The 72,089-nt window shown below is 43.5% G+C and overlaps 1 long non-coding RNA gene across 1 annotated transcript; it reads left to right on the top strand.

Moving 5' to 3' along the window:
- Nucleotides 1–15,096: 15,096 nt before the first annotated feature.
- On the top strand, nucleotides 15,097–71,171 carry LOC149462437 (uncharacterized). The gene is made up of 4 exons (XR_016312660.1): nucleotides 15,097–15,395; nucleotides 35,871–35,946; nucleotides 40,635–40,696; nucleotides 69,909–71,171. It is a non-coding gene; the product is annotated as an uncharacterized LOC149462437 (long non-coding RNA).
- Nucleotides 71,172–72,089: the final 918 nt, after the last annotated feature.

Genomic DNA, 72,089 nt, shown 5'->3' with positions numbered 1-72,089 from the left:
CCTTTTACGTGGGTAAATCATGTCAAGAATTTTGGAAAATATGTATAAACATGTTCATGCTGTGATAATAGGTTCCATTGTTGTAATCCATCGACAATCACTGCATCCAGCATTGTCACGACAATACCGACTCGACAAAATGTTAAAAAACCCGACGCCCGCAGACCCATCTGCACCCACTGAGCACTCGCAGCTATCTGACATTTGCCAGTCAAATGTAAACAAGTGGGCAGAGCTAGCGGTGATGTCACCACTAATGCCACCTAATTGTGCTGTGATTGGCCAAACATTGCACCTGACCTGTGGACAGGTGCATTGTTTGGCCAATCACAGTGCACTGTCAGAGCATGACAGCCCGCCGAACGTCCTTACTAGAGATGAGCGAAGAAATGAAAAATTCGATTCGGCTGATTCGGCGAATTCCAGTGTGAAATTCGATTCGATGCGAATTTCTCCGCTACGAAGATGACTTATTTAAAGGGTTTCTAGGCTTCAGAGAGCCTTTAAATTAGTGCAGAACACTGTACCTTTAATTTAAATGCCCTTGGAGATGAGGAAGGAGAAGGAGAAGGAGAAGGATGAGAAGAAGGAGAAGGAGAAGGATGAGAAGAAGGAGAAGGAGAAGGGTGAGAAGAAGGAGAAGGATGAGAAGAAGGAGAAGGATGAGAAGAAGGAGAAGGAGAAGGATGAGAAGAAGGAGAAGGAGAAGGATGAGAAGAAGGAGAAGGAGAAGGATGAGAAGAAGGAGAAGGATGAGAAGAAGGAGAAGGATGAGAAGGAGAAGGATGAGAAGGAGAAGGATGAGAAGAAGAAGGCTGAGAATAAGGAGAAGGATGAGAAGAAGGAGAAGGAGAAGGATGAGAAGAAGGAGAAGGATGAGAAGAAGGAGAAGGAGAAGGATGAGAAGAAAGAGAAGGATGAGAAGGAGAAGGATGAGAAGAAGAAGGATGAGAAGAAGAAGGATGAGAAGAAGGAAAAGGATGAGAAGAAGAAGGATGAGAAGAAGGAGAAGGATGAGAAGTAGGAGAATGATGAGAAGAAGGAGAAGGATGATAAGAAGGACAAGGAAGAGAAGAAGGAGAAGGAGAAGGATGAGAAGAAGGAGAAGGATGAGAAGAAGGAGAAGGATGAGAAGAAGGAGAAGGATGAGAAGAAGGAGAAGGAGAAGGATGAGAAGAAGGAGAAGGATGAGAAGAAGAAGGATGAGAAGAAGGATGAGAAGAAGGAGGAGAAGGATGAGAAGAAGAAGGATGAGAAGAAGGAGAAGGATGAGAAGAAGGAGAAGGAAGAGAAGAAGGAGAAGGAGAAGGATGAGAAGGAGAAGGATGAGAAGAAGGAGAAGGATGAGAAGAAGGAGAAGGAGAAGGATGAGAAGAAGGAGAAGGATGAGAAGAAGAAGGATGAGAAGAAGGATGAGAAGGATGAGAAGAAGGAGAAGGATGAGAAGAAGGAGAATGATGAGAAGAAGGAGAAGAAGGAGAAGGATGAGAAGAAGGAGAAGGATGAGAAGAAGGAGAAGGATGAGAAGAAGGAGAAGGATGAGAAGAAGGAGAAGGAGAAGGATGAGAAGAAAAAGGATGAGGAGAAGGAGAAGGATGAGAAGAAGGAGAAGGAGAAGGATGAGAAGAAGGAGAAGGATGAGAAGAAGGAGAAGGATGAGAAGAAGGAGAAGGAGAAGGATGAGAAGAAGGAGAAGGAGAAGGATGAGAAGAAGGAGAAGGAGAAGGATGAGAAGAAGGAGAAGGATGAGAAGAAGGAGAAGGATGAGAAGGAGAAGGATGAGAAGGAGAAGGATGAGAAGAAGAAGGCTGAGAATAAGGAGAAGGATGAGAAGAAGGAGAAGGATGAGAAGAAGGAGAAGGATGAGAAGAAGGAGAAGGAGAAGGATGAGAAGAAAGAGAAGGATGAGAAGGAGAAGGATGAGAAGAAGAAGGATGAGAAGAAGAAGGATGAGAAGAAGGAAAAGGATGAGAAGAAGAAGGATGAGAAGAAGGAGAAGGATGAGAAGAAGGAGAATGATGAGAAGAAGGAGAAGGATGATAAGAAGGAGAAGGAAGAGAAGAAGGAGAAGGAGAAGGATGAGAAGAAGGAGAAGGATGAGAAGAAGGAGAAGGATGAGAAGAAGGAGAAGGATGAGAAGAAGGAGAAGGATGAGAAGAAGGAGAAGGAGAAGGATGAGAAGAAAAAGGATGAGGAGAAGGAGAAGGATGAGAAGAAGGAGAAGGAGAAGGATGAGAAGAAGGAGAAGGATGAGAAGAAGGAGAAGGATGAGAAGAAGGAGAAGGAGAAGGATGAGAAGAAGGAGAAGGAGAAGGATGAGAAGAAGGAGAAGGAGAAGGATGAGAAGAAGGAGAAGGATGAGAAGAAGGAGAAGGATGAGAAGGAGAAGGATGAGAAGGAGAAGGATGAGAAGAAGAAGGCTGAGAATAAGGAGAAGGATGAGAAGAAGGAGAAGGAGAAGGATGAGAAGAAGGAGAAGGATGAGAAGAAGGAGAAGGAGAAGGATGAGAAGAAAGAGAAGGATGAGAAGGAGAAGGATGAGAAGAAGAAGGATGAGAAGAAGAAGGATGAGAAGAAGGAAAAGGATGAGAAGAAGAAGGATGAGAAGAAGGAGAAGGATGAGAAGAAGGAGAATGATGAGAAGAAGGAGAAGGATGATAAGAAGGAGAAGGAAGAGAAGAAGGAGAAGGAGAAGGATGAGAAGAAGGAGAAGGATGAGAAGAAGGAGAAGGATGAGAAGAAGGAGAAGGATGAGAAGAAGGAGAAGGATGAGAAGAAGGAGAAGGAGAAGGATGAGAAGAAGGAGAAGGATGAGAAGAAGAAGGATGAGAAGAAGGATGAGAAGAAGGAGGAGAAGGATGAGAAGAAGAAGGATGAGAAGAAGGAGAAGGATGAGAAGAAGGAGAAGGAAGAGAAGAAGGAGAAGGAGAAGGATGAGAAGGAGAAGGATGAGAAGAAGGAGAAGGATGAGAAGAAGGAGAAGGATGAGAAGAAGGAGAAGGAGAAGGATGAGAAGAAGGAGAAGGATGAGAAGAAGAAGGATGAGAAAAAGGATGAGAAGGATGAGAAGAAGGAGAAGGATGAGAAGAAGGAGAATGATGAGAAGAAGGAGAAGAAGGAGAAGGATGAGAAGAAGGAGAAGGATGAGAAGAAGGAGAAGGATGAGAAGAAGGAGAAGGATGAGAAGAAGGAGAAGGAGAAGGATGAGAAGAAAAAGGATGAGGAGAAGGAGAAGGATGAGAAGAAGGAGAAGGATGAGAAGGAGAAGGAGAAGGATGAGAAGAAGGAGAAGGAGAAGGATGAGAAGAAGGAGAAGGATGAGAAGAAGGAGAAGGATGAGAAGGAGAAGGAGAAGGATGAGAAGGAGAAGGATGAGAAGAAGGAGAAGGAGAAGGATGAGAAGAAGGAGAAGGAGAAGGATGAGAAGAAGGAGAAGGATGAGAAGAAGGATGAGCAGAAGGAGAAGGATGAGAAGAAGGAGAAGGATGAGAAGAAGGAGAAGGATGAGAAGAAGGATGAGAAGAAGGATGAGAAGAAGGAGAAGGATGAGAAGAAGGACAGTTCTGTGACAGTTTCTGTCTATTTCTGACAGTTCTGGGACATTCACTCCATACAGCGGTTTCAACCGCTGTATGGAGGGAATGTCATAGAACTGTCAGAAATAGACTATTAATGACAGTTCTGGGACTGTCCTTCCATGCAGCGGTTGAAACATTGTATGTATTTGTTTCCATAAATGGATCCATTTATGGAAACAAATACATACAATGTTTCAACCGCTGCATTGAAGGACAGTCCCAGAACTGTCATTAATAGTCTATTTCTGACAGTTCCATGACATTCCCTCCATACAGCGGTTAAAACAGCTGTATGCAGTGAATGTCCCAGAACTGTCATAAATAGTCTATTTCTGATAGATCTGGGACATTCACTCCATACAGCTGTTTTAACCGCTGTATGGAGGGAATGTCATGGAACTGTCAGAAATAGACTATTAATGACAGTTCTGGGACTGTCCTTCCATGCAGCGGTTGAAACATTGTATGTATTTGTTTCCATAAATGGATCCATTTATGGAAACAAATACATACAATGTTTCAACCGCTGCATTGAAGGACAGTCCCAGAACTGTCATTAATAGTCTATTTCTGACAGTTCCATGACATTCCCTCCATACAGCGGTTAAAACAGCTGTATGCAGTGAATGTCCCAGAACTGTCATAAATAGTCTATTTCTGATAGATCTGGGACATTCACTCCATACAGCTGTTTTAACCGCTGTATGGAGGGAATGTCATGGAACTGTCAGAAATAGACTATTAATGACAGTTGTGGGACTGTCCTTCCATACAGCGGTTGAAACATTGTATGTATTTGTTTCCATAAATGGATCCATTTATGGAAACAAATACATACAATGTTTCAACCGCTGCATGGAAGGACAGTCCCAGAACTGTCATTAATAGTCTATTTCTGACAGTTCCATGACATTCCCTCCATACAGCGGTTAAAACAGCTGTATGCAGTGAATGTCCCAGAACTGTCATAAATAGTCTATTTCTGATAGATCTGGGACATTCACTCCATACAGCTGTTTTAACCGCTGTATGGAGGGAATGTCATGGAACTTTCAGAAATAGACTATTAATGACAGTTCTGGGACTGTCCTTCCATGCAGCGGTTGAAACATTGTATGTATTTGTTTCCATAAATGGATCCATTTATGGAAACAAATACATACAATGTTTCAACCGCTGCATTGAAGGACAGTCCCAGAACTGTCATTAATAGTCTATTTCTGACAGTTCCATGACATTCCCTCCATACAGCGGTTAAAACAGCTGTATGCAGTGAATGTCCCAGAACTGTCATAAATAGTCTATTTCTGATAGATCTGGGACATTCACTCCATACAGCTGTTTTAACCGCTGTATGGAGGGAATGTCATGGAACTGTCAGAAATAGACTATTAATGACAGTTGTGGGACTGTCCTTCCATACAGCGGTTGAAACATTGTATGTATTTGTTTCCATAAATGGATCCATTTATGGAAACAAATACATACAATGTTTCAACCGCTGCATTGAAGGACAGTCCCAGAACTGTCATTAATAGTCTATTTCTGACAGTTCCATGACATTCCCTCCATACAGCGGTTAAAACAGCTGTATGCAGTGAATGTCCCAGAACTGTCATAAATAGTCTATTTCTGACAGTTCTGGGACATTCACTCCATACAGCGGTTTCCGGCAAAAAGTGTATGTGCAGAGTTCCTCTATTCTGCAGATACACTTAGAGGAGCTCTGCAGATACACTTAGAGGAGCTCTGCACATACACTTTTTTCCGGTTTGGAATTATTCTTATTTTCATCCTACTTCTTCTTCTTCTTCTTCATCCTCATCCTCATCCTCTTCTTCTTCTGAGGATGAGGATGAAGAAGAAGAAGAAGAAGAAGAAGAAGTAGGATGAAAATAAGATTAATTCCAAGCCGGCAAAAAGTGTATGTGCAGAGCTCCTCTAAGTGTATCTGCAGAGCTCCTCTAAGTGTATCTGCAGAATAGAGGAACTCTGCACATACACTTTTTGCCGGCTTGGAATTATTCTTCTTTTCATCCTACTTCTTCTTCTTCTTCTTCTTCATCCTCATCCTCAGAAGAAGAGGATGAGGATGAGGATGAGGATGAGGAAGAAGAAGAAGAATGAAAAGAAGAATAATTCCAAGCCGGCAAAAAGTGTATGTGCAGAGTTCCTCTATTTCTGACAGTTCTCTCACAGCTTCTTCACATGTACAGCGGTTGAAATATCTGTATCCTAAATGGAAACTAATAGATACAAATTGTATCTATTAGTTTCCATTTAGGATACAGATGTTTCAACCGCTGTACATGTGAAGAAGCTGTGAGAGAACTGTCAGAAATAGAGGAACTCTGCACATACACTTTTTGCCGGCTTGGAATTATTCTTCTTTTCATCCTACTTCTTCTTCTTCTTCTTCTTCTTCTTCTTCTTCTTCATCCTCATCCTCATCCTCTTCTTCTGAGGATGAAGAAGAAGAAGAAGTAGGATGAAAAGAAGAATAATTCCAAGCCGGCAAAAAGTGTATGTGCAGAGTTCCTCTATTTCTGACAGTTCTCTCACAACTTCTTCACATGTACAGTGGTTGAAACATCTGTATCCTAAATGTAAACTAATAGATACAATGTTTCAACCGCTAAACATGTGTTCCTTCTGTCAGAGAACTGTCAGAAATAGCGGAGCTCACTGCAGGGACACTTTTGCCGGCTGATCGGGAAATGTTCGATTCGCGCACCCGAAGTAGGCAAAATTTCGGTTTCGACACGAATCGAATATTTCCTGAAATTCGACTCGAATTCCGGTTCGCCTAGTTCGATTCGCTCATCTCTAGTCCTTACCGTTCGGGTGTTTGCTAAACGTAAGTTCGACTCAAACATCAAGCCCACCACTACTCAGCGACTCCTAAGGGGGTAGTTCTACACTTGTAAAAGTGCAAACTAAATGTAGCAGGCTCCTTGTACAAGAGGATTCAGAAGGAATCACATGTTCAGCAGTCAGTCCTTCCTCTCTCTCCCCTATTTGTAAAACCTGGGCATTCTGCCAAGTTCATGACTCATCCACTACACAGCAAAGAACGATGGGAAGGGGAGGAAGCAGGAAGTGAAGGGGAGAACAGAGAGACACGAGGCTGGAGAAAAGACAGGGACCTGTGGACCACGTCCAAGCAGAGGAGGAGGCACTACAGCACTCAGCACGGATAGAGGGACCCTGCTGTGTGTTCAGAGTCTGGTGAGCTGTCCCCCTGGAGAAAGTAAGACACACCATTCACACCTTGCATATAGACTGGGACATCCGCACCTCACTGCTGGGATCTCACCCATCCGGGGCCCTGTGCAAGCCACAGATCCCCCTGCCTGCTTTGCCCCTCACCACCAGTGTAATTGAGACTGTCTGCCCCGGGGACTGACACATACTGGGAGATTGCATCCTGCGACTGCCCCTGGTCTTGGGGTGCTTTGTGTTGCGTTTAGACACTGAGGTTGGACCCTCTCAGCCCAGAAACCTAGTGAAATTGGATGTAACCCACACCAGCTGAAACTCCAAAGAAGCCTTCAGCTGCTATTTACTTCATTGTAAGGACTAAACGTGCACCAACTAGAGCTCCACCGTTACAAGGACTGAAGTGGGGGAATCTGGCTTAGTAGCTTTATTAGAGGTACCTCTTTATTGCATTCTGTTCTGACTCTGAGGTGATTTTTGGCTAACACCCCTCAAAAGCAGAATCATACACCGGTGTGGGTAATACATTTCATTGATAGAGCATAAGTAAGTTTATTTGTTTGATATCAGTTGTATTCTGCTTAAAGTGCGACTCTGCCATCCGGAGACTCTTGGCTGTGAAGCCCTCTAGTGGCAGACCAAATTTACTGCATTGCATAAAAGAAGAAAAGTAAGTTTTGAAGTTGAAAGGGGAACCCCACCCCTCTACACTGCATTTCATTCTCCATAAAATTGTTCTTGTTTCATTTAACCCTGTGTCAGCAAATTTCTTGGCGGGGTATTTGCTATTCATTACCAGTTTTGCCAGAGGGATTGGGTTTGCTTAGGGTTGGATCTATTGAGCGCAGGACCCATAATATATTCCAGCTTGTCCCAAGGGGCAGTGCTACATGAACATCTCAAAGTCCAACATGCAAAACAGGATTATTCCTACATCACTACTCCTAACTCAGGCTATGTGCTGACCGGCATACCTGCAAAAGGTAGAGTCCATGTACAGACAGGAGTCCATCAGAGGCATGTCCCAGCAGCTGGTGTCTTCGAGGGTCCTTCTCTATTACAGCAGCAGCATGCAACTGTCTTATATTCCTCCTGCGTGTGGCTCCTCCGATCTTCTCCTTTATGGGATCTCTCTTAGGGGAACTCTCTCTCCCTCCTTCCTCCCTGGTCTGGCCCACTTTCTCTCTTTTATATCACAGGCTCAGTGGGTCGGACTTAGAGATAAGCTGCCAAAAACTAAAGAACCCGGAATGGCATTAACCCTTACCCTCCTGTCCAGGGCAGCACCTAACTAGAACATGCTTCAACCTGCCTACAAATGAAAGCAGTAATGTGAATAGTAATAAATTGCAGGCTAGTTTGGTTATCCTGATAGTAAAAAAATACATAAAAAAAAACATTTTCCTAAACTACCTCTATGTTAATGCTAACAATTAGCATAATTAGACATGCCCACTCATGGTACTCCATCACCATTCTTCATCATGGCACTCTGCATGTGCTGATTCAAGCACTTCAACTCTCATTTCCACTAGTGCATCCCAAGTACTTCAGTGACAGGGGCGGACTGACCATTTGGAAACTCGGGCACTGCCTGAGGGCCCGGGGTCAGTAAGGGGCCCCATGAGATGCCCCTGGTACCTTTTTCATAGGCTTTTCTGAGTTTGGGCAAAGACACAGGGGCCCCATGATCCCCTATTGAGGGCCCAGGGTCAGTAGGGGGCCCCATGAGATGCCCCTGGTACCTTTTTCATAGGCTTTTTTGAGTTTGGGCACGGACACAGGGGCCCCATGATCCTCTATCGCCCAGGGGCCCCATGAGTTGTCAGTCCGCCCCTGTTCAGTGATACTGCTCAGCCTCATTCACTTAAAACCAAACTCTAGGTTTTAGTTATGTTTAAATAGTTCTGTGGCCAAGCTGGTCCAAACAAACTATTTACCTCACTAACAGATGTAGATGCTGTGTGTGCTCTATAAAACTGTACGTAACCTCAGCTGTGTTCTGGCAGCAGGACAAGAACTTCCCATCCCCCTCCCAAAACAATATTGAAAAAATATTGAGCACTGCTCAGCCATTCACAGGGAGCTTTGTATTTTTTTAATGAATACAAAGCTTTCTTTGATTGGCTGAGGCAGGCAGATGGTATCACAGTCTCTGCTTCAGCCAATCAGAAGAATCTTTGTATTCATTCATAGCAGATAAAGCTGCATGTGAACTAAATTTTGTTCCAGGATCAGGTCGAGAAATTCTCATGCTATTACCACAATACAGTGCTCTGTACTGTATGTAGCTGAGGTTACGTATAGTTTATGCAGCACACACAGATATAAGAGATATTAAAAGAGAGGCAGTGACTCATTTCACCAGACATCACCTATAACTTGTAAACCCTAACAGAATGACATTTAGTTTTCTAAATCATTGAGTATCATAAACAATTGCCATTTTGTAAGTAAAATACTTATGACTATTTTTCCTTTATAGCATCTCACTGCTGCTGATTTCCTTCAAGTTTGGGTGAATTTTCTGATGGTGGCAACAGTGGCCATGTATATATGTAATATATGTATAAGGTGAAGTTAAGCAAGCGCTATTATAAGATTCCAGCTGCTAGGACACAAAAAGGTACCATAAAACCTCTAAAAACAAATGATCATAAAAGACAGTTCAGCGCTGTTAAATGAATGTGCAGAAAATGCTAATATAAAATTAATAGTATATGTTAATTCATATAAAGTGCAAATCATGCAAATACTGCCACAACATTATGTCATAGATGCAATAAATATAAAGTGCAAAAGAACATATAAGACCACAAATGAGTGGTTATAGTGGCAAGTATGTGAAAAAGTCCAAGCAATGAACTTGAAGATCATAGCATATCTCAGCTAAAGGTGCTCAATTCCTCTAAATCAGGAGTGACAGATGATGTGACTGGAAATAAGTGAATTGCGCACTCACCAGATGTGCGCTATAAACACACATTTGAGATCACTTTTGTCTCATCCGGTCAGCCAAATGCGTGCTTATAGTGCACATCTGGTGAGTGTGCAATTCACTTATTTCCAGTCACATCATCTGTCACTCCTGATTTAGAGGAATTGAGCAACTTTAGTTGAGATCTGCTACAATCTTCAAGTTCATTGCTTGGACTTTTTCACATACTTGCCACTATAACCACTCATTTGTGGTCTTACATGTTCTTTTGCACTTTATATTTATCGCATCTATGGCGTAATGTTGTGGCAGTATTTGCATGATTTGTACTTTATATGAATTAAGATATACTATTAATTTTATATAAGCATTTTCTGCACATTCATTTGAGAGCGCTGCACTATCTTTTATGATCATATATGTAGTATATGATCCAACAGAAACATTTAGCTTCCATTAGAAGCCTTTGTGAAAGGGTGACAATTGTGAGACAAGGAACGATTGTTGTCAACCTATAACAGGAAGTGTCCGCAGAAGCACCTTCATAGTAGGATTAACAGGCATTACTTTTATAAAAGTTGCATATTTAAGAGAATTAAAAATGACATTAACATGTTAAAGCTTACATGAGATTTTAGAAATTGGGTTTACATAAGCCAGCCTTTCTCAACCTTTTCAACACAGGGGAACCCTTGAAATATATTTCCGATCTTAGGGAACCCCTGCTAAAAATGACCATTTCTACAACTCATGATGCGTTAGTGTGATGGTCAGTAGAAAGAATGTCCCCTACACATTTGGTCTTTAAGAAGACTTACCCCCTTACAGACAGCGAAAAAGATCAATGGTGTCAGTGGGAACATATCTAAGAGGCAGAAATCACTCATTGCTCCAGGAACCCCTAGCAACCTCTGGAGGAACCCTGGTCTTCCATGGAACCCTGGTTGAGAAAGGCCTACATAAGTTTTCAATATATTTAATTATATTATATTTTTTGAGAGAGGATTATTTTCCAACCAATATTTTACAATAACAGGGCCACATCTAATGTATAACATAAGCTAAACTACCTACCTGATTTCCAGGTTAATGCTCTGATCCCTGGTGAAATGTGAGTTCTGTTTCTTGCTAATAATAATACAGTGAACCATACCTATAAGAGAAACATAAAATCTAATCAGAAAACATAGCCCCTCATCATTTCTAAATTAGATCATATCACATTTCATATAAAGAGACTGTTTATATGGAATAATTTAAATAATGAACTTCCATTAGCAGACCTGAATGGTTGTTCACACCATATAGTATGTATAACAGCATTCATAGATATATGAATATTATCTCTTGATATGGGCAATGCCTGAATTTTCAGGAATTAATCCCTATGTGTATTTGAACAGAAGAACTCCACAGACATCTTAAAAAAGGGATCAGCCATATGAATTTTATGGTTAATTGCTATTGACGTATCTAATATTCCACTCAGGGTGTCCTTGTGCTCACCTTTGTCCTTCCTTTTCACATAATCGTAAATATGCTGCTTGGGAGATTTAAATAGATCTGATAACTATCTGACATCTATGGGGCTGATGCAGAAAAAGTGTACAAAAGAAAAAATATCTTTTTGTTCACAGCATCCAATCACAATCATTGATCAGTCTTTATACCTGACCGGTAAATACACCAGTTAGATGCTGATTATTTGCTGTAAGCAAAAGCAAATGTTCATATCACCATTTGTACATCAACCCTAATACTATTTTGTTAGAAACACCCATTGAACATCTGTTTATATCATCTTGGGTATCTATCATCTCTTTCATATTCTATTGTCATCATGCTCTTACAGAGAATTGCCCTGCAATTCTATTCATTTATGGATTATTTGTTTATTTATTTATGGCATCTTTTGCTATTTTTCAAATTGTTAAAGTAGAACTAAAGGCAAAACTTTTTATTCTGGATAAAGGGAGGATTGTAACTCATGTCAGTTTCTTTTTTTGCCATCTACGTCCCTTAGCCAAAACAGGAAGTAATAGGAAATCCCTACAAAATGAGGGAATCTCTTGTCACCAGGATCACCAGAAGTACCGTCTCCAATGGAAAATGTCACCTGTATTTCTGTTCTGTTGACAACACAAAGTTTGGGATTTCCTTTCTCAGGCCAAAACCAATGCTCCAGGTCCTTTCATGTGGCCCTCGCACCTCCCTGTAGCTGCAGCACCCCCTCCTCTCTGCCCCCCATTATCTCAGCAGATGGCAGTTGAGAGTAGGACAGAACTTATCCACCAGATCCTGTGCCTCTCTGTAGCTGCAGCCACCCCTCCCTCGATTCTGCCACCCCTGGTCTCAGCATTCAGCTGACTCCATCCCTCCTCTGGTCCCCCTGCAGACCCTGCACTTTCTGCTTTCCAGCCCCGCCCACAGCTTCTTCCCGGCATGGTTAAGAAGGGTACACTGTGATGTAAGGGAAGGTGCGGAATACTTGACTTCTGATGGTTGGGGGGCTCTTGACATCTGAGTAAGGGGAGGTGAGGAGCTCTGGACATCTAGTCTCACAGATACAACAGTCCCTTTGAGGACAACCATAATGCAAATGCAGCCAAGGATGAAATTTAGTTTGACACCCATGCTTTAAAGAATATGTTCACCTTTGTAAAAAAAAAAATGCTTTTTTTTTTCAGCAGATCGTGGACGCAATGTGAGGCTCCTGCGGACTGTCAGCTCGTACCTTGTAGGGGCAGCAGGCAGTTGCACAATGACAGGAAGAATCAATGAGCTACCTAAAGCACTCATCAGCTCCCTAGTAGTTCATTAAGAACTACAAGACAACAGCCACAAAAGCTGTCAGTACCTGTAGTTCTTCCATTCACAGAACTCTGTGAATGATTGATGAGGCCAGATGGGCAACGCACGGCCACTTTTTTTTAAATTGTGACAGTTGGGAGAGGACTCCTGGCTTGCTGTCACAACGGGGGATCAAGGGGGTGCAGAGGCTGCTGCAACAGTAACATGATACACCCTTATTATGGATGTAACATGTTACAAAAGGCGAACTTATCCTTTGAAGCCAGTTATACATGGATCAGAATTCAGCTGGTTCACCAGGTACCGGCCAAATTCTGATCAATGTATGGGCTAATTGGTTGTACACAAGTAAATCTAGCAATTGACTTGTGTAGAAACAGTCTGTCAAGTTTTTCCTGATCAATCAGTGCCACCAGCTATATCCAGCAACACTGAACACTGCAATCTGCTGGTATGCATTAAGGTAAAAAAAAATGTTTAGGCTTTAGAACCACTTTAATTAGTCCATACAAAACTCAACCTGAGATCAGTCTGAGCAAATGAAACCATTATTGTCATTCCTAGTGTTTTACTTGCTGCAGAATCTACATATGAGTGGTGTGCAGGGGCGGACTGACAACTCATGGGGCCCTCGGGCAATAGGGGATCATGGGGCCCCTGTGTCCTTGCCCAAACTCAAAAAAGCCTATAAAAAAGGTACCAGGGGAATCTCATGGAGCCCCCTACTGACCCCGGGCCCTCGGGCAGTGCCCGAGTTTCCAAATGGTCAGTCCGCGCCTGGTGGTGTGATCCTTCTGTTTACAGCACACAGGCACTGCTACTCCACAATGGATTTCTGCAGATTATCACAGCAGGTCCTGGCGGATTCAAGAAGAGGCAGTTGGTTGACTGTCCATCATCTTGGTGAGAACCTTGTCAACCTTAAAAGAGAAGTGTGGGAATTAGTTTTTTGTTTTTTTGTTTTTTAAAGCATACTTACCTAGGTGGATGCAGCATCAGTCCAATGCTGCATCTGGCCCCCGCCGGATCTAAGTGTGAGAACTCAGCGATCACATGACCGCTGAGTTCTCACAGCTGCTTTGAGCAGAGAGGGAGACTGTCAGTCACCGCTGTCTGCTCTGCCCCCAGTGCTCACTGGAGTGCTGGGCTGTGGAGGGGAAGGGAGAGGCTGGCGCAGGCTCTCAGCGGATTGCTGAGAGGCCGAGCCAGGTGCCGCAGCAGTCTTGGGGGTGGATCTCAACTTTAAAGTCGGGATCTTTCCCCAGCCTGGACCGGCTGAGTGATGTCAGCTGACCACAGGCTTCAGCCCACTGTCAGCTGAAAATGGGTCACAGGAGTGCAAAGCGAACTGCACTCCTGTGAAACACAGGAGAAGTACAGTCAAAAAAGCTTTGGCTGTAGTTTTCCTTTAAAGGGCATCTATTGGCTACACTGCCAGTGCTGACTTCTTATTCTGAAAATTGTAATCCAGCTACTACTGGTCTACGGGCATCAATACAACTAACTACCTGACCTAGAACTTACAGGAAATTCAGGTGCTCTGACTTCACTGGTCACATACTTCTTCTGGCTTGCTGAGTTAGAAAAAGGTCGGTGATGGGACTGTGCATGGATCCGCACAAGCTTTCAGGTTTATCATACCTAGAGAAAGATTGCAAATGGTTACATAGTACAAGGTTTCCTCACATTGAGTTAAGTAAAATATCTGTACCCAATGACCTTCTCCTATATAGGGGTCGATTTACTAAAACTGGAGAGTGCAAAATCTGGTGCAGCTGTACATGGCAGCCAATCAGCTTTGAACCTTAGCTTAAGCTTTGACAATAAAACCTAGAAGCTGATTGGATTCTATGCAGCGCTGCACCAGATTTTGCCCTCTCCAGTTTTAGTAAATAAACCCTACAGTCTCCTATGGTCTCGGTATGAGACTTATAGTCCTTCACCGCATCATTATTTCAAGACATCCAGTAAATTCATTTACATAATTATCCTATTTCTAAATGATGCTAAATTGCTTCTCCCTTCCCAGTATTCATGAGATTGGAAAACCTATTAATATGCTATGATTTTGAAAACATGATGTTGTTAGGGAAATTCCCATCCTAAAAGCTCTGTGAAGCTCGAAGCATCTCTTTATTTTATTTGCTTTTTCCCTGACAGCTGACTGTTAAGCATTTTCTATTTATAGCTCTATAGTGCTGTTCCTATACAGCGTTAGACAACAGTCTGGAGTAGAGGGGGGAGGTAGAGCACAATGTATGTGTATACATATATGTTACATAAAAAATCCAGATAATCTAATACATAAATATATACATATATATATATATATATATATATATATATATATATATATATTGCTTGATTTTGATGCTTCTTTGTTCTGAGAATAGCCTGCACAGAGAAGATAAAGCAGTTCCTGGCAGGGAAGTGGAAGAGGGGGGCGTTAAAATCAGAGTTTAATGCTGAGCTTCAGATAGATCCTTCACTGGCAGAATTAATGTGCTGCTATATATAGAAGCCTAGTGTTCCTAGGGGGAAACTTAATGATGCAATGACGTCACTGCAGGTCAGCTCCAGACTGGTGGAAGTCAGTTGCATGCATCTGGCTGCAGAATATTAGCAGGATTGGAAGGTACAAGGAGGGAATCACAGCCTGTACACCAAGAAAAAGGCAGCTTTGCTATGCAATGCTTTGCAGCCACATGCAGCTTATTTACAGACTCTCTTCACCTATCCCTAGAATAGTCATATAGCTCATATATGTGGATACAAGAGCCTGAAAATGGGGAAGAAAAAGAGAAATCCCACATCTAGACTTTACCTTCTGAACTGGAATTCATTATGAGGTATGTGCCTTTTACTTTCTTTAAAACATTTCATCTATCAATAGAACATACATGTAGGATCTTTGCATCCCATGCCTAGCAACTGCTGGTCCTTCTACGTATGAGGATACTGTGATTGTTCACAGTGATTTCTAAACTTGACACCTATGTGTACATCATCAACCATGAAGATGCTGCTTTAAATGACAGTGCTGCCATTCATTCCATTTGCAAGCCACTTATTTACAGATACTGTTCATTTATCCAGATTAAATATGATTTCAATGAAAATCTTGCTTTCCTGTTTTTAATGTGGACCTGTTGGCTTTGGTACTCCAATTTCCCACCAGTTGCCATCCTGGTTCAAAAATCATCCTAGCAGCATTATTAAATAAAAGCAAGCATCACCAGAGCTTTTAACCCGTCTGCTTTGGTTCTGTACGACACAGAATTCACATTGCTTCCAAAGGGATAGTTCTCTTTGATAAATCGGATGCTGTTTGTGTGAGACGTTCACAGGAGCTCCCATCACATACAAGATATCTGCTACCAGCCATAATGGAAAAACATACAGTAAACAGACATACACCATGAACAGTATGCTGACTCAGAAAGGCTGATGATAACATCAAACGTCTTTAGTTTGGATGCATTTGCATTGATATAAGTAAAAAAAAAATGATTGTAATTTTCTTTTCAAGTCATCATACATACTCCTAGTACAGCACAGCATCTGCAAAGGAAAAAAATGGGAGCAAGCATACAGATGTGTGTCATACTGTTGCAAAGTGACATTGCTGCACCAAATACAGAGCAATGAGTGAGAGCAAAAGAGCACTGTTCAAAGTGCTGGAGCTCATAGCAACCAATCATCACTCCTCTTTTGTTGTCACGATTGCTCTAGAGTGATGAAAGGTAAGATTTCATTGGTGGATTTGGGCTTTACACTTTGTACTTCATAACCGCTCTTTAAACTACCATATTGGGTAATCCCATATGTACAGCAAAATGCCACATCGTATGTCTCGTATTCACAGACGCAATAGGTCTGTTGGTTTTCCCAGGCAACACTGTGCTGAATGAACAGCTGGGTTTTCCGCTATACGCCTGCATCCACAAACCCTGGGTAGTTCTTTTTGCTAATTATCTTCTGTTCATGATAGATTATGACACAGCCATCACCCTGATGGAAAATTATTCATTCTACACTCTGGATATATGCTGGTTTGTAATCTTTTGCATAAAAGCTAATGTGTTTTACAGCCTGTTGTCTGTCATTTAGATTATTTTAAAGGCATTTACTTGCCGAAGTCATATCTTTATATTTTTTTTAAGCAATTAGTGTCCAACCTCTGTCTAATGATGTTTTACTAAATCATCTGTTTAACTTCGAAAGCTTGCAGTTGATATACTGTTGATATACTGAAGAAGTAATTTTCACTTTAGTTAAGTGAATGCTCTTATGAATTTAATCAAGTGGCAATAAAAAGAAAATAAGAACTTTTTCTGCACATGATTGGATGTTTGAGACAAACACTGGTCTATGAAACAGAGAGTACATAGAACTAATTTAGTAAATCACACCTATAGCCTGTACCATGTATCCAATAATTTTCAGATGTTTCCCTTTTAGTAAACCATTTTTAACCACAGATATACAGCATTATACAGTGTATCTATCAAAAGGATTGATTGATTGATTGATTGATTGATTGATTGATTGATGTATTAGTTTCATAACAGTATAGGGCAGATATATACCAGTCTGTATGGCAAAGCAGTATTTAGGCAATTCTGCTTTGCCATACAAATTAGTAGGGTTGGTGATCACCAGATTTTTATTTACATGCAAATTCCCATGTTATCCCATGAAAAAGCATGCACACAAGAGTGACCATTGCCCCAGAAACCTAAATTTATGCTTTATGTGGGAAGGCCCAGCTTATTTGAATGTAGATCTTGTAATAAGCCTTACATTTCAAGTTACAGTTTAATCAGTCCTGTTTTAATGAGAGTAGGCACCTCAAGGTGCCTGGAGATATTGGTTCAGTGACATAAGAGTTTCTGGATACCCTCTTGGCCCCATACCTGGACACCCCTTATATAAATTAGACAATTTTGAGGATTCCTCACTCCCTACAGTTCAAGCATCCTCCACTCTGCTTGTCTGTGGAGCACTTGAAGAGGCATATATGGGAACTGTGGTATGTATCAGATCTTTTGTAATTAAAGAATTAATGTGTAATATGGGGGAAGTAAGTGATAGTACCAGAGCTTACAATGACATCCCAGAATGAGATGAATTTAGATGTCAGACTGCAGAGCACACCATAAATATATATATATATATATATATATATATATATATGTGTGTGTATGTGTCTGTCTGTGTGTGTATATACACTGCTCAAAAAAATCTAAGGAATACTTTTTAATCAGAGTATAGCATCAAGTCTATTAATCTGCTGGGATATTGACCTCGTCAGTAGCAGAGGGCTGCTTTGGTGTTAATGAAATTAACAACAGGTGCACTAGATGGGCAACAATGAGATGACCCCCAAAACAAGAATGGTTTTACAGGTGGAGGCCACTGACTTTTTTTCCCTACTCATCTTTTCTGACTGTTTTTCACCAGTCTTGTATTTGGCTAGGATCAGAGTCACTACTGGGTAGCATGAGGCAATACCTGGACCCTAGATAAGTTTCACAGGTAGTCCAACTCCTCCGGGATGGCACATAAATACGTGCCATTGCCAAAAGGTTTGCTGTGTCTCCCAGCACAGTCTCAAGAGCATGGAGTAGATTCTAGAAGAGAGGCAGTTACTCTAGGAGAGCTGGACAGGGCCGTAGAAGGACCTTAACCCATCAGCAGGACCGGTATCTGCTCCTTTGTGCAAGGAGGAACAGGATGAGCACTGCCAGAGCCCTACAAAATGACCTCCAGCAAGTTACTGGTATGAATGTTTCTGACCAAACAAACAGAAACAGACTTCACGAGGGTGACCTGAGGGCCTGATGTCCTCTAGTGGGCCCTGTGCTCACTGCCTGGCACCATAGAGCTCATCGGCATTTGCCATTGAACATGAGAATTGGCAGGACCGCCACTGACGCCCTGAGCTTTTCACAGATGAGAGCAGGTTCACCCTGAGCACATGTGACAGATGTGAAAGGGTCTGGAGAAGCCATGGAGAACGTTATGCTGCATGTAACAACGTTCAACATGACCGTTTTGGTGGTGGGTCACTGATGGTCTGGGGAGGCATATCCATGGAGGGACACACAGACCTCTACAGGCTAGACAATGGCACCCTGACTGCCATTAGGTATCAGGATGAAATCCTTGGACCCATTGTCAGACCCTGTGTTGGTGCAGTGGGTCCTGGGTTCCTCCTGGTGCACGACAATGCCCGGCCTCATGTGGTGAGAGTATGCAGGCAGTTCCTGGAGGATGAAGGAATTGATACCATTGAATGGCCCCCACACTCACCTGACCTAAACCCAATAGAACACCTCTGGAATATCATGTTTCGGTCCATCCGACGCTGCCAGGTTGCACTTCAGACTGTCCAGGAGCTCAGTGATGCCCTGTTCCAGATCTGGGAGGAAATACTCCAGAACACTATGCGTTGTCTCGTTAGGAGCATGCCCCGACATTGTTAGCCATGCATACAAGCCATACAAACTACTGAGTACCATTTTGAGTTGCCGCAATGAAATTTCAGCAAAATGGACTAGAGACTGCTACATCATTTTTTCACTTTGATTTTCAGGGTGTCTTTGAATTCAGTTCTCCGTAACGATGGGGCATCCTTACGTTCCTAACACAGTACCCAGTCCATATTAGTATAGATATCCAGCATTATATTTTTCCCCATTGAGATCGGATGTGTTTTCAAAGTGAAAAAAAACAACACTTTGTCAGATATCAGACAGTCATTCACAATACACAATTACTTGAATGGCAAGTCCTACCTCCCCACTTGTCAGAGGCACTTGTTATTTGCAGAGATCTTGTCTCGCTTAATTTCCTTGAATGCCTATGAGTCCCGGAAGAAAGTCACTCATTGCTTTGAACCTGTGCTCCAGATGCACACTTGCAGCAGTCATAGGGGTAGATGATCCAACCACCAAGTGCAGCTGCTAAAAGCCCACAAGGAAGAGCAGGGCTGAACCCTCAAAGACTTGGCCCTCCTACAACTGACTACTGAGAAGGTGCCAGGCAGGGCAGGGGAGGAGAAAAGGCCAGACTCTGGTACTCAAGGTAAGTACTTGCTGCAGTATGTTTAGGCACCTTGAGGATTGTTCCCTCTGCCCATAGCAGCTGGTCTGATATTTTACTTTGTGGTGTGGAAGAACAAAAAAGAAATTATGATTGCAGTAAGCAACATTAAATTGAAAGTGTCTTACCTGCCAAAAAAAAAAAATTTAATTCTGTTTGCCTAGATTTCTAATCCAGACATTCCTATCAGACACCACTATCAGAATCCAAACTTTGTTTTGTTTTCCTCAATTAAATTAATACATCTTGGTCAAGGACAGCCCCGGTCTGTGATTGGATAGCAACGCAACAACAAGATCAACCCTGAGCTCTCCCCTCCTGTCATCCAGCTCCATATATACAGTACTATGCAGTGTAGTAAAGCCTTACAGGTTTGCAGTGCTGCCCCTCCCCTATGCAAAGTTCAGTAATATATTGAAACTGATCAGTAGGGTTGAGTGAACTCAGAAAAAAGAGCAAAGGGAGCTGGCAATTACCGTGAGTGACATGTACCAATGCAAAAAAAAACATTTTTCTAAAATACTGTTTAACAGGGAGAGCATCTTTTTATGTGGCTTAAAGGGCAACATTGAATAAAACACAAATGGTTTAAATAACATGCTTGGGGGATACTTTAAATCTGCACTTGACATTTGGAAAAAAAAAGAAAATTAGAAAAAAAAATGGTATGGGGTTCTCCTTAAAATTTCTGCCAGACCCTTAATCAGGTATGCAGCCTAGGTGGCCAGGAAAGTAAGGTCAGCAAGCATGACCCTGCCCTCTTATTGAACCACACCAGGCCACATGCCTTTCAACATGGGGGGGTGTATAACCAGTCTCTCTCTCCTTGCAAGGTACCTTTTCCCAGTATTGAGAGACAAGGGTCTCTTCCCCACATACTGTCCTCGAAAAGAGGGTTTGTGTGGGGACTAGGAATCTGAAAGTCCCCTTTAGAACAAAGGGGTCTCCAGATATCTTATGTAGCACTACCCCCTTAGGAATTGCAATAGAGCTTTTGGGTCCCCCTATAGCCCTGTACAGCCAGGCAACACACATTTTCACACAGGCTTGCATCTAGGAGTCGGAGATCAGTCCTTGAGTTTTTTTTTTTGTGATTTTATTAGGGGGATTTGAACTGGGATAGGGTTAGGGGTGTACGGGATGCCCAAGGGAACTGATGAACTGAGGACAACTTCCTGGGACTACTTACAAGCCTCCACTGCAACACAGTCTCTGTTGGTGAGCTAGCCAGTGTCTCCTAATGTAGCACCTTATACCATAGGCGAGCTCTTCTTCCTTCACCCAGCAATCTGGAGGTATCGCTGAGCAGGGGATCTGGTGCCTGTTGCTTTAAGAAATGGACAGTCCCAGATAGGTGGAGAATCTGGTTTTCTACCAGAGTGCTCCTTCCCCTATTTGGGGGTGCAGGGGTACTTATTCAGATCCTGTCCTGTACCGCTGATGGGTTGATGGCTGCTACAAGGCCTTTTAGCTTCTTCCCTGCTGTACAGGTGGTCCTTTGCCTGGGGGCCAGTGAAGCCCTGAGCTTTCATCTTTTCCAGCTCCACTGCCTGAAGGCAAGCCCCTCTCTCCATCTGGGCCCCCTTCCAGGCTCCTGCCTTTAGCCTCACATCTTCCTCTCTGTCTTCCACCCAAATTCTCCTCTCTGCTGAGCCTAATCACGTTTAAGCATCATCCTGACTCCTTGCCTAGCCTTCTGTTAGGGATTTGCCAGAATCCATTATGAGTACATTATGAGTACAAGCCAGCCACTCCTCAGATCCACCCACTGCTTCTAGAGCTTTCACCAAAGCTCTAGAGCAGGGGGAAATTTCAGAGGGGCTGGCTTAAAGAGCCTCTCAGTCCTGACCACAATTTGACCTCCTGACTATGGCACCCAGGCTGCTACTCTGCCCTCCTCTCTAACAATCAGTACTCTAGCTCCCCCTAGCTAACTAGGAGGTGCTACACTTGCCCCATGGTAATGAGTACAGGGTACATTATTACCCTTTGTTACCTAATCCCAACAAAAATAAAATGTAAATAAACACAATGATGCTGTGAGAAAATCCTTTAACAACTTTACTGCTGCCGTGCATTGATAACATTTATTTCTGATCTGCTGTTTATAAGCAAAAACAACCTAGGGCAGCCATCGTGTCCCTAACAGCTGTGACATGAGCCATCACTGGTGGCTCATATTAAGGGTCAGTACATTACTCCCTCCACTTCCTGCTCCCTCTGTGTATGACCCATTAACTTATTGGTGTGTTGAATCTAGTGCACCATTACTAAGCTCCATGTTTTATCCAGTTCAGTACCACCATGTTTCTTAATTTCCAAAAAAAAGTAGCAAAAATCGAGATCACCTTGGAGTGTCTACTATCCAAAATGGGATAATTTTGGAGCTGTGCATACTGTCCTAGTATTTTTACTTGATATGTTTTATAATAGATAGCAAGGGAAACAGATTATTTTTAAAAACTTTGGGTCTTTTTTCCTTTATATATTAAAAAAAGTAGTTATTGCATACCACCAAAAAAAAAGCAATATAAAATTAATCTGGATACAATGTTGCATGATGGAGTAATTGTCAGTTTAACTATCACAGCGATGAAAACTGAAAGGCAGGGATACTACAGGCTGGTACTCAAGTGGTTAATAAATTTAAATTAAAAAAAATTTAAACAATGCCCTTCAATATAAATCCCACGTTAATGATGTCATCCAGCAATGTAGATCCTTCGTTGATCACAACTTGCCACCCAATAATTTTACCCTACCACCATGACAACCATGAAGTTTTCCTACTGCGATGATGACCTCCCACTCAACAATGTTTCTCCGCCACTGTGGCCACTCACTGCCTGATGATGTTGCGCCACCAGTCTACTGCCACCTGGTTCACACCGGTGCAACTTGGCATGCAATTTGACAGTTCCAAATTGCATGACAGGTCTCATCCTATTTGTGCCTATGGAACAATTCAAATCCGTGCCGCTCTGACTTTGCGGTGTGGCGCAGATTTTGAAAAAAAGGTTCCTGCACTATTTTTGATGATTTCATGTGCAACTTGCATAGACATCTGCGTATGAAGTCATACAGATGTCGGGCAACTTGAAATCACACTAACCAGTGGCTTTGAAATCACACTACTTCAAGTTAAGTAGCGTAAATGGCTAAATGACAGATCCACTGGTGCTAGAATGTAAGCAAGTATGTCAGGGATCTCATCTGCTGTGTTTACTTTCCAGCAGCACCAGGGATCTGTCAAAAAGCAACAGTAGTGTAACACCATTGGGCAGCGGGTCACCGTGGCAGCAAAGAAACATCATGGTGATGAGTCATCATAACTGATGGTATAATTAATATAAAGAAAAAAAGTCCACAATCCAAAATAATCTGTGATTAAGTGCTCCAATAAAAGAAATACATGCCAACAAGAAAAAAAGTCCAAAAAGATATATATATCCCGTTCCTCAAAAAAACACAAGGTAATTACACCACGTAGTGCTCAGTGATCCCTCCCTTATAGAATCTACAAGTATGATGGAATCACCAGTATGATGGACTCCTAGCTTTTAGGGTTTAAGAGTCAAAAACGCTTATTACTGGTGAGATGTGCTCACAGAGATATCCAGGGTTCAATGGAGTATAGGTGCAATTCATCAATTTATTCTTGTTCTTCATTCTTGTTATTCATATGTCTCCCTGTCCTTTATCAATCTATTATGTTCATTCACATAGTCATTCTTTTTAAGAATGACCACACCTCCACCTTTATCTGCTGGCCTTATTACAATTTCTTTTTTCTTTTCTAACTGCTCCAAGCCCTGGATCAAATATCTTTTTTGCCTGATAGGGGGAATGGTTAATACTTCCAAATCATGTTCCACCATCTTTTTAAAAGCTTCTACACAACAATTATTATTAATCTTAGGATTGAAGGTGGACTTATTTCTCAAATTAGTGTGTACATAATTCCCATCATCCTGTCTGGCTGTTGTCCCTTTCTTTTCCCAATATTTCTTAATATTAACCTTTCTAATAAAATTCTGCAGATCTATGAATGTATCCAATTTATATAAATTTCTATCCGGAGCATAGTTTAAGACAGAGATTACCGTCTGTGAGGATGCCCTGGAGGAGGGGCGAAACGTGTTGACGCAATTTCCGGCTCTGGCTAGGCTGTGTGACGTCACGTCCGGTGAGTGGAGCGCACGCGAACAGCGGCGTTCCGCAGCCATTTTGACTAGCGCTGTACTGTGGTTGAAGGCTGTGGATAATATACTATCTCAAGGCTCATATGTTGTTTAGAAAATGTGAGTGCAATGTATATCGCTGTTTTATTTGAATAAAGAAGCTTAACAGTATTACACTATTAGTATCCTTTCTGCTTCTCCTTTGCCCGTATGATGAATCTTAGAATACATTGATGAATTGCACATATACTCCACTGAACCCTGGATATCTCTGTGAGCACATCTCACCAGTAATAAGCGTTTTTGACTCTTAAGCCCTAAAAGCTAGGAGTCCATCATATTTGGTGAGTGTGGATTCTACAAGGGAGGGATCACTGAGTACTACGTAGTGTAATTACCTTGTGTTTTTTGAGGAACGGGATATATATTTCTTTATGGACTTTTCTTCTTTTTGGCACAGATTTCTTTTCTTGGAGCACATAATCACAGATTGGATTGTGGACGTTTTTCTTTATATTAATTATATATAAATATATATATTTTTTTTTTTTTTTTTTTGCGTTTTTTGTGTTATTGATCACATTATGTTACAGCGTTTTTCATTTTTGAACAGCTGCATTAATTGTTATTTTTCACTTGTTGATTTACACTTATTGTCTTTATATATTAAGTGCAGGTGATGTATTGCATTTTATGATTTATGACTGACAATAGATATACATCTGAGGACTTTACTCTGAGGACATTAAATTACTGTGTTTTCAAATAAATGATTTATTGCAGCGTGAGTGTCTTTATTTACTTATGGCTTTTTTTGGAAGTGAGTAACATGGGGTACTAATGTACCCCATAATAACTTACCTGGGGGGTGGATATCTGGAAGTCTCCTTATTCGTAAGCCTCCCTTTCCAAACCCTCATATCTTTTTGGAGACTGGATGTGTAGAGGTGCTTGCAATGGGGAAGGCTTGGCTTGCCTTGCCACTACTTCCATAGCAGATGACAGAATCCTCATCACTGCTAGAATAACAGCATAGAGCAGGTATCCTGAATGAAATAACTGACCAAATATGGTGGGTCAACATCATTGGGCATTTGACTTAAACCTGAGTTTCCTCCCTTCTAATCAGAATTTATCTTTCACTAGACTATTGTCAGTATAACGTAAATCTGGTTGATTGTTACATGCTGCTGCATCTTGTGATCAAATAGTGCTGCTTATACTGCCATATTAAAAAATATCACGTGGTTATTACTTGCATGCATGTTAGGACAGTATTTAATGGAAAAATGGAATCAGTAAACATAATGATGGTAGCATTTCCATCTTCTGCAATTTACATTATGACAGTTTTTCCATAAAAGACCCTGGAACCTATCAATGTAGGTGCACCCACTATCAATATGGCCAGCCCAATAAAATCTGAAAGAGCAGGTATTTATACCCACAAGGCACAAGTGTAGTTATATCGGAGCCTGAGATGTAATGGTGTTGATTTACTAAAGCTGGAGGGCGCAAAATCTGGTGCAGCTCTGCATAGAAACCAATCAGCTTCCAGTGTTTTTTTTTGTCAAAGCTTAATTGAACAAGCTGAAGTTAGAAGCTGATTGGCTACAATGCACCGGTGCTTTAGTTCTAGTAACTCTACCCCAATGTGTTCCTAAAGCTGTAACTCTTCAGGACCAGTGCAGGAGCAATTGAAGGTTTTGGTGGCTGTAGCTGGCAAAGGGCTAGATAAGACTCAACCTGCTAACCTTTCTTTGGCTGCTTTTGTACTTTGTCACAATGTGTATAATATGTTAATTGATAGGTGTGTGTTGAGAGCAGCAGAACCCCCAAAAGCCCTTATGTGCACAGTAATTGCAATAAGAGACATATCGGCATATTTATGAAGCAGTGAATGTGACATTCACCAAATATTCACATGTGGCTTATCATTTCCTGTAATTTAACATACACACACCACAAATACTTACTTGTTTTGTGAAAGTCACATTTTCTGCTTTATAAACAGGCCCCACGGGGTATGTTCACTGACATGGTCATATCAAACTTCCATTTTCCATTTTATTAAATGTAAAAGAACACAACAACATGATCAAATACTGCATATGGAAACCCTAGCTAGACAGGCAAGATTACATATATAAAAAGACACAACCCTAACCTGTAAAATTATTTAAAATCTGCTCATTCATAAAAATTTCTTATCTATAGGCAAAAATAATAAAGGGACAATAACATACAATTGTAAAGTAATGAGCAAAATGTGCACCAAATATTCTAAACAAATAATATAATTCAGCTAAAAAAAAAAAACAAATGGAACCCCTCAGGTATTCTGAAACAGGCCACCTTATTGAGGAAAGATACTGGTCTAGCCACATACACAAAAACATATCATGAATAACTAATAATTAAATAGATCACCATAACAGAAAATGTATTATATAAAGGAAATCCCACAGACCTATAAACATAAAATAAATAATAAATGAAATAAAAAAAAACCATGAAAAAAATTAGATTTGAAATACAAAACATTTGTTGTCCTATAGCAGCTATACCAATGAGTCCCTAGTATGCTAGATGAAAAATAAAGCAGAAAATATAAGTATTATCCTATTGTAAGTACCCCAATAAACCCCTTTATTGTACACTCTAACTAACCTCTATTATTCACCCAATTTGGTCTGGTATACCATTAACAGCATTTGGCATGTTTGTTTTATAAATGAAAAAATACCTGTTTAACCCAAAAGAAATCAAGTAGGGAGGATTGTGGTGGTTATCTCACTTATTTTAGGGTGTGCTGAGTGATCATTACTTACTCAAAGAAATCAAGTACTATCCTGTGTTCATCGCACTCTGCAATATCTTATTGTAGCTTTAATACACCATCTGTCCTAAGGTGACAAACCTGTAGATGCAGTGCGGTAAGTTAGTGTTGTTGCCCTAGGAGAAGAAGTGTGCTACTGGCCAGATCACTAGGTAAAATAAAGTGAATAAAACGTGAAAAAAGTAAATGAATGCAGTAACCTCATGTAAGGACTGGTAAAGTGCAATGTATTCCATTTTTGCCCATGAGGTTAGATACACTGATAATCCCACTGTTGTGACATCACTGTGTACCAAGCATTACACTGTTTCTACAGGTTTTAATGTCGACCTCCACTGGGCTGAGCAAAAAAAAATTCAATTGGTAGCTGATATTACTCATTATAGTATAGTAAAGTTATTTGATACCCTAATGTCTGGATATAAATTACCCCAAAGTGAGAGATTTTGCAATTAACAAATAGCTTAGCACTACTTTTAGTAAGCACTGTATAGTATCTCTAGATTCTAGATTTTCTTTCAGGCCAAATTCTCCTTGTGAAGCTTTTCAACTTGTGATCCTCATACAAAGCCTCACAAGGGCCATACAAATAGACTCCACTGGATCCCGGTGCACTAACCATAGTGTATTCCCAAATCCTGCACTCCTCAGGTATTAAACTCCATACCAGATAGTTAAATTCTAAACCTCCAACTAATTTTATGCTGGAGAGCGTGTGGGCAACCTGGATATCTCTCAAATGTATTTTGGTCTTTCTGATCAGCTTCTGGAGATGTTTTCCAGATAATTTCTGAAGTTCCTTGTTTAATCCTAACCCTGTCCTGGTTTTACCAAGCCTTGGAACAGGCAATGGGGTTGATTTACTAAAACTGGAGAGTGCAAAATCTGGTGCAGCTGTGCATGGTAGCCAATCAGCTTTCAGGTTTGATTGTCAAAGCTTAATTGAACAAGCTGAACTTAAAAACTGATTGGCTACCATGCACAGCTGCACCAGAATTTGCACTCTCCAGTTTTAGTAAATCAATCCCAATATCTCTCCCACTTTCAGGATATTAGTCATTTGTACTGCTGTACTGTGTTTATTTGCATTACATGCCAATATAGCTCTCCCGTGCCTGCTTAGAGAATGTTTATTTTGCACCAGTTGCTTCCCAGGCAGTTCTGGGGAATTATCAGTGACACCCTGTAAATTATGTTGCTTAATGAGATGCCTACATTGCTGTATTGTAAACAGTTGTTAATTAACCAATTTCTTTCTGGGGATTTCTTTTTAAATAAAGCCCATTTAAACCTTCTTGGTGCGTCTGAGTTCTCAGGTCCAGGAAAGGGCAGGTTGTCACAGGTGCAGGGCAGAAGGGTCCCAATGCAATTCAGCGGCTCCTTCAGGGGTGAGCGCTCACCATTTTAAAAACAAGGTAGGAAAACCAATTCTGTATTAGTATTAAGGTATAAGCAGGAAGGCAGAGTACAAAGAATGCCTTATTTTGATTATTAACAAAATGAAAAGGAAGTACATTTGCTTACGTGAGTCATTCTAATGATCAGTATTCACTAAATTTTCCAAGTAGGGAAAGAGAGAAGAAAAAGAGAACAAGCAAAGGGGGGACAGAATCGGGAAGGATGGCATGCGATGTGATGGGTTATAAGAGGGGGTGTAGGGAAATCTGGACAAGTTTTACTGTAGGGGGGTTAAGACGAAAGAGGAACAAAACTAGAAGTGATTGGGGGCAGAAGGACTAGAGCAAAAGTTTGAGGGAAAATGGTGGGGTAGAAAACAAGTAATGGAAAGGAGGGATAGGGGGCCCTCTGGTGGTTTCTGGGTGTTGAGCCGTGGATTAAATGAACATAAGGGCCTTCCTTTCCGTAGAGGACATAAAATCAATTCATTAGAACCATGTTGTTCTATATATATTGTGTTTGTTTTGAGAGGATAGGATGAGATCTACCTTTTGCCAAATATTCTCTACTTTTCACAATGATGGTGAGATTGAGGTGGTAGAAGGGTTCCTCCATTTTAGATGAGTGTAGGATTTAGCTGCATTCAGAAGGTGATGAGTTTGGACTTCCTGTATACCTTTATGGGGATTGTTAGAGTGGTGTAACAGAAAAAAAGAGGCAAGATGCAGAGTCTTACAATTGTTTTTCTGTATATACAGGCCAATCCAATATGTTCATCAAAATAAGGGGAAGGATCTACTTTCTAAAATCACTTGTTTGGTCCTATTTGGTACCTGTATGTTGGTACCCATAAGTTGGTACCCATGTAGATATATAATATTCTAAAAGAGGAAAGGCTGAGTGCAGCAAAGCTAAGAACAATGTCTGAAATTTTGCTCTGCATTGACCCCAAGTGAAAAGCCTTGAGTAAATCACATGAAAGGGAGTTTGGGATTGTACATAAAATACTTTTACACATTTACATGTTCCCAATGTGGTATCTGTTGTGGTATGCTTGAAGGTCTACACCAGAGCACAGTAGCAAGAATAGGGAAAGCCTAAGCTTTAACATTATAAGCACAGAGGAAGGGTGTGATGGTAAGCCTCGCTCAGCTAACATTACTGGCCAACAGATCCTCCACGTTCATAGTGGCTCTATGCTTGTTAAACTAATTATCATACAGTGGTCTACCTATGTATAGCAAGTGAAGAGCAAGTGACAACTCATGGATGTATGTGCCAGAATATATACACTTTATAACAAATCTCTTATGCTGGAGCTAAAATGCTGCACTAATGCAAACATGAGTTAGTTGGCTATTTCTGTACAGTTCAACTTAGAGTACGCCACAAAGGTGAGCATATTAACAAAAGAGCCCCTGTGTGAGAACAATTTACTGGCTTCTTATTAAACTACTGGCCAAAGTACAAATACTTAAATAGGTACATATCAGATGCAGATGAAGAGTAACCTTCATCATAACATGAACTCTCCAAATGAGATTAGACAGCAAATACCCCTTTCACTTTCAATCCAAATGATGAAGAAATGGTAGATGCATTCTGCATCTGCTAGTGCCAGTCATGTGGGAATTGATGTAGCCCCCCCCCCCCCAACAGAATGTCTCTGGTTTCTCTCATGGTTTAGAAGTGAGCAGTATTCCGGTCTATGCACCAGTGGGAGTGGGGGTACAAACAACAGCCTGACCACAATTGGCATAAATGGGCCCCCTTAACCCAGTGGGTTCTCATGCAGCAGAACAGCATGCACAAATGGTATCTTACCCCTAATATGCCAATATGCTATAAAGAAGAGGACCTTCTTAAAGGGCAGGGAAAAAGTTTAGTCAGGAAACACAGTGGCTAGTAGCAGAAGTGGGCTGTCCTTCCTCTACACTGAAACTGGCACTGAGAGTCGATCATGTGACTGGACTGGTGCACTCTGAGAATCGGTAAGTATAAGCATCTTTCCTCTACAGCCAGGGTCTCCAAACTTTCTAAACAAAGATCCAGTTTGCTGTCCTTCCGACTCTCTGGGGGCCTGGAATGTGGCTAGTGTGAGTAGAAAATGCTTTGACATCGATAGTAGTATACAATGCTTCATCATTGGTATTAGTGGAAGGAATAGTACCAATTGTTGGTATCAGGGGAAGGAATAGTGCTGTATCATTGGTGTCAGTGGGAGGAATGGTGCTCTATTTTTGTTGTCAGTCTGAGGAATAATTCCTTGCATTAGGAGGGGGAATAGTGCCAACCGTTGATGTCAGAGGAAGAAATAGTGCTCCACCATTGGTGTCAATGGAAGGAATGGTGCCCTATTGTTGGTGTCTAAGGTCCAGATAAAAGCAAGCAAAGGGCCAGATCTGACACCAGGGCAACAGCTTGGAGATTACTGCTCTACAGGGTAGTAGAATGGGGGAAGAAACAAGTAAATAGATACCAAAAATGTCAAGCCTTAAAAATTTGCAGGTCCTTGAAATGGCAATAAAATTTGATACCCAAAATTGTTCACAAGCAACATTTTAAAAGACCTTACAGGTTATCACTTTAACGGTAACTTTGAGGTATGGCCCTGGAATTATTGCTTTTACTCTAATGTTTGTGGTAATACCTCACAAATGTGTGGCATGCGTGCCATATGTGCATGTTTTCATTCATATGTGCATGGGGTGACGAAGGTGCTTTTAATTTTTTTTTAATTATATTTCTTTTAATTTTTAAAACTTAACAGTGCTACCACAGGGGGGCTAACAGCTGTGGTAGAAAGCTGAACTCTGCACTCTGTGTGTAGTGCACCCCTGAACTCTGTACTCTGTATGCAGCACACCCTTGATGTACATAGGGCACCCCTTAACTCTGCACCCTCTGCGTAACACTCTCCCCCTGAACTCTGCACTCTGTATGTAATGCACTCCTAGCATTTAATGCCACTATAGGACCCTTCCACTGTTAATGAAATATGCCCATTATTTGATGCGGTTTGGAGGTTGTATGTGTGGGGAGGGGGGTTGTGGTTGAGTTCCTGCACTTATTTTCTGAGAAAAAAAGCAATATATATATATTTGTATAATTGCCAGCTTGTAATCTATGAGCATTGTGTGCAGTACAGTTGTGGAGACTGTATGGGAGAGATCTACTAAAGCTGGTTTACTCAGAATCTGGTGCAGCTCTGCATGGTAGCCAATCATCTTCTAACCTCAGCTTGTTCAATTAAGCTTTGGCAATAAAACCTGGAAGTTGATTGGTTTCTATGCAGAATTGCACCTGATTTTGCACTCTCCAGCTTTAGTAAATAAACCTCATGATTTTTGAACACTATCATCCTTTTTATTAGTCCATTATTATCATACATGTATTTACCTAAATGGTTACGGGGGTTTTCTACCTTGACAGCATGGAATAGACATCCTCAGCACAACCTACGGTGTATATAAACAGAATTTTTTTTATTCTGCAGTTAACTAATCCATGAGTCATATTGTTTATAATTATGGATATGTAATAGCATAGATTTTTAAATACTTTATAGGGGATCTTGCTGTATTTTTATATATGTTTCTTTTTAATTTGTAAATGTTTTGCCATTAAAGATATATTTTTTTTACACATTTCCTGCATCCTAGATCTCAAACTCACCTCTTGTACTATTTACCAATATTTTTGAGTAGGCTGGCAGATTATTTTATTTACTGAATAGTTTTTTTTTAATACCTGGTACTAATAATACAGAACAAATAATATGGTTTCATGCGTAGGATGGTGCACCCCCGTCCCTATATATTACAGACTATAGCAATAACAACGCCCATGGGACTTTTACAAAGTATGCCATGAAAACAGAAAATTTTAAAAATAGTAACATTTTATTAAATGTCTACCAGAATTTTGTTTAAAAAGACACATTTAAAATAGTACATAAAAGTACAAAATGCACATCAATAAAACAGTTGGGATTACTTCCGTCAGTTACTTACTTATAACCCATTAGTGCCCATGGGAAATGCTATGTATATAGTATGGTAATAATAATAACCTTGGCTAAAGGTCCCTGGAGATATCAATATGTGTCCAACATTCTGCAGTACCCAAAAATAATATATACCGTAGCTGTTTATAGCTATACACAAGCTTCTGTATAAGAAGAATGAAAAATTATGCCTAGCCATCTGAAATGTTTAGTTCTTTCCCTTTAGAGGACTTTAGAGAAAATCAGAACATAAACTACTGGAGACCCAGGAGTAATGTCCTGTGCAGAGATTTAACGTAAGGAGCCCCTTAGCTGCCCACCTTCCTCTGGGAATAGGACCCTGTTGGGTCAGGTTATAAATGTATATAGGTTCTGGGTGGCTGGTAGTTAGCTGCCCAATGGTCCCATGAGGAGGGAAACTATTCCCGTAGGTAAGGGCTTTGCTTGGAGAAGGATGTAGTTGACAGGGCATTTGATGTAGGCTTTTGCTTAAGTGGGGAAAGAATATGGACTTCTCTCTTATGGATTTCTCAGTTGAATGCAAGTATTGAGCTTCACTCCAGCTTAAGCCCAGATCCCAGCTCTCTCCATTTACTGCTCTCTTCTCATTACTGCATCTAGAGACTACTGAAATCTTGTTAATGCTACATGTCACCATGCGTACTGTGGTCATCTATATTCCTCTCAATTTACCAATAAAGAGTAAAAACCTTCATGTATGCATGGACTTGAGTTAATCTGCTTCACTAAGGAACTACTCCTGAGCATGAACATAATTAATAATATTTGCAGGGGATCAGCAGGGGAACCAGCACTCTGGCCATGCCAGGCTGTTTCCTTGGGGTCCCTTAAGGAGTGACACTCCATCCTCGGTGGGGATTCCATGTCAGAAAGGACTACACATTACCACAAGTTGCCCCATGAAATTAAAGGAAGGGTTAATGCTCACTGTTCTTGTGCCCCACTATACTACACCCCTGCCCTATTCTATACACTGCTCTGTACAATCCCTGTTACAGATCATCTCATTTTGTACACTGCTCTGTACATTCCTTATTATATACTGCCTCATACTGTACACTGCCTCATACTGTACACTGCTCTGTACATTTCTTATTCCACATCATCTCATTCTTTACACTGCTCTGTACAGTCCTTATTCCATAATACCCCATTCTGTACACTGTTCTATTCCTTTTTCCACACTGGCGCATTCTGTACACTGCTGTGTACATTTCTTATACCTCATCCTGTACTCTGCACTGGAAACTCCCTATTTTACACTTACTCATTCTGTATACTGCTCTGTACATTCCCTATTCTGCAAAAATTAATTCTGTAAACTGAGCTGTACAGTTCCCTTTTCCACACCACTTCGTTCTGTAATCTGTACTTTACGTTCCCTGTTCCAACCTCCTCATTCTATACATTGCTTTATACATTCCTTATTCCACATCACCTTATTCTGTACACTGCATTGTACCTTTCCTATTCCACACCACATTATTCCACACCACCTCATTCTGTACACTGTTTTGTACTTTCCCTATTCCGCACCACCTTATCCTGTGCAATGATCTGTGTGCTCTGCTCTGTACATTCATTTTTACACACTGCTTCATTCTGTACATTTCCTAATCCACACCTCCTCATTCTGTACACTGCTCTGTTCACTCCTTATTCCACAGTGCTTCATTCTGTACACTGTTCTGTACATTCCCTATTCCACAACACCTTGTTCCTTACTCTGCTCTGTACATTCTTTTTTTCAAAATTCTGTATATTCCCTGATCCACACCTTCTCATTCTGTACACTGCACTGTTTGCTCATCCACAGTGCCTCATTCTGTACACTTGCTCTGTACATTCCCTATTCCACAATAGGGATGAACATGAACCGACCTGAGCTCAAGATGTTTGCATTTTGGACAGATTTGGCCAGTTTGCCCACCCAAACCTATGGCTTCTGCAGCCAGATGTAATAATGTAGTGATGGTATTACTACTACCACTAAATGACAGCTTTCAACTGTCCACTAACGTGGTCCAAAATATAAACAAGCTGACAGGTATCCTAAATGATGTCAATGACCAAATGTGGTCATGACCATATTTGGTCAATGACATCAACCAGCACCCCTGGAGGGTTTATTGACATTCGGAAGGCAGCCAAGGAACTGTCATTTGTGATAAGAGTTGAGACAGGAGTGGATTGTCATGGCCTAGGTCACCATGTTTGCGCTGGTGGGCATTGCGCATGACTCATTCTGTGCCTCATTCTGTACTCAGCTGTTTACATTCCCTATTCAACACTGCCTCATTCTAGACCAACTATGGCAGATATTACCTAAGGAAGCCTTGTTTTGGAAAAGCTAATCACTCACGGTGGATTTTCATGATCAAGAATGGGCAAAATTGAGATAACGATCAGGAATTTCTGCAATTCAAAGGATGGGCCCATGATGCCCAGCACACACAGTAGGTCCTCTGGACGTTGGGCCTCTAAATGAAATAAATTAATCAAGCATAAATAATCTAACATAAATACACTAAAACAAACCCTCTTAACAAATTTTAAAAAAAGTGTACCATTTTTATTTCCAAGCACAATTCTCCTAAGCATCTTACTAAGTTACATTTAGAGTGTTTATGATATGGCACAAGTCCACCAAAGGCAAAATCAATCATTTGGAGGCAAAATCAATTTTGCTAGAAACAGTCTGCCAGTCCCGATTCTTCACCAGTCACTGTTTTCTCCATGAGATAGGGTGGCAATGTCTGCATTTCTTCCATATCAACATGCACACAAATTGTATTCAACAACCAAATAATAAACACTAATGTGTGTAACTTGCTTTTCTTTTAGCAATATAGGTCACATAAACATTAATTAGTATTCAGCTATTAACTGCATAATAATTGGTTATCTGTTGGCTTAGATATTACAATCTCAATTTAGGCATGGTACATAGGTACATGTCCCTCCATCACTAGTATTACAGAAAGGCCAAAATTAGGTGCTCATGGGACTTTACAGCGCTTTATATCTGTAAAACAATCATATGTAAAATCATTTATTTTATTAGATATCCACCAATTACAAATATTTTCTTATACACAAGACATAAAATGTTAAAATTACATAAAGAACTGATCTACTGCTGTCAGTCTATTTTAGGATAAACAGTGAATATTCATATTACCATCTTTCAACAACCTCCCAATATACCTAAAAATGTAATTCCATTAACTTGAAAAATAAACGGATGAATTGCATCACAGATCTCAACGCGTTTCATGAACATGAATTAAACTTAATCAGGAGTGGATGCTGCTGACAGGGTGTCTATAGGATGAAAATTAACAGATTAAAGAAAATTGCAAAAATTATGCACATACAAATCAGATTCAAAATGAAATTACAACCCCAAAAACATTCTGGATGGTAACAGCCAGAGGGTGTCTATCCCAGGAGCTGTGGGAAAGGAGAGGCCCCCATGGTCCAGCAGGACAACAGGAAAACAGATAGGAATGGCCAACTATGGCCCACAAGGATATTTCTAAAACTTATGTTTTTGTATAAAAAATGTTAATTGGTGAATATCTAATACATTTTTTTTAATTACATATGGCTGTTTTGCAGATGAATCAAGGGCACCTAATTTTGGTCTTGGCTTAGATATTGTTTTTCTTCATCCATTTTGTATTGTTTCCTACTTTCAATATTAGATGTAAGCTCTAACATGCAGGCTACGAATGCTTCTTATATTTTATTATGTTCTCTATTGTTACAGATGAATGGATTGGATAGAACCATTCATCAATCCACCAATCTGTCAGTTCACCTCCAGATTTCCTCATCTCAAAACAGTAAGTACAAGGCTTTTAATACCTTAGGAGGCTACTGTTAGATGTAACCAGATGTCCCAGCTTTATTTATACAGTATATATACCACCCAGTTATAGATTTCCTTGATATAGCCTGTCTCTAGATAGAAGTGAATATATTTTCAGATATCAGTTATAAAGCACATTAGAATATGTTGAAGGAAGTTGGTACCAAGCAAATAAGGAGTCCTCTGTTCCTGAACTCAATAGTCTCTGTATATGTTCAAACAAAGTGTTCTGGCCTTACTGTGACTTCTCTTACTGTATGCTTGTTCCAGGCCACAGACTTCAGGGAACTGGTATTTTTATAAGGTCAGGGGTGACATCCTCCGATTTTCTCTCAGTACTCATCTCCTTTAGGCTTTCTTTACATATAGTATGTGCATCTGCATTTTCCTGCAATTTTTGAATTCTTTGGGCAGGTACAATGACAATGCAATGTCATTACCATCAAAAACCCCTACAACAAGGGTAAACAAATCAAAAACAGACATACCACCAACACATGTTATTGCACCACACAGATGTGAATTAGCACCATTGGATAACAATAGAAAACATGTGCATGCCCCTATGTGATAGTATTTTACTGTAACATGTTTTCTTTAAAGGCACATCAAGGGTCTATTAGCCAACAGTAGGCTACAGTAGCCAGGATTGTGCGTAAACCCCCCCCCCCCCTCCCCGGCCGCTGCTGATATATGACATACTGTACAGTAGTGGCAGTGAAATGGTTAAAGTATACCTTCAATGAAAATGCTCTATTTTCTCCTTGGAGTGCTGAAGCAGCTATCTCAGGGTCTCGGTGGCACACTGGAAGGCTGAGCTAACCGCTGGTATTCCTTGCATTAAGGTAAAAATGTTCCAGTGGAAATATCTCCCCCTCACCCCCCCTCATATTTAACTGAGCTCAGTCTTGATCCAGCGCTGTGATTATCTGCACCGACGCTGGTCTCTCTCTCTCTCTTCTCACAGGACAGAGAGGCATCAGTGGGAGCCATTGGCTTCTGCTGTTGTCAATCAAATCTTGTGAGCAAAGAACAGTGGGTGGGGTGGGGAGGGGCGGGGCAGGGAAGGGCTGAGCCATGCTGTGTGTGTCTATGCAGGTGCACCTCCATAGGAAGAAGCTTCCTATGATGGCACACTGAGAAGAAGAGAAGTCTGGCGGAAGAACCACAGAAGAGGATATTCAACACCATTGCACAGAGCAGGTAAGTACTGTATAACATGTTTATTCTTTAATAAAAACTGAGCCTTTACAAACGTTTTAAGCTGCCCACTTTATGCAGCTGTCTGGATTGGCATATCCTCAGCAATAGCTTTGGAGACTGTACCCAGAGCAAGCTTGGCTGGATGATTGCAGTGCCTACCTAGAATATGACCTCCAGGCACTAGGTTCTCCATTGTGTAACATTCCAGACCTCTGTGTAATGTGTTAGTTAGCCATGAAGTGTTTTCCAGGTCCAGAAATGTGGCACAGCCTCTAATGTAACACAGTCTTTAAAAGCTCACTTTGTGAATAGGTTATCTACGCTGTTTATTAGAGTCATTAGGCATCATTGTTATCTACAGTCTCTTTTGGTTTTTCATGGAAAATGTTTAAATACTGTGGTCTGTATAAATACCTGTGTAATGTCTTGCACACATACTCAGCGCTCTTGTTCCCTTAATGCAATGTGAGGTAGCACATTCCTGCCACTGCTCTTATTTACATCAGACACATTGTTTTACCTCAGATAGTCCTTTCTGCCTCCTACAGCCGCCTGATCACCTCCAGGCTTTGAACCTCTCCTGCTTCCAGCAGCTGGTTTCTGAGTACCTAAGGTTGTCCCTGCAGTGCAATATATTGGATCTCAAACACATGGGAAGCAGTCCTGTTGTATCAAGTCCCTTTAGCTCATGATCCACTAACTTCCAGAGTGGCCTGCAGTGCTCCCTCTCAACAAAATCCTTACATTCCTTGAAGTCTTCCTTAGCTCCATGGGGTGTGGACCCATACTCAGTTTAAACCTGAGAGGAATTCACCACAATTTTGATCACTCACTCTAATCACATTGAGTGAGAATTTGTGGTACACATAAGTATACCTTAACACCTTCTGCTGCAGAACCATTATCTGGCTTGCCTGCAGACTTAGCCACTTTGAGTCTTTGGCTGCAGAGGCTCTATCTGTTGAACAGTCTCAAAAATATTTGCCAGGTGATGTTATACCTGAGGAGTTGCAGACAGCGTCCATAACTCCTAGGCTTAGAGAGACCACTTTGGCTCTTTTTGATGAGGTACATACTGATTTAAAGATGAGGAGCAGTCTGTAACGTCCAATAGTACTGATACCTGTCAAGGATTTCTTAGAGGCCCTAGGACTACTAAAACTTTCTCTATGCACTCATTATTCCCAGATATCCTGTATCAAGACTGGAAAGCTTGCAATAAACTGTTTACACCTCCCAAGTGTTTCACAGTCCAATATTAGTTTGAGAAGTAGTTTTTTAAGAAGTAGGCTGTTCCCACCATTGAAGCCACTTGCCATGGCTGTGATGCCAGACTGTGGAACATAAGGGCAATGGACTAAAGTAATGATAAGGGCTCCAGCCCTGGAGTGGAGTGTTTAGAGCACATACTGGCATCCTTAAATTATGGTGTAGATAAGAATTCTCATCACCCCAGAAGTATACTCCCAGGCTTCAAGCTGTGAGTATAGGCCAGACCCAAGCAAGGAGGCCAGTTGAACCACAAACCCTGAGCCTCGAAATACTGAAAAACTACAGACAAGTCTTTTTCAGCATCAAAGAACACCCACACTTTCCATATTGGAGGGAAGTAACTGTTAGACACCTGCCTACATTTCCTAAAGTGGTTTTGGTCTTTCACCCTAACCATGACATTGTACCTTTGTCCCTCTGTCTGGCCCCCGTATATGAGAAGGAGATTTTCCTTCATTGTCTGGATGTAGTTCACGCTGTGCTTGTCCACCTCACAGCCTCTGCTTCTATTAGAAAGAATGATTCTTACTTTATCATCCCTGACATTCCTCTGAAAGAGAGTAAACAGCTTCTTGTTCCACCATTTCTCAATGGTTTAGACACACTTATGGTCTTAAGGATTAGGTGCCACCTTTTCCTGTCAAGGCACACTCTACTAGATGTGTGAGTGCTTTCTGCATCAGGCAACTGTTTCCAAGATATACAAGGCTACCACCTTGATTACTGTTCACACATTCTCTAGGTTTTACCAGGTGGATGTTCAGGCCTCATCTGATGCCAGCTGTGAGTATAAGGTCCTTCAGTTCTCTGTTATTTATAGTGGGTCTGTTAGTATTTAATTGCTTTATTGCCCATTCCTAAGTTGGACTGCTTTAGGACATCCCAATTGTCTCTGAAACGTGTAACAAGAAAGAAAATTGGATTTCAGTCTTCATTGTAAAATCCTTTTCTTGGAATTCATTGAAGGCAAAGGGCCTATGTTTATGGACTTGCTTTCAGCACTGATTGATACAAAACTAGGGTGTGCTGGGTGTAGGAGGGATTAAACCAGACTGGTCACTCTTTTTTCTTGGTGCTAGTGTACAAATCCTCCTGTAGGCTGCAGTATAACCCAAATGTCTCTGAGTAATGTGTCCCAGAACGAACTCCAAGAAAAGGATTTGTGGTGTGTACAAAATTCCAATTTTTAAATTTGATTTTTGTTTTTCAGGCTGCACATATTGATTAATTTAAAAATACATTAATTGATGTTTTTAAAGCTGAACTCCAGAAAATACTCAAACGAAAATGCATATTTGGGAGCTTTTTTACCTGACAAAGGATTTGTATTCCTGTCTGTTCAATTCTGAAATTTAAAGAGCTCTGCCCACAGCACAGTCCTGCCTGGCAGGCAAGAAGACCTGCTTTTCTCGGCTGCAGAAGGCGCCTTGTCCGGCCCTCAGCCTGTGACTGGACAGCGAAAGAAAAAACAGCACACTAATGAGTTCATCTCTATCTCCCACTGCTTTCTCCTCCTATCAGCATGCTACTAATTAGCACATGAGCGTGGCAGCATAACTCACTGGCTCCTTGTGCTGCTTCTCTCTCTCTCACTTTGACTGTACAGGAAGCTGCAAGTGTCTGATACGAAGTCAAATTCAGGTACTTACACTGCTCGCATTTCAAAAATATATTTAATGAATAGTAAATATATTTAATGAGTGCAAAACTTCACTTGTGTCTTTTGAATCAGTTTGGGTTTCAACTTTACTTTGGCTGGAGCAACCATTACAATACTTTCTGCAATCACCTAGATATTCTTAATACAAGATAACCATTTTATTGTTCTTTTCAACAGCCCCTTGTACCTTTTTCCAAGTTTAACCCAGACTTGCTAATATTAAAGAACATTAACACTTTCAAGTGCTGTCACTTATTTTCTGGTTTAGTTTGTCCATTCCCTGGTTTCCCCATAAATTGTGGGCAAGAGATAACACTGGCTTGAGTTAGGTATTTAATGTTCCAAGGTTTACTATTTAAGTCTTGCCAAAGGACAGTTATGTCTTTTTGTTCTTCTCAAAGTGAAGTATCTGCAATATCCTAGAATTTGTTACATTTTACTGCTTATCTGTACTAATAATTTGTGTTTCTTTGCTTCACTGACTGACCTTGAAAAACAGCTATTTTATTGCCCTATACCAATTGCAGGAATGGACGCTCTGTACAGAGTGCAATTGCCGAAAAGCCAAAAGGCAAGATTTCACATCCAGGTAATGTGATCTTCTCTCCTAGTTATTTGATTGATTGGAACAAAATGTGCTAAAAGATATATACTGATTATAGTGAATGGTGATGACATCTTTTTATAGAGCAGCAGACAAGTGTGAAGAATGATTTAGCTATCTAATACACAATGAAAAAGTCTCTTCTTGTATTCTGGACGGCTCTTACATGCTGCTGACCAGAGCTCCCAGATACGGCTATGCCCCATCATTCTTATGGTCACACTGAAGGGTAGGAGATAAGATGACATGTAGCAGAAATCCAATGTGATAAACATTGAGTGGATATTATTGTAGAATCTGTCTCAAAGACACACAAGAGTACAAGCAGGCTAACCATTGAGTACACAAAGAAACACAGTCTGAAAATAATACTTTTTAGTAATCATCTTATAAATAAAAGAGAGAAATAGATTTCTGCAATTATTGTGATGCAACAAACATTTGTAAATAAAAATAAGATGTAGAATTAGGGTAGTGTTTCTGAACCTCCCATCCATGCACTTCTTGAAATAAATTAAAAGTGTACGACTCTATAGCTGGCCATAAATGATTAATTCGCTGCCTGAATGTAAAAAAAAAAACATCAGATGTGTCCATTCACACAAATGAAATGTATGGAGGAATTTCCCCCACTAAGACATTGTATGCTGAGATTCCTGCTGTCATAATACACTAATCAGAGTCTGCAGCCACTGATCCACAAGAGCTTTCCAACATTCCTGTTCAACAGAAGTTGATCCTACAATCAGGACTGTAGATAAGGGAGTACCACCAGTCCTCCTGTATGGGGCCTAGGTCAACAGGGGGGCCCAGGCAGCTGGGTGAATCAGATGTGGGCAGGGAGGGTGATCGGCATGACAGGGGTGAGGCAATTACTGCAACCGATGAATGGCTCTCTCTGCAGCAGCGGAAAGCTTCTCCTATTCCTCCTGCTGACTTTCAGCTGCTGCAGAGAGAGACATATAGGGGATCGGTTGCCCCCCTTGGTTGCACTCATCACCCTCCCTGTGCACCATATGTTGCCCCTACCCCCACAGTGCTGCCGGCTTCCCTCCTCTTCTTTCCACTGGCAGCTGCAAGCACACAATAGGATGCTTCAGGATAGAGAGCGGGGGGAAGGGCCCGGTAAATATATCACATTTACCAGCCCCTTCCTTTTCTGAATGAACACAATGAGTGATCAGTATTGATCACTCAATGTGTTCATTCATAAACCGAAGCATAGTAAACTTTTGTTTGGGTAGGAGGGCCCTGTCAGGTTGGCTGTATGGGGCCCCGAGGTTTGTAACAGCTGCCCTGCCTACAATCAACTTCTGTCAAACAAGAACAGCTACGCATGGATCACAAATCTGCAGGTTCTTGCTGAATCGGATGAATTTTAATCCATCTATGGCCAGCTTTGGTTTTAAAGTGGAACTTTAGTCTAAAAATTCCTTTATGTTTGCCCTTTCTGTAGGTATAGCTGTGTTAAAAACAAGTGCAGATACTGCATAAAATCCAGTAAAGCACTGTCTCACCCTGCTCTGCATATGTTCAGTTGCTCTCTATTTTTTGTCACTGTGCCCAAAATGTAGAGGCCGGTCTGCTGACAGCATAAAGATTTACTTCTGCTCAGGGCTCTGAGCTTCAGCAAAATGGCAGCCTCCAGCAAGAAGAAACAGGAACAATGCTAGAGGTAATTTACAGCACACATTAATTTTGGTAGTATAATTATTAACCACTTGCCCTCCAGAGGATTTACCCCCCTTAATGACCAGGCCTCTTTTTGCTACTCGGCGCTGCACTAATTCAACTGATAATTGCGCGGTCATGCAATGCTGCACCCAAACAAAATTTAAGTCTTTTTTTCACACAAATAGAGCTTTCTTTCGGTGGTATTTGATCACCTGTGCGCTTTTTATTTTTCACGCTATAAACAACAAAAGACCAAACATTTTTAAGAAAAACGATATTTTTTAATTTCAGCTATAAAAAACATATAGTAAACTCAAAGTTAGTTATAAATGTAGGCCAAAATGTATTCTGCTACATGTTTTTGGTAAAAAAAAATCCCAATAAGTGTATATTGATTGCTTTGTGTGAAAGTTATAACGTCTACAAACTATGGTATAGATCAGCAATGGGCAAACTACGGCCCGCGGGCCGTATACGGCCTGGCGGACCTTTTAATCCGGCCCGCGGAGCTAGGCTCCTCTCACAGTCCGCCCTGAAGACCGGTGTAGCATGAAAATCTGTCTCCTATGAGGATCTGTTCCCCTGTTCCATATCTGCGCATGTGCCGGAGATCGCCGATCGGCTGCTAATGCCTGAAACTGGCACATGCGCAGATACGTCGAGGGGGACAGATCCTCATAGGAGACAGATTTTCATGCTACACCGGAACGGCGAGAGGAACGCGCGGAGCAAAGGTAAGTGAATTGACACAGGGGGGACTTGGGGACTTAATATGGGGGATGAATTAATATGGGGAATGAATTACTATATAGGGGATGAATTACTATATGGGAGATGAATTACTATAGGGGGGATGAATTACTATATGGGGGATGAATTACTATGGGGGATGAATTAATATGGGGGATGAATTACTATAGGGGGGATGAATTACTATGGGGGATGAATTAATATGGGGGATGAATTACTATAGGGGGGATGAATTACTATAGGGGGGATGAATTACTATATGGGGGATGAATTACTATGGGGGATGAATTACTATATGGGGGATGAATTACTATATGGGGGATGAATTACTATGTGGGGGATGAATTACTATATGGGGGATGAATTACTATGGGGGATGAATTACTATATGGGGGATGAATTACTATATGGGGGATGAATTACTATATGGGGGATGAATTACTATAGGGGGGATGAATTACTATGGGGGATGAATTACTATATGGGGGGATGAATTACTATATGGGGGATGAATTACTATGGGGGATGAATTACTATATGGGGGATGAATTACTATATGGGGGATGAATTACTATGGGGGATGAATTACTATATGGGGGATGAATTACTATATGGGGGATGAATTACTATGGGGGATGAATTACTATGCTTACTATGGGGGAATATTACTATACTTACTATGGATGACACATACACATCATTCATCTACTCTTGGTCCGGCCCCCGGGTCCAATATATGAACCCATTGCGGCCCTCAAGTCAAAAAGTTTGCCCACCCCTGGTATAGATACTGCAATTTATGCCATTTTTTTGCTATACAGCGCTGCACTAGTTTAACGGACACTTGTGCGGTCGTGCAATATGGTACATAAATGAAATGTATGTACTTTTTTTCACACAAATAGAGCTTTCTTTCGGTGGTATTTGATCGCCTGTGCGTTTTTTATTTTTTGCGCTATAAAAAAAAAGCCTGACAATTTTGAGAAGAAAAAAAACAATATTTTGGACTTTTTGCTATAAAACATGTCCAGTAAAAAAAATGTAAAAATCAAATTTCGGCATAAATTTCGGCCAAAATGCATTCTGCGACATGTCTTTGCTAAAAAAAAATCCTCAATACGTGTAAATTAATTGGTTTACATGAAAGTTATAGCATTTACAAATGGCGGTAAAGATACTGGGATTTTTAATTTTTTTTTTATACTAATAATGGCGACGATCAGTGACTTATGGCGGCGATCAGCGACTTATGGTGGGAGTGCGGGACTGCGGCGGACATCCTGACACTGGGTGGGAACTGACTTGGGGTCACTGACATCCACAGTGACACCAATACAGTGATCAGTGCAAAAAAAAAACACTGACACTGCACTAATGGCACTGGGGAGGAAGGGGTTAACTTTTTTAATTTACTGAAAGGGTTAACTGTGTGAGGGGAGTGTCTTACTAGGGGGCGGGGGGGTGTACTGCACAGGGGACACGCTGATCGGTAGAGATAAACTCTTCTCTCCAGCTCAGCATGTCAGGAGCTGACAGGGAACTGACAGAAAGCAGAGCTACTGCAGCCCTGCTCTCTGTCAGTGATTGCCGCTAATCGCTGGGACACAGCCGGTAATGACCGGCTGTGACCCGGCGACTGACATCCGCGGCCCCCTACCTGTTTTGCAAACACACGTTTTAAAACGTGGTTTTGCCCAGCCGTGCCGCCCTGCCAACGTATTTCTACAGTGGCTGGGCGGCATGTGGTTAATGTGGAATGTATGTTCCGTGCTAAAGAACATTATTTTTCATCAAGTTGTTAAGGGTAAAGTTCCACTTTAAGTAGTTCTATCATAACGATTCACAAACCACATGAATACAAAGGGGGACATATCAGCACTACCAAATCACCATATTAAGAAAAAAATTATTTTGTGATAAACATAGTTATTTCTTACCATAATTAAAAAGATAAATGCCCTCCCCCCATTTGCAGCCTAAACCATGTGGTCCCACATGTGGCTAAGAATCTTTAAAAACTGCTCTGATCTGTTGTTTCCAGACACTCTCTGGTAGACTAGCAGTAATCGGAGCTGAAAAGTACAATGGAACTTCCACATGTAATTATCATATATGGCTGCTACCATTGTATATAGATAATTGCAAACTATATAAAGAAGAAATACAGGTTTTTAATAAATTATTATACACTGAGGTGACTGTTTAAGTTGATCACCTTCACAGCCATCACAAATAATTTTCTTAATCTATCTAATGTTTGTATTTCCTATGATCATCAGCTCTATCCAGTGGTAATAATGTGGTATTTTCCTGATTGAGGTATTTCAGGAAAATATTGCATTTTGGCCACTAGATGGAACTGATGATCTCAGGAAAAAAGCATATTAGATTACAGCAATTATTCTTGACAGCTATGCAAATGCTTAAGGCATTAATCAAATAAGTTATGAACAAATAATAAATATGTCTCTGAGCTCTATATATTGCCAGGGCCTTTGTGTCTTTCCCAGGGTTCATACTAACTGCTTCTTCATCTCTTACGACATGACATGAAGTGTACAGCAGATGGTTTTTGGACACATCTATTTGCAGCATTATAGTAATCTATAAGTCCATACACACAAGGCTCATTCACACAAGCTGAAAAAAACACCATGTTTAGCTGCATACAGCAGATAGTTGTGTATGCATCTAAATGCAGCATTATTAATCAATGAGCCATACACACAGCTGCTACTCTTGGTTGTGTCCAGTGACACATCAGAGCCAAGGAGGACCCTGGAAAAATCTTTTTCAACTCTGCAACACTTTGCATCTGAGGTCTGTATATGGCAATTTACAGCTATGTAAGGAATCCCACATAGCTCTAAAATGTGCCTAAAAGTAACCCAGACCATGGGCCCCCATGTAAGGGGGCTTGCAAATAGCTGTGTATTGGCTCCTAGAGCAAGTCACTGTCCCGCTTCTCCTTAACAGTCCAACAACCCTGCTGCTTGAGGCTTTAACCCTCCATCATCTTGTGCCTATCTTCATGCCAGAGGCCTTCTCACGACACTCCCAGGCATTAACCTTTATACCCCAAGGAAGGAATGTCCACACAAAAAGATTGATTTGCTTAACTTTACTGATGTTAATTTAAGATGGCATTTACAGTCACATCACATAGACATACTATCCAGGGTCACTTGACAGCATTTTGTCAATAACATATAGTGGACAATCTGCAGCAGTCACATGTGAAAGCAGCATACAGGCTGTCTCCTTTCTGAGTCATTAGTACTCACTCTAGCTCACTGCTCCCTACAGGTAGTCTCCTGAGACAGGCTCACTATAGTCAACTCTGGCTTGGGTACACATCACCCTCATCCTCCAGGGGGATAGACTCACTCTAGGGAACACTTGGCCTGGTCTAAAAGACCTTTTGCAACCCGCTCTAGCCCCCACTACCATAAGAGACAGGATGACTACAGCTGGCTCTTCTGGGTGCAGGCCTACTTCTCCCTGCCCCCAGCCCTGTCCAGGATTTTCACATAGCTGACTACATCTGTATGCAGGTGGGGTCTCTGGCTCCCATGCCCCAATTGCACTAAGGCTCCTCCCAACCTGGCTAATATATGGGCACTGGCTTACCCATGACATCACTACAGGAGAGTTCAAACTGAAAGGGACCTAGCACCTGATTACACTATTCTCTTTTACCAGCACTATTTTGGGACAGAACCACCAAGTGGCAGACTAGCCTACTGCCCCTGCTTACAGCCAGCACCTGGGCCTAGCAACATTGATGGCTGTGCATAGTTTTTATACTTTGTGGACTGCATAGTTATATTCAAATACCATGCACAATTGTTGTAACAGGAAATTAGGCATACAAATATTGAAATGGAGGAGGGCAGTAGAGATTCTGCTGATCTATTTCTGTAACACTGACTCCCATTGCAATTTTAAGGAGAAAACACCCTTCGCTGTGTGTTTGGGATTTATGGGGCACTAACAGTCCCTGAAAGGCAGAAAAAGAAAATCTAGTATGTCTTTATGGCATCCGCTCCTACTATCCACATGAATGCAGGATGAACTGTGTCATACAAAAACATAAAAGATTTGGCATCCCTTGGTTAATAACTAACATCAAATCTTTTTAATCAATAGACGATGCAAAATGAAAATGGGATACAGTAATCACATAACTCCATTCCTTCCTTTCCCCAGAGAGCAGACATGATTTGTATACTTCATAGAATTATTCTGGTTGTCAGGCTTGCAATATATTTGCACATATTTACATCATGGTCATGCAAATGTATATTGCTTTTCAGGCTCCTATAAATATTCAGAGAACTGGATACTGAGGACAAACTCAGAGACTATTGGTAGCCACATCAAGCATGCTTCGTGTGGCCCACTCCACAAATTTGAATTTCTAAACATTGTATGCAACAATTTAATTAATTTGGATATGCATACAGAAAGTTCCCAAACACGGCACACTTAGCAAAGTCATTTGTTTTTTGAGGTTACAGTTTAATACATTTTTTTTCAATAAACAAGGCGGCTCACAGCCAAACACATAACAAACTTATACTGAGGCTGGCTATATATCTGAGGACCCAGTCTTTGTGAAATTAATGCTTCCAGCACGATGTACCAGGCAGCCCTGGGGTAATACTTTTTTTACTGTCTACCTCCAGTAGAAATTAACAGCAACCTGGAAACAACTTCCCAACACTCCTACCACCTCAAAAAACAGTCCGGAAAAAAGTATTTTCCTACTTATGGCAAGATGCATCCGAGTAGGCTATTTCATTAATCATTATATCTTGTTGCAAATTTATTTATTTATAAGCAGAACAATAGTTAGTTTGGTGTGTAAAGCCAGCCATACATGGATCAAAAGTCCCTGATAAACTGGCCAAGATTTGATCCATGCATGGGCAGGCTGATTGTACTCAAATCAATATATCGATTGACTTAGGTACAACCAACCTGTCAGATTGTTTCACGTGTTATTACTGCCAATGGCTATAGCCGATAGCAGTAATAATTGTATTCTGCCAGCCAGGAAAGCTCCCCATGCCTCTGCCCCCACCCCACCCTTCAGCAGAACACTGTAGTACTGCAGGATAAATTTCTTATCAACAATAACTGTTGATGAGGGAATCAAGCTATTGATGGAAGAAAAGAAAATTGAATCACCTTTGGGCTGCCTATTGATGGTCTGCAATTGTTGTTTAATAGTATGGCTAGTGCTAGTTTTTGGTAATTTTTTAACAAACTTTTTTACAAAACCGCAGCTATTGATAGATTCAACTAATAAAACATTTTCTTTAAAGATGTTTTAAGTTATTTTCGAAACTAGCCAAAAGTAGGGCTGACTCCAAATTCCCGTCAAGTTTTGTCATCTGGAAGCAATGGGCAGTCAGATGGCATCTGTAAACATTAGACTTTATACAAACATTAGACAAGTGTACAACATATTAAAATGATTTTCTAAATAAACAGCCAAAATGGTGTTATTAGGTAACAAACCTAACTTTCTTTAGGATAAAATCACAAGGCTTTAACACAAGGATAAGGATCTTCATTTTAGCTATGTGGCTGTTATTTTCAAATCTCTTTGGACTTAGCTGTAAATAACTGTCACATTTTTAAAAGCAAGGCTTTGTATCCTGGTTTAGCTTTGTGAATTGAGCCCCTGAATTGTCTTTAACCAAACACTAACATAGAACAACACAGCGGTTTAGGGGTTGGTACTTCTGTCTTGCAGCACTAGAATTCCCCAGTTTGAATCCCAGTCAGGACACAGTCTGAAAGTTTCCTCCCACACTCCAAAGACATGCTGGTAAGTTACTTGCCCCCTCTCCAAATTGGCCCTAGTATGTGTATGTATGCATGTGTGATATGTACCTTAGATTGTAAGCTCCTTGAAAAAATCAAGCACCTAGGCATGCAGACTGATTCTACAAACATTTTTGAAAGAATGGGTCGCTCTCAGGAGCTCAGTGAATTCATGCATGGTACTGTGATAGGTTACCACCTGTGCAATAAGTCTATCCTTGAAATTTCCTTGTTACTAAATATTCCACAGTCAACTGTTACTGGTATTATAACTAGAGATGAGCGAAGAAATGAAAAATTCGATTCGACTGATTCGGCGAATTCGTGGACAATATTCGATTCGAGTCGAATAAATTCGCTGTGAATTTAACTTAAAAAAGGGTGTTTCTAGGCTTCAGAGAGACTTAATATTAGTGCAGAACACTGTACCTTTAATTTAAATGCCCTTGGAGTCTGCTGGGGAAGAGAAATAATACTGTCAGTCAGTATGACATGCAGATGAGTGCCGTCGATCTTAGAATCACCGCACACTTCACTCATTTGGGCAGTCACGGGGCCAAAACCAGAGTGTGGAGCCACAGTGTGGCGGTGGAGGCAGCAGCAATGGGAGGCCATACAGCACCCTATGACAAAAATGGAAACCACCAGCAGTGTGAGGAGACCTGAAAGTGGCACATGGCAGAGTGTGGCGATAGAGACAGCAGCAATGGGAGGCCGTACAGGGACCCATGACACACTCTGGACCTGGCAGCAGCATGAGGAGGCGGTACAGGGGCCCATGACAGATTACGGGCCTGGCAGCAGCATGAGGAGTCGGTACAGGGGCCCATGGCAGATTACGGGCCTGGCAGCAGCAATGGGAGGCCGTACAGGGACCCATGACACACTCTGGACCTGGCAGCAGCATGGGGAGGCGGTACAGGGGCCCATGACAGATTACGGGCCTGGCAGCAGCATGAGGAGTCGGTACGGGGGCCCATGACACACTCTGGACCTGGCAGCAGCATGAGGAGGCGGTACAGGGGCGCATGACAGATTACGAGCCTGGCAGCAGCAACTTGGACAGGAGGACGTTCAGCTTCTGCACCGTCGGGTGCGTGCTCGCAAACTGTTGTCTCTTGGAAACGGATTCCAAGAAAGACTGCTGACGGAATCCGTGAAGAGGAGTAGCAGGAGAAGGAGCATCTGAACGAGCGGAATATGCCAACAAGCGACAACAGTGGCCCATGACAGATTACGGGCCTGGCAGCAGCATGAGGAGTCGGTACGGGGGCCCATGGCAGATTACGGGCCTGGCAGCAGCTATGGGAGGCCCGTAATCTGCCAGCACCCTATGACAAAAAATGGAACCCACCAGCAGTGTGAGGAGACCTGAAAGTGGCACATGGCAGAGTGTGGCGATGGAGACAGCAGCAATGGGAGGCCGTACAGGGACCCATGAGAGACTCTGGACCTGGCAGCAGCATGAGGAGGCGGTATAGGGGCCCATGGCAGATTAGGGGCCTGGCAGCAGCTATGGGAGGCCCGTAATCTGCCAGCACCCTATGACAAAAAATGGAACACACCAGCAGTGTGAGGAGACCTGAAAGTGGCACATGGCAGAGTGTGGCGATGGAGGCAGCAGCAATGGGAGGCCGTACAGGGACCCATGAGAGACTCTGGACTTGGCAGCAGCATGAGGAGGCGGTATAGGGGCCTATGGCAGATTAGGGGCCTGGCAGCAGCTATGGGAGGCCCGTAATCTGCCAGCACCCTATGACAAAAAATGGAACACACCAGCAGTGTGAGGAGACCTGAAAGTGGCACATGTTTGGGGCATGATTCATGGCGGATTTAGTCAGTTGTGTCAGGAACTGGTGGTTTGAAATCCAGACTAATCCACGCCTGATTCATTTTCACAAACGTGAGTCTCTCCACACTTTGGGTGGACAGTCGTGTCCTCCGCGGAGTTGCAATACCTCCTGCCGCACTAAACACGCGCTCCGATGCCACGCTACTGGCCGGGCATGACAGCCTTTCAAGGGCAAATTCAGCTAGTTGGGGCCAAAGGTCAAGTTTCGTTGCCCAGTAGTCAAGGGGATTGTCTACCTCGGTTGGCAGGGTGCTGTCCAAGTAGGCCTAAGCCTGTTGTTTGAGGTCCTGCTCCAGGTCCACCTGATGCTGCTGCTGCTGCTGCGGCTGGTTAGTAGTTTCCTCACTGCGCTGGTGAAGAAAGCTACTCATCATCGACTGCAGACTGAGGCAGCCGCTGCTGGTGGAGCTGCCACTGCTCCTACCACCCCACCCCTCCCCTGCTGCCATGGCAGCGGAACACGAGCGCACAGGGCCCACAGTGTCTGAGGATGGACGTTGGCGCAGACAGGCAGAGACCAGCTGACTACATAGGTGTTTTTTATAGTACGTTATTTTGGCCTCCCTCTCAGCAGGTGTGAAAAAGGCCACCATTTTTGAACGGTAGCGAGGGTCCAACAAGGTGGACAGCCAAAAGTCATCCCTCTGTCTGATGGTTATTATTCGGCTGTCGCTACGCAAGCAACCGAGCATGCTATGGGCCATTTGTGCCAAGGAATGCGAGGGACTCCCTGCCTCCATCTCCACAGCATACTGCCACGGTGCGTCTAGGTCCTCTGTCTCCTCTTCCTCCTCCTCTACCAGATGCTCCTGCTCCTCCACTCCTGTCCGCTGAGTGGAAAAACCACCCATTTCACTCAATAATTCCTGAGCACCAATGTCCTCCTCTACCTCCTCCTCTTCTTCCAGTCCTGCCCCCACAGGGGCCATGTGGCGTTGAGATCTGTGCGCCACGTCTACCGCACCCTGACCAGCCATTGTTAACAGCATTTGTTCCAGGACGTGCAACAGAGGAATGACGTCGTTCATCCCATAGTCCTGCCGACTCACGAATAGCGTGGCCTCCTCAAAGGGCCTGAGCAAGCGCAGGTGTCACGCATGAGCTGCCAATGGCTGACATCTAAGTTACACAGGGAGTACCTTTATCTGCTTTTAACATCAGGAAATCTGTGATGGCCTTTTGCTGTTCGTAAAGGCGGTCTAACATATGTAGGGTTGAATTCCACCTTGTTGCAACGTCACAGCATGAGGAGTCGGTATAGGGGCCCATGGCAGATTAGGGGCCTGGCAGCAGTTATGGGAGGCCCATAATCTGCCAGCACCCTATGACAAAAAATGGAACACACCAGCAGTGTGAGGAGACCTGAAAGTGGCACATGGCAGAGTGTGGCGATGGAGACAGCAGCAATGGGAGGCCGTACAGGGACCATGACAGACTCTGGACTTGGCAGCAGCATGAGGAGGCGGTATATAGGGGCCCATGGCAGATTAGGGGCCTGGCAGCAGCTATGTGAGGCCCGTAATCTGCCTGCACCCTATGTCAAAAAATTTAACACACCAGCAGTGTGAAGAGACCTGAAAGTGGCACATGGCAGCAGAGTGTGGCGATGGAGACAGCAGCAATGGGAGGCCGTACAGGGACCCATGAGAGACTCTGGACTTGGCAGCAGCATGAGGAGGCGGTATATAGGGGCCCATGGCAGATTAGGGGCCTGGCAGCAGCTATGTGAGGCCCGTAATCTGCCTGCACCCTATGTCAAAAAATTAAACACACCAGCAGTGTGAAGAGACCTGAAAGTGGCACATGGCAGCAGAGTGTGGCGATGGAGACAGCAGCAATGGGAGGCCGTACAGGGACCATGACAGACTCTGGACTTGGCAGCAGCATGAGGAGGCGGTATATAGGGGCCCATGGCAGATTAGGGGCCTGGCAGCAGCTATGTGAGGCCCGTAATCTGCCTGCACCCTATGTCAAAAAATTTAACACACCAGCAGTGTGAAGAGACCTGAAAGTGGCACATGGCAGCAGAGTGTGGCGATGGAGACAGCAGCAATGGGAGGCCGTACAGGGACCCATGAGAGACTCTAGACTTGGCAGCAGCATGAGGAGGCGGTATATAGGGGCCCATGGCAGATTAGGGGCCTGGCAGCAGCTATGTGAGGCCCGTAATCTGCCTGCACCCTATGTCAAAAAATTTAACACACCAGCAGTGTGAAGAGACCTGAAAGTGGCACATGGCAGCAGAGTGTGGCGATGGAGACAGCAGCAATGGGAGGCCGTACAGGGACCCATGAGAGACTCTGGACTTGGCAGCAGCATGAGGAGGCGGTATATAGGGGCCCATGGCAGATTAGGGGCCTGGCAGCAGCTATGTGAGGCCCGTAATCTGCCTGCACCCTATGTCAAAAAATTTAACACACCAGCAGTGTGAAGAGACCTGAAAGTGGCACATGGCAGCAGAGTGTGGCGATGGAGACAGCAGCAATGGGAGGCCGTACAGGGACCATGACAGACTCTGGACTTGGCAGCAGCATGAGGAGGCGGTATATAGGGGCCCATGGCAGATTAGGGGCCTGGCAGCAGCTATGTGAGGCCCGTAATCTGCCTGCACCCTATGTCAAAAAATTTAACACACCAGCAGTGTGAAGAGACCTGAAAGTGGCACATGGCAGCAGAGTGTGGCGATGGAGACAGCAGCAATGGGAGGCCGTACAGGGACCCATGACAGACTCTGGACTTGGCAGCAGCATGAGGAGGCGGTATATAGGGGCCCATGGCAGATTAGGGGCCTGGCAGCAGCTATGCGAGGCCCGTAATCTGCCAGCACCCTATGTCAAAAAATTCTACACACCAGCAGTGTGTGAGGAGACCTGAAAGTGGCACATGGCAGAGTGTGGCGATGGAGACAGCAGCAATGGGAGGCCGTACAGGGACCCATGACAGACTCTGGACTTGGCAGCAGCATGAGGAGGCGGTATATAGGGGCCCATGGCAGATTAGGGGCCTGGCAGCAGCTATGGGAGGCCCGTAATCTGCCAGCACCCTATGTCAAAAAATTCAACACACCAGCAGTGTGTGAGGAGACCTGAAAGTGGCACATGGCAGAGTGTGGCGATGGAGAAAGCAGCAATGGGAGGCCGTACAGGGACCCATGAGAGACTCTGGACCTGGCAGCAGCATGAGGAGGCGGTATATAGGGGCCTATGGCAGATTAGGGGCCTGGCAGCAGCTATGTGAGGCCCGTAATCTGCCTGCACCCTATGTCAAAAAATTTAACACACCAGCAGTGTGAAGAGACCTGAAAGTGGCACATGGCAGCAGAGTGTGGCGATGGAGACAGCAGCAATGGGAGGCCGTACAGGGACCATGACAGACTCTGGACTTGGCAGCAGCATGAGGAGGCGGTATATAGGGGCCCATGGCAGATTAGGGGCCTGGCAGCAGCTATGTGAGGCCCGTAATCTGCCTGCACCCTATGTCAAAAAATTTAACACACCAGCAGTGTGAAGAGACCTGAAAGTGGCACATGGCAGCAGAGTGTGGCGATGGAGACAGCAGCAATGGGAGGCCGTACAGGGACCCATGAGAGACTCTGGACTTGGCAGCAGCATGAGGAGGCGGTATATAGGGGCCCATGGCAGATTAGGGGCCTGGCAGCAGCTATGTGAGGCCCGTAATCTGCCTGCACCCTATGTCAAAAAATTAAACACACCAGCAGTGTGAAGAGACCTGAAAGTGGCACATGGCAGCAGAGTGTGGCGATGGAGACAGCAGCAATGGGAGGCCGTACAGGGACCATGACAGACTCTGGACTTGGCAGCAGCATGAGGAGGCGGTATATAGGGGCCCATGGCAGATTAGGGGCCTGGCAGCAGCTATGTGAGGCCCGTAATCTGCCTGCACCCTATGTCAAAAAATTTAACACACCAGCAGTGTGAAGAGACCTGAAAGTGGCACATGGCAGCAGAGTGTGGCGATGGAGACAGCAGCAATGGGAGGCCGTACAGGGACCCATGAGAGACTCTAGACTTGGCAGCAGCATGAGGAGGCGGTATATAGGGGCCCATGGCAGATTAGGGGCCTGGCAGCAGCTATGTGAGGCCCGTAATCTGCCTGCACCCTATGTCAAAAAATTTAACACACCAGCAGTGTGAAGAGACCTGAAAGTGGCACATGGCAGCAGAGTGTGGCGATGGAGACAGCAGCAATGGGAGGCCGTACAGGGACCATGACAGACTCTGGACTTGGCAGCAGCATGAGGAGGCGGTATATAGGGGCCCATGGCAGATTAGGGGCCTGGCAGCAGCTATGTGAGGCCCGTAATCTGCCTGCACCCTATGTCAAAAAATTTAACACACCAGCAGTGTGAAGAGACCTGAAAGTGGCACATGGCAGCAGAGTGTGGCGATGGAGACAGCAGCAATGGGAGGCCGTACAGGGACCCATGAGAGACTCTGGACTTGGCAGCAGCATGAGGAGGCGGTATATAGGGGCCCATGGCAGATTAGGGGCCTGGCAGCAGCTATGTGAGGCCCGTAATCTGCCTGCACCCTATGTCAAAAAATTTAACACACCAGCAGTGTGAAGAGACCTGAAAGTGGCACATGGCAGCAGAGTGTGGCGATGGAGACAGCAGCAATGGGAGGCCGTACAGGGACCATGACAGACTCTGGACTTGGCAGCAGCATGAGGAGGCGGTATATAGGGGCCCATGGCAGATTAGGGGCCTGGCAGCAGCTATGTGAGGCCCGTAATCTGCCTGCACCCTATGTCAAAAAATTTAACACACCAGCAGTGTGAAGAGACCTGAAAGTGGCACATGGCAGCAGAGTGTGGCGATGGAGACAGCAGCAATGGGAGGCCGTACAGGGACCCATGAGAGACTCTAGACTTGGCAGCAGCATGAGGAGGCGGTATATAGGGGCCCATGGCAGATTAGGGGCCTGGCAGCAGCTATGTGAGGCCCGTAATCTGCCTGCACCCTATGTCAAAAAATTTAACACACCAGCAGTGTGAAGAGACCTGAAAGTGGCACATGGCAGCAGAGTGTGGCGATGGAGACAGCAGCAATGGGAGGCCGTACAGGGACCCATGAGAGACTCTGGACTTGGCAGCAGCATGAGGAGGCGGTATATAGGGGCCCATGGCAGATTAGGGGCCTGGCAGCAGCTATGTGAGGCCCGTAATCTGCCTGCACCCTATGTCAAAAAATTTAACACACCAGCAGTGTGAAGAGACCTGAAAGTGGCACATGGCAGCAGAGTGTGGCGATGGAGACAGCAGCAATGGGAGGCCGTACAGGGACCATGACAGACTCTGGACTTGGCAGCAGCATGAGGAGGCGGTATATAGGGGCCCATGGCAGATTAGGGGCCTGGCAGCAGCTATGTGAGGCCCGTAATCTGCCTGCACCCTATGTCAAAAAATTTAACACACCAGCAGTGTGAAGAGACCTGAAAGTGGCACATGGCAGCAGAGTGTGGCGATGGAGACAGCAGCAATGGGAGGCCGTACAGGGACCCATGAGAGACTCTGGACTTGGCAGCAGCATGAGGAGGCGGTATATAGGGGCCCATGGCAGATTAGGGGCCTGGCAGCAGCTATGTGAGGCCCGTAATCTGCCTGCACCCTATGTCAAAAAATTTAACACACCAGCAGTGTGAAGAGACCTGAAAGTGGCACATGGCAGCAGAGTGTGGCGATGGAGACAGCAGCAATGGGAGGCCGTACAGGGACCATGACAGACTCTGGACTTGGCAGCAGCATGAGGAGGCGGTATATAGGGGCCCATGGCAGATTAGGGGCCTGGCAGCAGCTATGTGAGGCCCGTAATCTGCCTGCACCCTATGTCAAAAAATTTAACACACCAGCAGTGTGAAGAGACCTGAAAGTGGCACATGGCAGCAGAGTGTGGCGATGGAGACAGCAGCAATGGGAGGCCGTACAGGGACCCATGAGAGACTCTAGACTTGGCAGCAGCATGAGGAGGCGGTATATAGGGGCCCATGGCAGATTAGGGGCCTGGCAGCAGCTATGTGAGGCCCGTAATCTGCCTGCACCCTATGTCAAAAAATTTAACACACCAGCAGTGTGAAGAGACCTGAAAGTGGCACATGGCAGCAGAGTGTGGCGATGGAGACAGCAGCAATGGGAGGCCGTACAGGGACCCATGAGAGACTCTGGACTTGGCAGCAGCATGAGGAGGCGGTATATAGGGGCCCATGGCAGATTAGGGGCCTGGCAGCAGCTATGTGAGGCCCGTAATCTGCCTGCACCCTATGTCAAAAAATTTAACACACCAGCAGTGTGAAGAGACCTGAAAGTGGCACATGGCAGCAGAGTGTGGCGATGGAGACAGCAGCAATGGGAGGCCGTACAGGGACCATGACAGACTCTGGACTTGGCAGCAGCATGAGGAGGCGGTATATAGGGGCCCATGGCAGATTAGGGGCCTGGCAGCAGCTATGTGAGGCCCGTAATCTGCCTGCACCCTATGTCAAAAAATTTAACACACCAGCAGTGTGAAGAGACCTGAAAGTGGCACATGGCAGCAGAGTGTGGCGATGGAGACAGCAGCAATGGGAGGCCGTACAGGGACCCATGACAGACTCTGGACTTGGCAGCAGCATGAGGAGGCGGTATATAGGGGCCCATGGCAGATTAGGGGCCTGGCAGCAGCTATGGGAGGCCCGTAATCTGCCAGCACCCTATGTCAAAAAATTCTACACACCAGCAGTGTGTGAGGAGACCTGAAAGTGGCACATGGCAGAGTGTGGCGATGGAGACAGCAGCAATGGGAGGCCGTACAGGGACCCATGACAGACTCTGGACTTGGCAGCAGCATGAGGAGGCGGTATATAGGGGCCCATGGCAGATTAGGGGCCTGGCAGCAGCTATGGGAGGCCCGTAATCTGCCAGCACCCTATGTCAAAAAATTCAACACACCAGCAGTGTGTGAGGAGACCTGAAAGTGGCACATGGCAGAGTGTGGCGATGGAGAAAGCAGCAATGGGAGGCCGTACAGGGACCCATGAGAGACTCTGGACCTGGCAGCAGCATGAGGAGGCGGTATATAGGGGCCCATGGCAGATTAGGGGCCTGGCAGCAGCTATGTGAGGCCCGTAATCTGCCTGCACCCTATGTCAAAAAATTAAACACACCAGCAGTGTGAAGAGACCTGAAAGTGGCACATGGCAGCAGAGTGTGGCGATGGAGACAGCAGCAATGGGAGGCCGTACAGGGACCCATGAGAGACTCTGGACCTGGCAGCAGCAGGAGGAGGTGGTATATAGGGGCCTATGGCAGATTAGGGGCCTGGCAGCAGCTATAGGAGGCCCGTAATCTGCCAGCACCCTATGTCAAAAAATTCAACACACCAGCAGTGTGAGGAGACCTGAAAGTGGCACATGTTTGAGGCATGATTCATGGCGGATTTAGTCAGTTGTGTCAGGAACTGGTGGTTTGAAATCCAGACTAATCCACGCCTGATTCATTTTCACAAACGTGAGTCTCTCCACACTTTGGGTGGACAGTCGTGTCCTCCGCGGAGTTACAATACCTCCTGCCGCACTAAACACGCGCTCCGATGCCACGCTACTGGCCGGGCATGACAGCCTTTCAAGGGCAAATTCAGCTAGTTGGGGCCAAAGGTCAAGTTTCGTTGCCCAGTAGTCAAGGGGATTGTCTACCTCGGTTGGCAGGGTGCTGTCCAAGTAGGCCCAAGCCTGTTGTTTGAGCTCCTGCTCCAGGTCCACCTGATGCTGCTGCTGCTGCTGCGGCTGGTTAGTAGTTTCCTCACTGCGCTGGTGAAGAAAGCTACTCATCATCGACTGCAGACTGAGGCAGCCGCTGCTGGTGGAGCTGCCACTGCTCCTACCACCCCACCCCTCCCCTGCTGCCATGCCAGCGGAACGCGAGCGCACAGGGCCCACAGTGTCTGAGGATGGACGATGGCGCACAAAGGCAGAGACCAACTGACTACATAGGTGGTTTTTATAGTACGTAATTTTGGCCTCCCTCTCAGCAGGTGTGAAAAAGGCCACCATTTTGGACCGGTAGCGAGGGTCCAACAAGGTGGACAGCCAAAAGTCATCCCTCTGTCTGATGGTTATTATTCGGCTGTCGCTACGCAAGCAACCGAGCATGCTATGGGCCATTTGTGCCAAGGAATGCGAGGGACTCCCTGCCTCCATCTCCACAGCATACTGCCACGGTGCGTCTGGGTCCTCTGTCTCCTCCTCCTCCTCCTCTACCAGATGCTCCTGCTCCTCCACTCCTGTCCGCTGAGTGGAAAAACCACCCATTTCACTCAATAATTCCTGAGCACAAATGTCCTCCTCTACCTCCTCCTCTTCTTCCTGTCCTGCCCCCACAGGGGTCATGTGGCATTGAGATCTGTGCGCCACGTCTACCGCACCCTGACCAGCCATTGTTAACAGCATTTGTTCCAGGACGTGCAACAGAGGAATGACGTCGTTCATCCCATAGTCCTGCCGACTCACGAATAGCGTGGCCTCCTCAAAGGGCCTGAGCAAGCGGCAGGTGTCACGCATGAGCTGCCAATGGCTGACATCTAAGTTACACAGGGGAGTACCTTTATCCGCTTGTAACATCAGGAAATCGGTGATGGCCTTTCGCTGCTCGTAAAGGCGGTCTAACATGTGTAGGGTTGAATTCCACCTTGTTGCAACGTCGCAGATCAGGCGATGCTGTGGAATTCCGTTCTGCCGCTGCAGCTCAATGAGGGTGTTCTTTGCGGTGTAGGAATGGCTGAAATGCATGCACAGTTTACGTGACATTTTAAGGATGTCTTGCAGTGGGATGGTGGATTTTAGGAACCGCTTGACAACCAGATTGAACACGTGAGCCATGCATGGCGCATGGCACAACCTTCCTTGACGCAGAGCAGACACCATGTTCTTTCCGTTGTCAGTCAACATGGTTCCGATTTTTAGTTTGCGCGGAGACAGCCATCTGTCGATTTCTCTGTTCATTACACTCAGCAGTTCCTCCCCTGTGTGACTACGTTCGCCAAGGCATACCAGGTGCAGCACAGCGTGACACCGTTGCGCCCTGCACATGTGATATGCCGGTCGGGTAATGGGACTTGGCACGGGGGTGGCGGCTGAGGACACGGCGGAAAAAGAGGTGGTAGAGGCGGACATGCTTGCTGGACCAAGGACGTGCAAACGTGGAGGCAAAAGCGTCGTGACCTGTCCAAGTTGCTGGTGCGGCTGTGCCGGCACCACGTTCACCCAGTGGGCCGTAAATGACATGTACTGTCCCTGACCGTAGTTACAGCTCCACACGTCGGCGCTGCCGTGCACTTTGGCAGAGACCGACATGCTCAAAGACTGGCCCACCATCTCTTCTACATGTGAATGCAGGGCTGGCACTGCCTTTTGGGCAAAGAAATGACGGCTTGGCACTCTCCACCGCGGCGCGGCACAAGCCATCATTTCTCGGAAAGGTGCTGAGTCCACCAGTTGGAAAGGGAGGGACTGCAGCACCAGCAACTTGGACAGGAGGACGTTCAGCTTTTGCACCGTCGGGTGCGTGCTCGCAAACTGTTGTCTCTTGGATACGGATTCCAAGAAAGACTGTTGACGGAATCCGAGAAGAGGAGTAGCAGGAGAAGGAGCATCTGAACGAGCGGAAGATGCCAATGAGCGACAACTCCCCTCAGCAGAGGTGTTGGAGCCTTGACTGGCTGATAGAGGGCGATTGACGACGTCGGGTGACGGAGCAAGTAACGGAGCGGGTGATGGAGCGGGGGCTGGGGCAGGCAGAACCGCCGTATGTTTATCACGGTTTTCCCAGGCCACCGAATGGTGACGCTGCATATGCTGACGCAACGCTGTAGTCCCAACATGGGCCCCCTGGCCACGCTTGCATTTCTGGCCACATAGTCGACATACGGCTACGTTTACTTCCTCGGGCGGCTTGAGGAAAAATTGCCACACCACCGAGTAGGAAACTTTGCCCCCGCTACTCTTCACTGGCTGACTGCTACTTCCTCCGTGCGCACCGGCACCACTACTGGCCGTGGTGGTAGGCTGCAGTGGAGCTGGTGCTGTACTCCGTGGACGTTTGGCTCCACTGACACTGATGCGACCCTGCTGCTGTCTCCTGGGCAACCCACCGACTGTTTTGCTCGCTGCCAAGCTGCCACCCTCTTCTCCTGATGATGCGGAAGAAATTGCCTGATGACGACGAGGCTGCCAAGTGCGATCAACCTCCTCATCATCAAGTAGGGTCTCCGCCTCACTACTAGCCCCCTCGGCTGCGTCTGGGTCAGGAGACAGACCTGTCTCTAGACCGGCTACCGAGCCACTCTCCTCGCCAGTACTTGTTCGCTTGGCTGCTGAAAAGGCCGATGTCTCCCCCCGTTCCTGACCGCCCTCTGTTAGCTCTTCCTCACTGTACAGTGGGGCTGAGCCCACAGCATGCGATACTTCGCTTGGTGAGGGAACAGCAAAGGACAGGGGCAGGTAGAGGACACGTGATTTCAGTGGGCTTGGTCCCGGGCCATGCCAACTAACGGTTGTGTCTGACGTACCCACCGACCGTTGGCTGTAGGTGTCAGAGGTGACCTGGGAAGAGGAAGACGACCGAGCCAACCAATCAATGACGGCAGGGTTGTCGGTGGAGACACGACCGCTGGATGACACCGGGAGCACTGGCCTCTGGCTGCGAATACTGCTGCCTCGACCCCTTCCTCTGCTGCCACGTCTGCTCGCTCCTAAAACATTGCCTCCTCTGCCACTCCTCTGCATGTTGTCTGACATACTATTTAATTCAACGATTAGGTGTCCCTGAGTAACAATTCTCTGGCACTCAGTAACAATTCTGTCTGTCCCTGAGTATGAATTCTGTGGCCCTGAGTAACAATTCTGTGTCTGTGCGAGTAACAATTCTGTGTCTGTGCGAGTAACAATTCTGTGTCTGTGCAAGTAACAATTTTGTGTCTGTGCGAGTAACAATTCTCTGGCACTCAGTAACAATTCTGTCTGTCCCTGAGTAACAATTCTCTGGCACTCAGTAACAATTCTGTCTGTCCCTGAGTAACAATTCTCTGGCACTCAGTAACAATTCTGTCTGTCCCTGAGTATGAATTCTGTGGCCCTGAGTAACAATTCTGTGTCTGCGCGAGTAACAATTCTGTGTCTGTGCAAGTAACAATTTTGTGTCTGTGCGAGTAACAATTCTCTGGCACTCAGTAACAATTCTGTCTGTCCCTGAGTAACAATTCTCTGGCACTCAGTAACAATTCTGTCTGTCCCTGAGTAACAATTCTCTGGCACTCAGTAACAATTCTGTCTGTCCCTGAGTAACAATTCTCTGGCACTCAGTAACAATTCTGTCTGTCCCTGAGTAACAATTCTCTGGCACTCAGTAACAATTCTGTCTGTCCCTGAGTATGAATTCTGTGGCCCTGAGTAACAATTCTGTGTCTGTGCGAGTAACAATTCTGTGTCTGTGCAAGTAACAATTTTGTGTCTGTGCGAGTAACAATTCTCTGGCACTCAGTAACAATTCTGTCTGTCCCTGAGTAACAATTCTCTGGCACTCAGTAACAATTCTGTCTGTCCCTGAGTAACAATTCTCTGGCACTCAGTAACAATTCTGTCTGTCCCTGAGTATGAATTCTGTGGCCCTGAGTAACAATTCTGTGTCTGTGCGAGTAACAATTCTGTGTCTGTGCAAGTAACAATTTTGTGTCTGTGCGAGTAACAATTCTCTGGCACTCAGTAACAATTCTGTCTGTCCCTGAGTAACAATTCTCTGGCACTCAGTAACAATTCTGTCTGTCCCTGAGTAACAATTCTCTGGCACTCAGTAACAATTCTGTCTGTCCCTGAGTATGAATTCTGTGGCCCTGAGTAACAATTCTGTGTCTGTGCGAGTAACAATTCTGTGTCTGTGCAAGTAACAATTTTGTGTCTGTGCGAGTAACAATTCTCTGGCACTCAGTAACAATTCTGTCTGTCCCTGAGTAACAATTCTCTGGCACTCAGTAACAATTCTGTCTGTCCCTGAGTAACAATTCTCTGGCACTCAGTAACAATTCTGTCTGTCCCTGAGTAACAATTCTCTGGCACTCAGTAACAATTCTGTCTGTCCCTGAGTAACAATTCTCTGGCGCTCAGTAACAATTCTGTCTGTCCCTGAGTATGAATTCTGTGGCCCTGAGTAACAATTCTGTGTCTGTGCGAGTAACAATTCTGTGTCTGTGCAAGTAACAATTTTGTGTCTGTGCGAGTAACAATTCTCTGGCACTCAGTAACAATTCTGTCTGTCCCTGAGTAACAATTCTCTGGCACTCAGTAACAATTCTGTCTGTCCCTGAGTAACAATTCTCTGGCACTCAGTAACAATTCTGTCTGTCCCTGAGTATGAATTCTGTGGCCCTGAGTAACAATTCTGTGTCTGCGCGAGTAACAATTCTGTGTCTGTGCAAGTAACAATTTTGTGTCTGTGCGAGTAACAATTCTCTGGCACTCAGTAACAATTCTGTCTGTCCCTGAGTAACAATTCTCTGGCACTCAGTAACAATTCTGTCTGTCCCTGAGTAACAATTCTCTGGCACTCAGTAACAATTCTGTCTGTCCCTGAGTATGAATTCTGTGGCCCTGAGTAACAATTCTGTGTCTGTGCGAGTAACAATTCTGTGTCTGTGCAAGTAACAATTTTGTGTCTGTGCGAGTAACAATTCTCTGGCACTCAGTAACAATTCTGTCTGTCCCTGAGTAACAATTCTCTGGCACTCAGTAACAATTCTGTCTGTCCCTGAGTAACAATTCTCTGGCACTCAGTAACAATTCTGTCTGTCCCTGAGTATGAATTCTGTGGCCCTGAGTAACAATTCTGTGTCTGTGCGAGTAACAATTCTGTGTCTGTGCAAGTAACAATTTTGTGTCTGTGCGAGTAACAATTCTCTGGCACTCAGTAACAATTCTGTCTGTCCCTGAGTAACAATTCTCTGGCACTCAGTAACAATTCTGTCTGTCCCTGAGTAACAATTCTCTGGCACTCAGTAACAATTCTGTCTGTCCCTGAGTAACAATTCTCTGGCACTCAGTAACAATTCTGTCTGTCCCTGAGTAACAATTCTCTGGCGCTCAGTAACAATTCTGTCTGTCCCTGAGTATGAATTCTGTGGCCCTGAGTAACAATTCTGTGTCTGTGCGAGTAACAATTCTGTGTCTGTGCAAGTAACAATTTTGTGTCTGTGCGAGTAACAATTCTCTGGCACTCAGTAACAATTCTGTCTGTCCCTGAGTAACAATTCTCTGGCACTCAGTAACAATTCTGTCTGTCCCTGAGTAACAATTCTCTGGCACTCAGTAACAATTCTGTCTGTCCCTGAGTATGAATTCTGTGGCCCTGAGTAACAATTCTGTGTCTGCGCGAGTAACAATTCTGTGTCTGTGCAAGTAACAATTTTGTGTCTGTGCGAGTAACAATTCTCTGGCACTCAGTAACAATTCTGTCTGTCCCTGAGTAACAATTCTCTGGCACTCAGTAACAATTCTGTCTGTCCCTGAGTAACAATTCTCTGGCACTCAGTAACAATTCTGTCTGTCCCTGAGTAACAATTCTCTGGCACTCAGTAACAATTCTGTCTGTCCCTGAGTAACAATTCTCTGGCACTCAGTAACAATTCTGTCTGTCCCTGAGTAACAATTCTCTGGCACTCAGTAACAATTCTGTCTGTCCCTGAGTAACAATTCTGTCTGTCCCTGAGAATGAATTCTGTGGCCCTGAGTAAGAATTCTCTGGCACTCAGTAACAATTCTGTCTGTCCCTGAGTAACAATTCTCTGGCACTCAGTAACAATTCTGTCTGTCCCTGAGTAAAAATTCTGTGGCCCTAATAACGTTTCTGTGGCCCTAAGTAACAATTCTCTGGCACTGAGTAACAATTCTGTCTGTCCCTGAGTATGAATTCTGTGGCCCTAACTAGCGTTTCTTTGTCCCTAAATAACGATTCTGTGGCCCTCATTAACAAGTCTGTGTCCCTGAGTAATGGTTCTCTGTCCCTAAGTAACTTCTCTCTGTCCCCAATTCTCGTTTCTGTGGCCCTAACTCTGTCCCTGTCCCTAGTACAGAGCGGTCTGCCTCTGTTCAATGACTGCAGGCAAATGAAGATTTCCAAAATGGCCGCTATATATACCTCGACCATTACACAGTGCTGGCTGGCTGGCTGCTGATTGGCTGATGCGATCACATGTCGTTGAGGAATGCATTATGGGGCAGCGCGCCTTGTCTGCGCGCCTTCCCCGACATCCCCGCTCCGTCGCCGCACATGTCAGCCGCCATTTTCGGAAAAATTTCGATTCGCGCGTCCGAATTAGGCTGTTTTTCGGATTCGGCACGAATCGAAATTTTTCCGATATTCGACTCGAATTCCACTTCGGATACTTCGATTCGCTCATCTCTAATTATAACAAAGTGGAAGCAACTGGGAACAACAGCAACTCAACTACAAGTGGTAGGCCACATAAAATGAGTGGGGTCAGCGCATGCTGAAGCGCACAGTTTGCAGAAGTCTCCAACTGTCTGCATAGTCAATAGCTAAAGACCTTCAAACTTCGTGTGACCTTCAGATTAGCACAACAACAGTGAGTAAAGAGCTTCATGGAATGGGTTTCCATGCCCAAGCAGCTGCATCCAAGCCTTACATCACCAAGTGCAATGCAAAGCGTTGGATGCAGTGGTGTAAAGCACACCGCCACTGGACTCTAGAGGAGTAGAGACGTGTTCTCTGGAGTGACAAATCATGCTTCTCTGTCTGGCAATCTGATGGACCTGTCTGGCTTTGGCAGTTGCCAGGAGAACGGTACTTGCCTGACTACATTGTGCCAAGTGTAAAGTTTGGTAGAGTGGGGATTATGGTGTGGGGTTGTTTTTCAGGGGTTGGACTTGGCCCCTTAAGTTTGAGTGGAAGGAACTCTTAAGACATCAGCATACCAAGACATTGTGGACAATTTCATGCTCCCAACTTTGTGGGAAGAGTTTGGGGATGGCCCCTTCCTGTTCCAACATGACTGCGCACCAGTGCACAGAGCAAGGTCCATAAAGACATGGATGGGTGTGTCTGGGATGGAAGAACTTGATTGGCCTGCACAGAGTCCTGACCTCAACCCCATATAACACCTTTGGCATTAAATAGAGCAAAGTATATTAGTATAGTATATAAGCAGAGTATATTGAACCAGGCCTTCTCGTCTGATATCAGTGCTTGACCTCACAAATGTGCTTCTGGAAGAATGGTCAAACATTCCCATAGACAAACTTCTAAACTTTGTGGACAGCCTTCCCAGAAAAGTTGAAGCTGTTACAGCTAGAAAGGGTGGGAAAACTCAATATTGAACCTTATAGACTGGGATGCTACTAAAGTTCATGTGCGTGTAAAGGCAGACGCCCAATACTTTTGGGAATATAGTATATACAGTATATATATATATATATATATATATATATATACACACTTTTGGGTATAAGACACCCATATATGCTCTCACGTTCAGGAAAAGTACATTTTCACCCAAGATCTTTGTTGGGGGATTGAGACAGTGCACAGGAGTGATGGTGATGAGTTAAAGTGGAGCTATGACCTCTCATTTTAAAAAAAAAAGTACTGGAGTAAGCACACATCTGCCCTTAACATTTTCTGGAAATCCCGCAAAGTCCCACAAATACTTCTTGACCCTGCCAGTGAAGTACACATAATGCAGCTTCCTGTGATGGGGTTCCTGAATTCACAGCAGTGTTGCCATTCTCATGTAGGCTGTGCCTGCTTACACTACAGTGGGATGAAAATATATTCTAGGGGTGTGTGGCTATCAGGATTGTCACTGCTAATTCACAAGACTGTAGGTTGTCGACCAGCACCTAGCCAAACCTAGTCCTTCTCACTGCTATCTGGATTGACTGCACTGCCTCAGTTGCTGAAACCCTCCAACTGTGAGCTGGAATGTCTGGGAGGGGGAGCATGTGAGACACAAATGAAGGAGGATTTGGCTTATTCAAGAAAGCTAATGGTTTCTGGTTCACATATAACTGGAATTAGTACTTGTTTAGGTGGCATAGGGTACCTGCTACACAAAAGGTAGAGTATTTGTTTTTTGTGTAATTTTTGTGCTTTAATGCTTTTCTCTGAATCATAGCAATAACTGAGCAGACAGGGTAGCTGTATGAAAAACTCTGCATATGTGCAATGTAATTAGGCCTGAAGAAGACTCAGAGGAGGAGAACAATTAAAGTGGCTGTAAAGGCTGAAGGTTTTTTTACTTTCATGCATTCTATGCATGAAGGTAAAAAAACCTTCTGTGTGCACCAGCCCCCCCCTTCCTCCAGCCCTTCTAATAATTACCTGAGCCCCATCAGGAACCAGCAATGTGCACAAGAGCCTCTGCCCTCCAGGGACTTTCCTTCCTCATTGGCTAAGACAGCAGCGGGAGCCATTGGGTGCCATTGCTGTTGATAACAGCCAGTGAGCCAATGAGGAGAGAAGGGAGGCGGAGCTAAGCCTCGGCTTCATGTCTGAATGGACACACATAGCAGTAGCTTGGGAGCGAACCTGCTTGGGTGCCGCCATAGCAAACTGCTTGCTCTGGGGGCACTTGACAGGAGGGAGGGGCCAGGAGAGCCGGAATGGGACACTAGAAGTGCACCATTGCACAGAGAAGGTTAGTATGATATGCTTGTTTGGGTTTTTTTAATTGTCTTTAATATCACTTTAAACATAAACAGTTTTCATTGGGAAGCACAGCTAACCACCTCCTCACAACAATACATATGTAACAAACACATAATAATATTTAGAAAATTATAAAATGCATGCTCTGAAATTCTATCTAGTGGCTTCTGATCACTACTGTGGCAAGTAAAATATATGTTAAATAACCAACTTTATAGTTTAACCATTTAAATCACAAACCAAAGGCTTAGCAATAAATCCCAAGCTCCAAACCACTTAAAACCAGATCAAAATCTAAAAATCACACTGTCTACTCACCTTATGAGTGACATTACCGCCACAAAGGTTACCACAACACTCCAGGAGCAAGGACAAGATGCTCGCTTGGTGACATCAAAGTGATGAAAGAGGATGATGATGATGGCAAACAAATATCAACCTTTTGATGTTCATTTGTTAGTAATTTTCCATCCAAAACTTTGAAGTCACAGATCTGCAGAGTTTGGACTTTTCCTCATCAACTTGACCCTTTGTAGATTTTCCCTAATAACACACACTGCACCTGCAAATAGAAACTTAGAGGTAGAAAAATGAAAGCACAGACTAAATACATTATATATGTTAAAAAGATATACCTTTTTTCATTTAAATTTATTTTATTAAAATTTAAGAAAAAGGCAAAAAAATATAAAAATTCCTAGCCCGGATCCAGCAGACTAGGCATACAACATATGCCATTACATTACCAACTTCCCTCTTATCAAAAAAGGGAGTGTTACATAAAAAACTGGATTAAAAATTTGTGTAAATTTGTGTAAATGGAAATAATTTCATTTAAGCAAAGGTCTGTCAGGCCCATGGAACCACATCGTTAAATACTGTGTCCCTTTTATTAGCGGTAGTGGTGGTTGTGCCAACTAAGGCAAACCTATAGTTGGGAAAGGTGAGAGTGAACAATGAAGGCTGTCCCATGGCAAATTTCCCCAGATAGAGGGGAGGGAGAACAGTGAACGGCCATTTGCTGATCTCTCCTACCTTCCCAGAAGCAATGTGTTTAATGTCACTTCTACTTTCTGTTGTCACTTTCCACAGCTAATTGAGTGTGATCTATGCTCCATTAGCTTCAATGACAGGCAGACGAGAAATTAGGGGTCATTAAAAAGAACCTGTCACAACAACATTATATCACAGAGGGGACATTCACGGTTCATTATTCACAATTAACTCTAAACTGATGACTTGCAAGGGCTTTTAAATAATTTACTATGAAAATTTTAGGGTACTGAAGTTTGTTGTGGTTTCATGGGCGTACACAATTTTAAAATGCTATAGGTATGTACAGTATAATTACGAATATATGGAAAATTGTTGGTTGGGCCATCTAAATCCTTTTCAATCGTACCGACAAGTAATCGGTGAGGGGACAAGATGAGGAGGCTGTTAGGGAGGGGAAGAGGATCAGGATTAAGAAGAAAAAAGGGAGGTAAAAGGACCATGGCCTAGCCAAACCTATGGCACGTCTGCTTTTAAAGTGGCTGTTCTCACGTCTCATAGCATAGGTTTTCCAGGGTGATCTTCCTTACTTTCTAGAGGACACCGAGCCTTCACTATTTCTCTAAAGCCTCCTTCACAGGGACATACTACAGCATATGCCCATGTGAGGCCATGTTTATCCGCACAGGGATTCACAAATGGTCTGTGCAAAACCTTTTTGTTTCGTTTTGGATAGAGTAGAGAGGGATTAGATCACCTATTAGGTTTTTATTGCTGCCTGTGCCGCCATTATTGAGATTCGCCCTTTCTATTTGTCCTGTTTACCGTTATCATTGAAAGTGAAAGTAAAAGAAAATTGCACATTTTGGGTTATCCCCAGAACAGGAATAAAGGGGAAATCTTCCAATGGGGACACTAGCTCTGGGGACAACAAAATTTCCTCTTGCTTCCTCTTTTGGCTATGGGACAGAAAGTTAAATCTTCCTAATGGGACAAAGATGGCAATAAAACTGGTAGGGGTTATAACCCTCCCTTACCCTATCCAAGATAAAAACAAAATACCTTTAGTTCTAAGTTAAGTCACCCCATGGCCTTTTTCATTTTTTGTTTTCCTTTTCAACAGCAAGATTTGTTCAGGGAGATCTCCTCTTAATGGCTTCAGCTAGTAAATAACTAGGAGGACACAAGTACAGAAATCTTGCTGCTAAAAGATGGACTGACCTTTTAAACAAATTACAAATAATCTATATTTGTTTAGCCAACAAAGTAACCGTATTCACCACATGTAGGAGTTTTAACTCCTGTATTATTTACTTAAAAATGTCCAGAGGAGGTTGAAAAATAACAAAGTGATGATATATTTATAATGTATTAATATTGCCTTTACAGGTGCAAGGATTAAATCACAGAGGACATCTTTACACCATCAGCACTTTGTCTCTCTCAAAGCTTTTTGCGGTCTGGGCTTGCTGTTCTTAATCACAGTAGCCAGGAAGCCCTTATCCCAAAAAGAATTTGCGAGGGAGGAATATCTTCAAATACAATGAAGCTGGAAGCTATAGCAATGCAGTGCTATGATGTGTACTATTACTCTCTCAATAAGGGATAAGTATTTAGAGACTTGTGTGCGCCATCTATTCTGTATGTGAAACCTGGTGTCAGCATACTTGTGTTAGGAATTATTATTGTTATAAGGCAAGATTGTTATATAGGAAAATTACATCATATTCATTTTGTATTAGGTTGTAACTTTGTGATAAGCCAAGCATGACCAAATAGCTGGGGAGGGCATTTATTCACTGTAGATACTATTACAATATAATAATAATACACATTTCAGCCTAATCAATATATCTTCCTGTCTGGAATAAGAATATAAAGGATTGGATTTGTTTTTATTATTTTCCCTTCTACATGTTGATTGAATGATCTATACAAACAGGAATTTAAAGTCACACTAAACTCTGGTCTGAAAAAAAATATAATTTATTCAAGTGTGTTCATAACTCAAAAGGTACCTTCTAAAGCTCCCAACATCCTGTATATCTCCAAATGTATTTATTTATTTATTTATATTGCTGTTCCTGTCTGAGGGTGGCTATGTGCATTCTCCATGATTCTGCAATATATACAAACATAGCCACCCTGTCTTGCTCACTCCTAAAAAGCAATATGGACTATGGGACTTTCAAATTTGTAGCATGCATAGAGCACAGCATATGACTGCAATTTATGTGCACTGCTCGTTCCAAATTAATGGAAGTGAGGGGGGAAAGGAGAAGTTCAGGAACTTATGGAGGATATTACAAGGAAGCAAACACAATAAGAAACAATTTAATGAAAAACAGATTACATGGCTAATAAGTAATGGATGTGTATGAATTATTTTTAGGGAATTAGGGTATCATTTAGTGTCCCTTTAAGACTATAGGCTAGCAGGTGTATTATAATATTACTTACAAAATTACAATAAGATAACATAGAACACTTGTATATATAATCATGTTTTTAAAATTATTTTTGAAATAAAGAAAGAAAAAAAAGAACTTTTTAAAAAAAAAATTTGATATCTGTACTGACTGTTACTTAGTTGCCTTAAATGTCTTATATTGAAGTCATTTTGTTATAAATAAACTATTGTGGCTGTCCTGACATGTCTACCTAATTTTTTATTTTTGCTGACACTTGTAGTGTTCACTCCCAAAGGAGCTGCTTGGTAATTTGGGTTCTCTGTTTTGCATCTCGATTCCAATAACACCCTCAGCCCCTCTGACACACCTGGTTCAGTGAAATTCACTGCAAGCACCTATAAGAACATGTGTATAGATACCTTTAACTTGGCTGTGAATTAGTACCAGGAAATAGACGCAAGACCGATTAGTAATAAATTAACTCAATGTATTGGTATGGGTTAGAGTAAATGATGGTAAGAACATAAATCCGCTTGCAAAGGGTAGACTCAGACACAGTCTGCTAGACAATGTAATTGCCAAAGTAACTTAGAACAGATTTCTATACCACTACACTGTAATCAACCCATGAATCAGCAAGTGCTGAAGTGCAATAAGCAGTTCATATAAAAATTAACTGCAGTGTGTATAAGAACACTGTAACTGGTTTGGAGTGCACTCTAAGGGAATGGTTAAGTTACAGTCCAATGTCCCCTGAGAGGTTCTTCCCAACATAAACAATAGGTCAAGGTCTTTGTGTAGCAGCTATTTAATCCTAACTCTTCAGCTGGCTAGCATTGGGGCCCAGCTGTACAGTTGATGCACATGAGAATAGTCAAGTCTGCAAGCAGCAATAAAACTACTAGATGATTATATGGTCAGTTCCTAAAGGGCTCAATCTCTCTAGCAGCAGATAGTAAAACCCCACAGCAGTTGCTCACCAGTCCCAGCGATATTGCAGCTTACCACCCGGTCACACACAGAGATTAGTTCACTCTCTGAACTGCACTCAGATGACTTTGTCAGCACCCGCAAACTCAGCACTCCAGATCCCTCTCCGGGCATTGATATGCAACGGTGATGGTGCACATTGGACAATGATGTGCACTCTCTGGTCTCC

The sequence above is a fragment of the Staurois parvus genome, unplaced genomic scaffold (assembly GCF_062004578.1).
Source record: "Staurois parvus isolate SC_StPar_1 unplaced genomic scaffold, SC_StPar_1.0 ptg000175l, whole genome shotgun sequence".
NCBI lineage: Eukaryota > Metazoa > Chordata > Amphibia > Anura > Ranidae > Staurois > Staurois parvus.
This window is presented reverse-complemented; position numbering and strand designations above follow the sequence as displayed.